The 72,089-nt window shown below is 45.1% G+C and overlaps 1 long non-coding RNA gene, 2 other non-coding genes and 3 pseudogenes across 3 annotated transcripts; 3 read left to right on the top strand and 3 right to left on the bottom strand.

The window, feature by feature from the left end:
* Positions 1-31,384: 31,384 nt before the first annotated feature.
* TRNAN-GUU lies at positions 31,385-31,460 on the top strand. Its single transcript has one exon. It is a non-coding gene; the product is annotated as a tRNA-Asn (tRNA).
* A 1,826-nt stretch (positions 31,461-33,286) lies between these two features.
* Positions 33,287-34,948, bottom strand: LOC122037615 (annotated as a pseudogene).
* Positions 34,949-34,953: 5 nt separating this feature from the next.
* Positions 34,954-35,956, top strand: LOC122037600 (annotated as a pseudogene).
* A 386-nt stretch (positions 35,957-36,342) lies between these two features.
* LOC122037614 lies at positions 36,343-38,357 on the bottom strand (annotated as a pseudogene).
* A 26,814-nt stretch (positions 38,358-65,171) lies between these two features.
* TRNAD-GUC lies at positions 65,172-65,245 on the top strand. Its single transcript has one exon. It is a non-coding gene; the product is annotated as a tRNA-Asp (tRNA).
* A 34-nt stretch (positions 65,246-65,279) lies between these two features.
* On the bottom strand, positions 65,280-67,510 carry LOC122037595. The gene is made up of 2 exons (XR_006127678.1): positions 67,211-67,510; positions 65,280-67,133 (listed from the first exon to the last, which is right to left on the bottom strand). It is a non-coding gene; the product is annotated as an uncharacterized LOC122037595 (long non-coding RNA).
* Positions 67,511-72,089: the final 4,579 nt, after the last annotated feature.

Raw genomic sequence — 72,089 nt, 5'->3', positions numbered from 1 at the left:
TGGTAGTTCGATGAGCTTTAACCATTCCGTCTCATATGCTGTCTACTCTTAGTGCGCTAAGCTTTTTCTCGAAGCGTGACCAACAAAGCATTCTTGAAAGAAGACAAGAATCGTCAGGTGGAGTGGCCCCTATTCTTTCTCCTCCAGCCGATCTGCGACATCAAAACACTTTTTCTCGATCGGGTAATTCCCCAACCCCGGATCTCATAAGATATATGTCTGGAAGGATTTCCTGTCTTTCCTAGTAAGTCCATGAATCGTTGTTCATGATGCTAGTAAGAGGTTTCATATTCCGAGAATGTTTTTCTGGGAGGGTCATTCATTGAATTGAGAGATAGCCAGTCCAAGTCCAGGTTTAGGAGAGAAGTCAGAAGCCCAGAACAGAATGAGAAGGAGAAGTCGAAAAACCTTGCGAGACTCTTTATGGTTGAGGAATCTGTCTCGTCTAGGGAAGTGATACCTGAAATAGCTAGAGAAGGGTAAATAAAGCATTCCTCACGGCAGCAGCTGCCTTAAAACCGAGTGTTGGAAGAAGCTAAATTGCTAGTTACCGAGCCTTCAAAACTCAAAAGTTGTTCAGACCAAAGGTGACTTTATCACATAGAGTCTGAGTTCTCAAACGAGCTGGCTTATGAGCCGGAGGAGCTATGATCATCCCAGCCTATCAATATTCTGTATTGTTTTGCACCCAAGTTTTATCATACCCTCTGCTCAGGGAAAAGAGCTAACTGCTGCGGGGGAGGCTACTTCTCTTTCACTTCATTCACGGGAGACCTACCAAATCTGCGCATTTCTATAAATCATGGTCACATGTCTTGTGTCTTGTGAACATTCAACCATCAAGAGTGAAGGTCAAAGGAATGCTTTACCTCGGATAAGTGGGGATCCTGGAGCAGATTCAGGTGCTAAGGAATCGAAAGAATCGTCTCATCGATCTTCACTTCCTCGATGCGATCTTCGACAATTTCTCCCACGGAATCAGTGATCGGAGAAAGCTCTCTAACCTCCTCCTTCTGAGTCGTCAAAGACGATGATCTTCCCTCCTCTGAAATCCGCTTCAATTTAGTGGTAGTGACTCGCTCTTTCTTCCTCGCCATGTGTGTGAAAGGGCGTACGTTAGCAGGGAATGCTTAACTTGCGCCGAGAGAAAACAGCTTTTTTTGAAAGCTCTCTAACTCAATAAGACTTTGATTCTTTCTTTGTGGTTGAGAAGCTCCGTCATTCCCTCCTGTCTGAGAAGGTTCTTTTGATCATGAGGTCTAATCTGATCAGGCATATTAAGAAGCAAGCGATCTTTTCTGCGGCTGGTGTAGAAAACAAATGAAGGTACTCATTCAAGTAAAAGGAAAAAGATGCAAGCCTAACAGGAATAGCTGATCCCAGCATACCTCTAGAGTGGGAGAACGAGCAGATGACTCCGTTCTTGGGATCATTAGGAGTCCTAAAAGTGTCAGAGGTTGATCGAAGTGAATAGCTGCGTAACTTGACCACCACTCTTGAAATAGGTCCGAGGATTATGGGCAGAGAGTAAGGAGGCTGAGGGAGGTGGCGTTCTGAAGGCTGGAATGGATTCTTGAGCCCCTTATTTACCCGGCGCCGACCTATATGAAAGAAATCCGGCAAAGGGGACTCGACTAGTTTCCGGAAAGCACCATTGCATAGAATTGATTCTTTCTCAAATTCCGGCACAGCATGAGAGGAGGTCTCCCTTTCTATTCGATCTATCATTTCATTTCTGAGCATTGATTCTTGATCGCCCGATCTCATGATTGACCGACCCAACCGATGAAGGGAAGGATGGCGCACCCAATCAAAGCTCTTTGGCTGTACTGACTTCAACAGAAAAAGAAAAGGCAGGGGAGAGGGATTTTCCCAGTCACGGTGCCAAGTCAACTATCCGATCTCATTAGCCAAGATAGATCTCATTAGCCAAGATAGAGTACGGGATTTGGACATTCACCAACCCCAAGGGAAAAAAAAAGAGATGATCCGAGTTCATAATATAAAAAAACTTCCCCTTTGGCTAAAGCTGCCAAGTACCCCTGACTAGATTTAGTTTTCAACTTCTCATCATCTAATCAGTCTAATCAAATAAAATATATTCTTTTTTTTTTTGATATATGGGGGAAAAAAGAACTAAACAAGCTTACATAAATTTAGACCAAGCAACGCCTATAGCATCGGCGAAAAGGTAAGGAGGTATTTTTCCTGGAGGTGCATCATAAACATGAAGACCTAAATTCAAACCCTCAAAATGTGTTGCCATCCAGTCCGCGGCAGAAGTTTGATCATCTACACCTGATTCTGGCAAAGTGACATGGACATGTCTCTTTCTCGATAGGCAAGGAATGCAGCTACTCGGCTAACTAAACTAGGATCGTAGTTTCACTTAATAGGGTTCGGCGGGGAACGGAACGATGCTAAAGGCAGAGGTTCTAAAAGAAAAGACATTCGCTCGTTAAGGAGTTTGGGCTAGTCGACCAAAGAAAGAGAGTATTACAGTTGTGAAGAATGAAGAGCTGAGCCGATAGGCTCAGAGGCTTTGAGCAATAAAAGAAAGGCGAAGAGGCGAGAGGGTCAGAAAGAAATGAGAAAAAAAAAGAGCTCTGAACGACTTTTCATCATTATATAAATAATATATATCAGGAATAATATATATCAGGAATGCAGCAGGAGTCAAAAGGGATAACATTCGATCATCGGGCTCGGGATTGGTTCTTTAACCACCCGGAAGCATGACTCACTTCGCCCATAGGTGAAGCGGTACTGTACTAAAGACTGTTCGCTGCGTAGCGGAATCTTCCTCTTCGTAGCCTTGCGGAATACGCTATGGCAGTTTCAACAAGCCTACCGCAGCAGGATTCGACTTGCATTTCGGGGAAAGGCTTGAGACCGATTCGACCTACTCTTGGCTAAGTTATAGCTAGCTTTGTCGATTTCTGCCCCCACTATCTCTTTCTTTCTGAACCACTTCGCCTTTCGGCTCACGCTTCATTTATTCCACCCTCTCTCTCGCTTTGCTCGATCTCTTTTCTTTCTGAAAGAACCTTGCAGCCGCTTTTAGTCTTCGACCCCTCTCCCTATCGCTTAGATAAGAGCCCAAAATGATATCTTCCTTGGTCAGCTTACCGGAGAAAGGTAGCTTCTTGCTTACTCTACGATAAAAAAAAGGGATTCTTCCTAAACAGAATCTGGTCGTTACCACCAAGTCTATTACTAACCGCGGTGGTATGACTAGCGTCTTCAATCAACTCATCGCTCAATTCGAAAATCAGTTTTAAAGAAAGGAATGATACGCCCCTCCCCTATGGGTCTTGTTCCCCGCCCTACGAAAGCCATATTCTCTGATTCAGATTCGTCCTTATCGCTTTCATAAGGTTACCCTTACCCCACACTCAGAAGAATCAGACTCCGTTTATAATAAGTAATTATCAGCCAAAGAGAAATTCAATATTACCAGCGTCTACCGCTCCGCTAACGCTATGTTATCCGGTCAAGATGAATCGAATTGCACAGAAAACTGATCCAATCAGATGAGGGATTCTCGTCCAAGTCACTATCCTCGCTAACCTAAATCACTCCCCTTTCATCCTCCCTTAGCTAAAGGGTATGTTTCTTTCCTTACCAGGATTCTCCCATACTCGCTCATATCTTATCTTCTCTGGGCACATCCCTTCGAGATGTCCGGCTTTCGAGTAGTTACTTCCCAGCCCTGCTTGATAGGAGTGCATCCTTCCCCGAAAAATTCGAATGTAGATGCAAAGCTCTTCGCCTAGGCTATATAGCTCTACCCTAAGGATAATTAATATCTGGCCAACTTAAGAAAAGAGGGCTAACGATACTAGGAAAACCGCGCATAAAGGAAGATCTTCGGCTAAGGTTCTTTTATTCGTTTGTTTCACACACCCCTAAAAGAAAAAGAAGAAGAAAAGAGCCATGTGCGGGCCAAGGGTCTTGTTCGGGAGTCCTATTCCCTTGTAATCTACAATAACGGAAAAAGACAGGTTTTTCCTGGGTAGGAGTCCCTGAAACTCATCGAGGAAAAGGGCCGTAAGAGAAGCGAGACGGGTGGGATAGGTGGGAGGTGGTGACACACCAATGGACGAGGTAGTAGAAAAGCGGTCATTGAGATGATTTGAAATTGTTCCGGATAAGTAAGAAGGAATAGAACCACTACTGGGGAGGAGTCTTTACCAATCCGAAAGAACACGCTTAAGATAATGAGTGCGTGGTAATTTTGACTGATCATGGTCCTTGTCTGTCGAGCCATCTAAACCTAAACATGAGGGAGCTAAATAGAGGGATTGGCTGAGACTCTCAGCACGCACGCCCGGTTCACGAGGTTCGACCACAAAAAAGCTCATTCTATCGAAACCTTTCGAAAGAAAGAGAAGCGGGGTTCGGATTCTCGGTCGGCTTCAAGGAATGGGAAGCTTGCTCGTGCTTGAAAGTACTCGAACGGAGGTGTGCGAAGGTAGGCTCAGGCTCTCGCTGCTCGTAAGTGGGGGCTAAGAAAGCTCGCCCGCCGCCCCAGGGGCAAGAATAGGTCAATACTCCACGGCTAAGGGATAAGCGCGAAGCGGCTAAGTGGTAAACTCGCATGAAAAGGCTAGAAAGCATAGACCCAGTACTTTGAGAGGAAAGCCGAAGGGATTATCGATAGATGAAGCGCTCTCACCGAGAAAGCAAAATTAAATTACATAAATAGAAGAACGATTTATGATATTTATGTAATTTCTTGAAGAACCTTTCTCGCTTGAGCCTACCTTCGCACACTTCCCTTACCCTTAGGACTATTCCCCTGCGGCTACCTTGCCGATTGATTGAAGCTCTTAGACTGAGTAAGAACTCAGGGAGATAGTCAAGAATGAGATAAGGATTTCCTGGGATCGATTTGCCTTCCAAATAAGATATTTATTATCTTATATAAGATATTATATTAAAAGTATAATATGCGCTGCTCTTACTCAACGAATGGATAAGATGCTTATCTTTACTGTCACAGTCCAGATGGCTTGGAAGCAGGTCCGGGACTTATCATATGGATAGAACAGGTCTTGTGAATCTAAGTTCAGATTGTAAGGTAAGGGAATACAGTGAGGTAGCTCTCCGGAAGTCACTCTTGAGCCATCTCAGACTTGGTTGTAGAGATTGTCTTACAAGTTACTTACCTCTGGTAAGGGAATGGAACTCTCACTGTTTTGCTACCACTCAGGGAATCGGGTAAGGTGGTCAGATTGTCCAGTGAACTTCCTCTGCTAGAGGAAGAGAAGAGTCAGAAAAGGCAAAGAAGAGCTGATTCTTTCATTAGTGAAAAGGCAGAAGAGAAGATAGTGAATCTATCCACTTTATCAAGCTCTTTCTTTGCAAGCAAGTGGAAAGGAAACTATAGCTATAGTTCTATGGTTAGAGGTTATGAAATAAGCTGCTTTCAAGCATGAAATGTTGTTGCTAGCAGGACTGACTTTCGGTTTCTAGTCTTTGCTTCAGAAAGTCATTTAGAAAAATCCGCTATTAACAGAGAGGATTACCTTACATTTAATATGATATTTGAGTGGGGATTCACTAAGCCTAAGTCCTTAACCCGCTATGATGCGACGAAGACTTCCTTGCTTTGTTTCCGTCTCTCCTTCATTCCAGCTCGGCTGAAGACTTTTGGTTTAGTTTTTGCCCGTCAGTCAGAATTATGGTCTGATGCTTTTGACTTTCTTTTATTAACGTCTTGCGAAGGGTACCCACTGGATAGGTGAGACGATAGTCGATTGGCGAAGAGCTGAACGTAAGGGAAGGGTACCCACTGGATATGGATAGGTGAGACGATAGTCGATTGGCGAAGAGCTGAACGAAGGGAAGTATTAGAATATAAGGTGAGACGATAGTCGCCTAAAAAACCATCATATGTATTTGAAGAGCTGAACGAAGGGAAGGGGCGGAGCGTCAAGCACAAATAACTCATTTATTGCCGAGGGTAGGTCTTGTACCAGGAAGATACGAAATCAACCTCTTTTACCGCACCTTTCCTATACTATCGCTATAGCTCCGTACCCCACACCCCAGGTACTGCTATAACATCCGGTCCCAAGTAGAGTAGCGGAATTACTAATCCATTGACAAGTAATGAGTGCTCCTGTAGCTATGGGAGAGGGCTAAGGACTCTCTCTCTTTTTAATCAAAAAAGAAATGGATCACTAGGTGCACATTGGCCGTGCGCGGGCTTGATTAAGAATCCTCGGAGGGCGAGAGCAGTTATTAGCTATTCAAGGGGAAGGGGTGGATGGCACAGATGCCAAAGCCCTCTTCGCCCTCTCGAAGACTGAAGAATAAGAAGAAATAGGCCTCTCAAGGCCAGGGAAGATAGAAAGAATCACTCTTCGTCCTCCATTACGGATGGAAGTCAGTTGAATAATTCGCGCAGAACCAGAGAGCTAAGCGGGGAAAAGCACTCGTGTGAGTGATCCGAGCCAAACGAGCGACCTATCACAATTGCTATTGCTTGCATGAGATTAGGGATCGGATCTGATCTTATGAACCAACTGAAAGCGGCATAATCATTCTCTGCCTCACGCTATGGTGCCTGAGAACATTTAGAAAAGCATATGAAAGTGCAAGGCGAGAAGGTCCAATTGGGAGTACCAAGTTCTTGATTTGAAGCTTTTGGAAAGCGATCCGAAGACGCTAGCGGGTCCTACGCTATTTAATGCTATGCAAGAGGTGATGGATTCTTCTGAGGCTGAAGCTTGACTTCTCCGGCATATGTATATGATCCGTGGCTTCAACTCCTCTTCCAATCAGCTTGAACAAGAATCTGGGTCGGACTCTTTTCCTGCTGCTCTGGGCCGCGCTCCAGGAATCTGAGTTCCCGAGTCAGCTGGATGAGAAGAATTTCTTGTTGAAGATGCCCTTATTTAGATGAGAAGGAGTCGGGATTTCTTAGGCATCTCAGCCAAGAAGAGTAGTGAGCCTGGCCGGGTATTCTTTTCTTTCTTTATAAAGATATGATAGAGCTCAGGCACCAGACTGAATTTACCTAGCTCAAGCTATTAGATAGGACCTGGCTCAAGCTATTAGATAGGCACGTGTCACTCTGTCCTCAGTCATTATACTTGATCTTCCCTCTGAAGAGGTCAGCTCGCCCCTCAAGTCTAACTAGGTACTCTAGTAGCTCACTTCAGGTTGCTCTTCTTGCATACTTGCCCGAAGGAAGTCGCTTTCAAAGGTTAAATCAAGTAACCTTTCACCTGGAATGAAGTGGGCAAGGACTGGAAAGTCAGAAATGGAGTTATTGGTAAGTAAGAACCACCAAATCTTTCTTCTACGGTAACGTTGTCAGCAAGAAAACGGATTGCATCCCTTGTTCTAGGTAGAGGTACCATCGGGATCGGGACAAGATTCCAATCGGCAATTGGCCCCGTAATGAATGAAAAATAGGTCACATAGTTGGATTAATCAACTTGTACTCTAGCTGGTATGACGAAGTTAAGGGACTCTCCTAAGCCTAAGAGAGGCTCGAACGTAGCCCATTCAGTTGGTGATTAATTAACCGTTCCTTGGAAAGAGTCCGCTTTCATGGCGAGCCAAGCCAAGTAGCCACACCAGCCTCAGCTAAAGAAAGAGATAGATAGAGAATGAATCTACTTCGCTATTTCCTGGGGATCTCTCGTATCGTGACTTCTCTCTGATTGTGATTTCCCACGTGCCGTACTATACCGCTCAGGAAAAGAAAGAAGAACCAGGCTATTCTACTCCTCTCCTTCAGTCGAGCATTCTGAACTTCCTCTCTATCAATGACTGAAGCTTAATCCAGAGAGAGAGCTCACTATACCACCAGATTGCCGCATTTGCTTATGAAACAAGAAAAAGAAGAGCTTCTCCCGAGGAGAACTGAGCATAAGTCTTCTTTCTGAGGGTAGTCATTCAGAAGATTGATTAGCTGAAGATGAGGAAGAAAGAAGTATGGAAAGAGCTTACCATTCAAAGGCATCATTCCATGCATCGGAAATGACTTATTCAAATGCGGAATTACCTCATCTGCAGGCTGATTTACCAGCTTACGAAATTGCTTACTTATTAGAAATAGCTTTCCTCAGGCTTTGTCTTCATTCTGAGATAGCTGACTTTCATTCCGATTATTCAGATTGTCTCAGTCGGGATGTGGTACCAGTAGATGGGATTGAAGTGAAAGAGGAAAAGAAGAATGATTTCACTTTAATGTTGAAGTTGTAAAGGAGCCAATCCCTAGTGAATGGGCAATCTTTCGAAAAGTAGTCACCTCTGTAGTGAAATCAGGTCCGGGTCAGGATCATCATCCAATAGAACAAGCCCTCCCCTTATCAGATTGTCATTTTCTATAGCGAAGGCAGTCCCATCGGCTTAGCTTCCGAAAGCCTTTGCCCAATTTAGGTTGACCATTAGTACCGGGGTCCCACCTTCTTCATTGCTTCGGTCCGTCTCCTATAGCTTATAATAAGTATAAGCCTTCCGTTTAGGCTGGAAGCTCGCTTTCTTCGAATCTCCTTTATTTGTGCCCTATAACCCTGACACGTAGAGATTCCTTTTCGTCGAGCTCGCCAACTTGACTCTGATCGAAAGATTCTCCATATCCAATCCCAACGAGAATAATCGAAAGGCTGGACACAAAGCCATATAAAGCCCGGTGGTTCTCCATACTTGCTTGTGCGACTAAGGGTTTTTCAATAAAGAAAGAATCCCGGGAAACTTGTCTTTGTCTTCAGTCTCCTTGCTACACTCCTTGGTCTACTCTCCGGATCTTCCATTCCTACTATGTCTAGCGCAACCTATTGAGCCTATGAAAGCTCGGAATTGCTTCATTTCATTCGACTTCGTTCAACCTTCCCCTTTGGAGGCTCCGGGCTTATACCTCCCAGACTCATGCTCGAGATTCCATTCTTCTTCTTATTCTAAATCCAATTTCTTCCTCAGTGACTTATTATTATCAAGGTTTAATGCAATCGTCCATTGGGACAAGTCTAAACATCAACTCTACTCTAGAAAGTAGTGCCTCAAGAATGACTACGTCATTTGGTCTAGTTTAGTGATAGCCTTAGGTCAGCTTGCTTCGCTCTGGCTCTCCGGCGATGAAGCAAAGAAAGAAAATATATAGTTTTTAGGGTCTGATTCAGACCTCTCTGAGACTAAGAGGGGTAGATGAGCTCTAAGCCTTCTAAGATGAATCCCAAAAGCAATCGTCACAGCTTTCGGCACATTATAGTATAGAAAGTATGCTACTCTACGATAGAGGCAAAAAGCCTATGCCGGTGTGAGAATGGAGATCTTCGTCCTATCATCCTTAGTTTGTGACGTGAGCTCTTCAGTTCGTGAGTTCTCGAGCGGTGAAGAAGCTGAGCTACTATCCTTTATCCTATCAACAAGGCAAAGCGGACTAATCGACTATCTCACAACATATAAAGGCCTCGCCTCAGATATTGGTTCCCTTGATCAGCCAGCGGCTTGCAAGATCTGGAACGACCGGCGAATAGAAAGCTCTATGTAAGGTAGAAAGACGTCGACGAAAGCGTCGAATAAGAATAGTTGATTCAATAGCTGCTGCGGCCTTTAGAATATCCTCTTCCTGGAAGCAAGCTAGGCTCATAGCCATCTCTTTAGCGTCTTGCCATTCCTGAAAGTAGAGTCAAGGACCAGGGCTCACTTCCTTTCATGGGTTCGCCTCCTTGGGCAACTTGATATATATCTTTCCAACGAGAACCTAGTAGCCTCAGTAGGTACGAGAGAAGCTAAGTGGGTGCTTTAAACGTTTCTTCGCCTGCCGGACTCTTCATTGCCTTTAACTTAATCTCCCGCTCCCTAAGGGTGAGTTATAAGTCTTTCATATCCTTTCCTTAGGTGCCTCCGTTGATTGATTGATTCAAGCAAGGTACGAAGAAGACAAGAAGTCAAGCTAACGAGAACCTAGAACTCTATTCATTCACTCAGCTGCCGAATATAGATTCTAGGCGTTGCTTTCCGTAGTCTAACATGGCTTATTAGTTTCCCCACGGCCTAAAAAACCCATCAGCAGTATTTTGTCGAGTAGTTTTTCATAGCCATTCACAAAATACTGCTGATGGGTCTGCTGAGGGAAAGAAGAACCTATTACTATTACAATTACCTGCTTCAGGAGAAGAAGAGGGGTCTTATTAACGTCATTACTTTCATTAGGAGGACTGAAGACCGCCAATTACTCAAAAAAGAGGTGAATCCTTTCTTAATCAGAAGAGACTCAATCCCACCTCTCCTCTAACAGGCAACTAGCAGGAAAGAGGGTTAGCTCTACTAAGAATACGAGGGTGCATATTGTTTGATTGAAAATGGAAGTTGACGGGGCTTTTGCTTTTTGGAAAAATAGAGTACGGGCTAGAAGAGATCCAATCCCGAAAAACACTATCCACGTATTCATCGCAAACAGTCGGTCTCTTTCGTATTCCGGATATGCTTTTTCTGTTCTGAGCTGAGAGATGCTCGGTCTCGTCAACAGACCTTCCACAGCCAACAAGTAAGGGCGCTGTTCGGGGAGTAGCCTGTTCTCACATTCACATCTCCTTTCCTGTAATAAAGTCCGGTCTTCAAGTAGAGTATGGTATGGTCGATGCTTTATGAGATGTTATAGAGAAACCATTTGAAAGAGAAAAAAGAGGTCACAAAGGATTCAAACTGGAGGATGTCACACTCTGGATAGCCATGCCCCGCACGTTCTCTATGCCGCCCTCTTCCTTAGATTGAAAGCTCTATCGAAAGTTCTAGTGCGAGAGTCCGCTTCATTAAGTTATAACCCTTGGAGGGGAAGGAAGTAAGGAAGGAGTGAGTCTAATCCGTTGTTTTCATTCTAGCCAGTATGGATGATAGAGCAAAGAAGTAGCAGGCTTTGGAAAGAGAGTCATTCCAACATTCCTACCGTCGGGAAGAGAATCACAAGTGACTCGACTCACATTTCACTCCTTTTTTCGAAGAGCGAGAGCTTTTTCGAAGAGGAGAAGGCGAAGGACAGCCGAGAGCCAGTTAGCTTCTCATAGCGAGAGCTCTATCGGGAATCGTGTCACTTTCTAGTGCCTTTGTCGGTTCAAGTTCTACAGCAAGTCTCAAGTGCCTTCGCTTCTTTACTTCACTGCTTCCCTCTATCACTTTGACTCGCCTTTCTTAACCTTAACTAACTCTAACTCACAATACTCTTTCGCTTCCTCCTCCGCGACACGTCGCGATGCTCGTACCTCACTTCCTTTCTTTCCGCCTATTTCCGTTTAGCTTTCCGACAAGACGAGCGAGTGGATTCCCAGCGTCTATAAGTCTTTATTGAAACCAGAGATAGCGGCTACCGCTCCGTGGGCTCATGGGAGAGAGACCCCCTTACAAAAACTCGCTCTTGGGAGGTTCCCCTCTGGGCCTCACGGACCCTTTCTATCACGATGTGGGTTGACCGCACCGTCGCTGACGTTCCCCTTGATTCTTCCGGATGGGTTGACTGAACTCTCTCTCTGGACTGGTCTCAAATCTTCTTTCCTCTCCCCCCGGATCTCCAGAATCAACGATAGACGCTCCCCTAGAGGTGAGTCTCTTTCTCTAAGAAGGATAGAGAGAAATGGAAATGGCTGGTATGTCAATACCATCTCTTTTCGTCTTTCGTGAACTGGATAGCATCTCGCCACTCTCAGTCATAGAATCAAGTAGCCCAGAAGATCCTCACTCTATCTATGGCAATCCAGAGCAGGCATAACATTATCAACTAGAACAGCCGTCTTCACTCTTTCTTTTGCATGAAAGGTGGAGCTCCAAGGAAAGGAGGAAAGCAGCTGCAACTGGAAGCTCATTAGCCATTCAACTATTCTATTCGGATAATTGACTCTTTTCGGATTCGGCATATGAAAGGTTGGTTGTAGCCGGCAGCAGCTGCCGGGAAGAGTTTCAAGGGAATATATGCGTACTTAACAAGAGACTTTCATTGTCTTGCTGGTGCTGGATAGGGTTCATATGAGGCTCTACACCTGTTGTGAGTTGTACTCGTTCTGCACTTATAAGAAAGAAGAGAGCTTTATCCGTACTATATACAAATAGTGAGAGGTGCCCCAGTAGAGTTTTACCTCACACTCCTATTCAAGAGCTGCAGGCTATGCACCAGTTGTTAATTTAAATAAGTAATACGCTATGAAGAATCTTTCTCAGCCGGCTGCTATTAGGAATGGAAAGAGTGAGCATGAAGCAGTTAATTCCATCAAGTACGCAACTGGCACCATTGGAAAGGAAAGTGAATGCAAAAGGACTAGCCTACAAGCACTCATTATAAATAGTTGCTGGTGCCGCCCTCTGACTAGTTGTTCGAGGCGTTGCACCTCTTGTGATAGGTGAGTTGCCCTCTAATGCTCAGCTGCCGGGTAATTTCAAGATTAGGTACCTGCGGGAGAGAAAACACCAAACTGCTGCTGGCTCATAACCAGTTTCAAGAGATGGTGTCAGTTCATTAAAAGAGTTCGCTGTCCTGTCTTTTGTTAGCAGTCAGTCAGCTTTCCAGGGCTCCGTACGACACTTTTCTAGCGACGTCTTTCCTGTGAGTCTTATTTGAGTCCCACGGGCAGATCGTCGAGTAGTTTTGAATTCCAAGTATACAATGGTCTTTCCCCAAAGCAAATACCATTTATACTCCAAATAAATGATGTTCAGGCACGACTGCGGTACGAGCATTCATTGCTAAGTCCTTGTAACTAGGCTACCTTCCTTAGTCGGCTACAACTAATGAACTTAAGGAAGAAGGGACGAGCGAAGCGACGTGGCCACCATCAGCAGTATTTTGTCTAACATGGGAATTTGTTTGGGGAAATACCATGACGACTCCTGTAATTCACTCAGCTGCCTTAGAAAAATATAGAAAAACGTTTGAACTTAGACCCGAAGACAGAGGAAAAACTACAGCAGAAGCTTCTACGGACTCGGGATGCACAAGAGACTTCTATAATAGTTGCTGGTGCCCTCTAGAATCAAAATAACCCAAGAACAACAGCAGCTGCCGAAAGAATTCCTCCTATTAAGCTTAGTCTGTAGCTCGACAAGAAGGATATAAAAGTAGCTCGAGCCTCTTCTTAAGCTGCGGAGGATACCTTTGAAAGCTTTTCCCCGTTCGGTCCCCTGTTGAAAGTATTCCGAGTTCAGGAAAAGCAGCAGCCCTATGACTTCCGAGTGAAAAGGATAGGAACGAGGGACGAGAGAAGCGACGTGCTCGTGTGCTCGGGCAGATCTTTCGTAGTTTTTCATGTCTAGTCTAACATGGCCCATCAGCAGTATTTTGTCGTAAATGGCCTTGGGGGAAATACCATGACGACTCCTCTAATTTAGACTCCAAATAAATGATGTTCAGGCACGCATGTAATCTGCTGAGGGATTTAGACGTGGCCAACTATCCAAAACGCTGAAGGGGAAGAAATAGATTTGATAAGCAACTGTCTTCTTTCCACCTAGACAGAAAGGCAGACAGAGCCTTTGTGAGCGTTAACTGCTCTGCTAGCTGAAGACCGAGAGAGACGATTGGCAACCTACACTTTCTACTCCGAACCTGTCTTCGCTGGACGACTCGATTCTCCGTCGCGTGGATGCCAGTGCAACAAAGTGTGAGCTCTTCTTCTCTACAAGTCTCGTTAAGGGTTAGAGGAGCCGGCTATCGGAGGTATGAAACCTCTCCGGGGCACTTCCATCCCCATTATAACCGTCACAGGTACCGACACGTTCTTCTTTCTTTCTCTCCTGGTGGAATCATACCACTACCTTTCCCTTTCTGGTTAGGTTTTCCTGAAGGGATAGTTCTTTCTTGCTATCACCTTGGTATGGTGAGGCATTCTCTTGGCCTGCGCCTCCGATGAATGGTATCTTTGCCGTGTAAGGCAGGACTTGGAGCAAAAGCTCACTGAAGATGCAGACTTCTTTGTTGAAAATACAATGTGTTGATATAGGACAGACGGTATGACAAAGCCTGTGTCGATTTCTCGATTACTGTGGAACAAGTGTTAGATCCACCTGCCCTATGTCTACGACCAGATCAGACCAAACTCTTTCCCGGAGTAGAATGAGAGACTGGAACGCGGGCGAGCTTTCTGGCTCTTGATAGATGTGCCTGGCATGGTTCAAAGTCTACATAGTGATCCCTGAAGCTAGAAAGAGGGACTGATTTTCTTTGTTCCCGCGTTTAGAAGCCGATTGGATCTGATCCAGTATCCACTTGAAGGAGGGGTGACTGCTGCTCCACCTTCCGAGTTGCAAGAGGCGTCAGAGCTATGAGATCGATTTGCTTATTATAGATGATGATTAAGAGTACGGGAGAGTGACGCATGCTTTCCTTTCGACTACTGCACCAGAAGAAAAGGACATGGGACAAGAAGAAGCAAAGCCGCGAATACCTGCATTTTTTAAGTGGATCCCCCTCTTCCGTTATGCCGAACTGAGATCCCGTCTTGTGGACCTGACCTTCAAGCAATCTTGTCTTTCCCGCCCAACTAAATGACGGTATGGCGCTGGCTCATGCTATTCTTTTCAGCTCTTCGCCCCACAGCAACCACAGCAACACCCAAAAAACCATCATAAGTATTAAATGGCTTTAGGCCATTTACTCTTACCATCATAAGTATTAAATGGCTTTAGGCCATTTACTCTTACCTTATCAATATTAGTCGAGCATATCTGTCTCCTACTATCGACCTATCGGTCGCTGGCTCAACTACTGCTATTCTTTTAGTCGCCCCTCTCGCATACGCTCGAGCTCTATCTGTCTCTACAATCGACCTATCGGTCGCTGCCTCAATACTCTTGTAGTCGCCCCTCTCGCATACGCTCGAGCTCTATCTTAGTCTACAATCGACCTTACGGTCGCTGCCTCCTTGTAGTCGGCCCTCTCCTTTCAGTCGAGCTCTATCTGTCGATACCCTCTCGCATAATATTCGCTCGAGCTCTATCTTAGTCTACAATCCCCCTCGCCCTTCGGGCGAGCTCAATCGGTTGATTCCCAAAAGTAATGATGGTATTGCGCTGCCTCAATACTCTTGTAGTCGGCCCTCTCGCATACGCTCGAGCTCTATCTGTCTCCTACTATCGACCTATCGGTCGCTGCCTCCTTTTAGTCGCCCCTCTCCTTATCAGTCGAGCTCTATCTTAGTCTACAATCTCCCAACTAAATGACGGCGCTGCCTCTATTCCCCTTGTAGTCGGCCCTCTCCTTATCAGTCGAGCATATCTGTCTCTACAATCGACCTATCGGTCGCTGCCTCTATTCCCCTTGTGTCGCCCCTCTCGCATACGCTCGAGCTCTATCTGTCGATACCCTTCCCTTCGTTCAGCTCTTTCGCCAGTCGACTATCGTCTCACGTTATATGATAATCCTTCCCAATATTACTGATGTTTAGGCAGCTCTTCGCCCCTGTCGAGAAAATGGGTCGGACCAAAGACTCTCTCTCTATCCTTCTTTGATCTTCCCCGTTCACTCGTACCTTCTCTCTCAACTTCCATTGAACGAAACCCATCAGCAAAAGCACGAGCATTTATTCGACATTTTTCTTGTTCAAAGCGCAAGATTACCGGCTCGGGCAGGTCTAGCACTAAGCCATTTTGACCTATAGTGCCCAGCTCATTGGGTCCCGCTCCTACTAGAGAAAAACAAGAATCAAAGATACGAAAGATTGATGTTTCCGTGGGAGGAAAACTCTCCAGCCCCTAAACATCAATCTTTATTAAAGCGAAATCTCACTTTTATATTTTGATACTTCTCATTTCTTTATCTTAAGATGTGTGTTCATATGGGCAAGAAGGGCCCGGATGGTTTCAATATGAGTGGGTCAATCTAACTGAGTGTGCATTTCTCGCCAGCTCTCACCCTTCATCAGCAGTATTTTGCCGCCTCCCGGAAGTGTTTTTTTAACTCCTCTAGTGTAGTGTCTTCGGCGAGCGATTCGCTCCTCTCTTTGCTAGTCTACTCAGCTAGACTTAAGTCAGAGGTCTTCTAACCTTCTTTCTTTCCCTAAAGAAGGGAAAGGTCCTTGGGAAACGTGACCCGGGGTTCATTTACGACCTCTTTCTTTTCCCCCATCAGCGTATTTTTGTGACTGGGAGGGCATTTCACTAAAGGGTTGCTTTTCAAAGTGTGAAGCATTTTCTCCCCATCAGCAGTATTTTTTTGTTGTTTTTGGCTTTCTTGAAGAGCATTTTTCTATTCCCTAAAGAAGTTTCTGGAAGGGCATTCTTGTAGTTATTCTATTCCCTAAAGATGGTATTTGATTGTATATTTTTGGTTTCAAAGTGTGAAGCATTTTCTGGAAAAGAGGGCATTTCTTTCCCCATCAGCAGTATTTTGCAAGAAAAAAGCTCTACCTTGGTCTTGCCTCTCATGAATCTACTCGACCATTCCGGAATGAGTGAGCTTTTGTATCCGTATTGAAGAATCCGGTTATCGACTCGGCAGCTATTGAATCTAAGCCAATTGAATCAGCAACCGCTGGTCCTAAAAACCCATCAGCTATATTCTGCGGTGTTCAAATAGCCGTAGTTGGGATCTTCTCCGCTGCTAGCTCTTCTTCTTACTAGGTTCTGCTTCCTCATAGTTCTCTTGAACATTCTTCTCTCATACGCCAAAATACTGATGGGTGGAGTTAGGAAGCCAAGATCTGATCTGAGTAGTTCTGGTAGCCAATGAGCGCTTGTCTGGTATCGAATGAGCTCAAGTAGTTGAGTAGCTAAAGGCTTTGGTTGCCTTAGAGGAAAGAATGTCCTATCTTCGGATAGCTTCCTACAGACTTCTTCCCTTATTTATGGAAGTTCCTGGATTGTGTGAAATAAGAACAGAGGGTATTGACTTATTAGCAGCTCAAGCTCCATTTCAAAGGTGAGGAGTGAACCTTCTGGCTGATTCAATATCACCGGGGTCTGCTCAGGGTTCCAAACCAGAAGCGAAGTTTCTTTTCTACGATACACAGGAATCGGGTCTATCTTAAGCGGGAAGAAAGCCTACCGACGGAGTTCAGGGATTCGGCATTCAAAAACTCCCTCCCAGCCATCCTATCTTGTGTAAAAATAGCTTTCAGGCCAGTACGAATTCTCTCCTGGAAGCGAAGGCAGGAGCAAAGCCTATTGATTCACCTGTTTGCTAACCTACTTGTCGGCTACCCGCACTCTGTAACCAGAATAGGGCTCTGGAGTTCATACCACCCGGCGGTTCATCAGAAGTCTGGAAGGCGGCGCCTAAACTAGTCGGACTTGCTTGAATCGATACGCTTACCGGACTTCTCTGTCTATTCAATTGATTTTGTTGCAGACTCTTCCCCCGGCCCAGTAGTGGAGCTTGACCCTCGCCCTACGCCGATTGAGATCTTTCCTTGTGCGGTACAGGTCAATTTGGCTCTTGAGGGACGGTTCATCGGAACTTCAACCAGAAGAGGTAGGCTCGGGTTCCTGGTATAGGTATAAGAAAGCCTGTAGAGCTAAATAGAGGTAGACTTGACTTCTATGCGTACTGAGCTGAGGTGCTAATGCTTCCCGCAGGGAGAAACTTTCTTAGTCAGACTTCCTTGATATGATAGGTGAGACTTCCACGAAAGCACGGATAAGAATCATCTTAGTATGCAAGGCCTTCGATCTAAAGGGAGCTTCGGTGTCTTCTTTGCTTTTATAGAATATCCGCTGCTGCTAAAGGAAATGGTTCTTAGGTCGGTGAAACTGTCCCTGTAGCTAAAGTCAAGTCAAGCCAGTTCATTCATTCATGGCAATCGGTCTAGTCTGTAGCCTTAGTCTTAGTACGCGCACTAGAAGGGGCTACCGAATGCGCCAGTGAGACAATCAAATCTTATTTGTGTGCCGGCCTACCCCTTGAAAATGGAAGGGCATGGAGAAGCGGATTCCTACTTCTTAATAGAATAGCTTGATCGACCACCATCCTTATTGACCTTCCCTCGGGTTGGTATGCTTGTGTGTCAAGCAATCCTGCTTCGGTAGCAGACTTCGGTCAAGGAAATCGCTTCAAGCAATGGCTTTGGATCGACCTGACTTCTTAGAGAGGAAAGCCAGTGAATGAAATCCGTTGAAATAAGAAGTCTTTATGGCTCAAGCAGCTAGCGGACCTCCTTAATTGAGAAAGTCAAGCATGTCAGCACGCCCCCTACCTATGTAGTGGGCTTCCCGGTAGTTTGCGGGACGCTATTGGAATCGGTCTATCGTTTTTGGCCTATCTCCATATGTATTCTTGAAGTGCCTTTCTCATAGTTCCCTTCCCGGGCATTGATGGAGAGGGAATATACTTCCCCACTGAACGAGGAAGGCAGCAATCTCCTTAAGATAGTTGGGCAGTCCCCAAAAGAAGCGGCCAGAGGAGACATTCATTAATAACGGATCTCGACCCCTCACCCGTACTGATGGGAATGACGGGCACTGCATCTTAAGATGCCGAAGTCGAGGAACTGAACCAATTACTTTAAAGGCTGGCATCCCGGACTGATAAAGGATCAACTAGGAAGACTGGGCAGAAAAAGATCTTCTTACCCGCAGTAGCGACAATCAGGAACACTACTTCTATAAGATGATTATCACCATTTTCCTTACAATAGGGGCATTGACTTCAGTCTCAACTAGACCTAGACCTAGACCTTAGGGATTTTCTTGGGGTTCATACATGCATTGATCCAGTCGAAGAAAACCTGCTTCAGAGCGACTACTCCGCCTAGCGTATCTTACTGCCCGCCCCGGGTTCTATATGCTCGGTTCCACAATCAATCCCAGATTCATCTATTTGAGGGAGGTCCAATTCCGCGCTCTTCTAATTGCTTAGAAGGGTTCTTGAACCCTTTACATCTAGGGCTCATCGAAGCCCTATTCTGTATATTCAGGAACAGGGCTATCAAATGGTCGACTGTGAAACCCATCAGGGTTCAAAAATAGTAGACTTTAAGCCCTCGATCGGCGATCGTTCAACGGACTACTTTTGCGATGTCTGTCACATAAAGAAGCTCAGCAAGCCTTGCAAGAAGTACATGCTTTACTAAGAGGGGCATAGGTTTAGTGGTTTGCTGGGTTGGTTTTGCTCTCTACCTGACTCACGGGGGGATGGAAAGAAGAGAGGTCAACTGGAGTGGAAGCCAAACGACGGGGCCGAGAATCTGTGATCGATCCGAAGAACCACTGCCAGATACGATTCTGCTCCCCCAAATTACTACCAAAAAATCTACCAAAAAATGAGATTCTTGCCCGGCTTTCTTTCGGCTTAAGAAGGCTGCAGTGAGAATGAGGATCACTTCGGAACTCTAGGGGGATGGGCGTTTTAGGGCGGGATCCAAAAGCTCTCCAACGTGTTTCGGAGCCTTCGGCCGTGAGAGGAGAGGGTCCTTTGGCTTCCTCAGGGCCGTGTGAAGCAACACTTGCTTTAGCAGCCATGTGATGATTCAAGTTCGTGGTAGCCGTAGTAGCCCCCTCGGGGGGCAAACGCCGCTCTTGATGGGTATTTGAGGGGCAGTACTTTCATTTTGCTTTCCCCAAAAGTGTTTGTAGGGGCATTCGCTTCATAATGATCTTATAATGAAGTTCAGTTTCGGATAGCCATTCACTCTAACCCCACGTCTTTCTTATCTGGACTGACGAGAGGAAGCGGAAAAACACTCATTCTTTCGTCCCTCTCTACGTCTATCGGGAGCAGCTGTGATAGGATTTGCCGGCAAGAAGTCATGAAAGTAGGAAAAACACGTATCTACACCACAGAACGCTTTGCTTTCCAGTCCAAGGTAAGCTTCCACCTCAAGTACCAAGCGGGAAAGAGTGACTTGATTAGCAAAGCACAAGAAGGCAGTGGCCGGACAAGAATACGGTATGGAGCTACCTTCGATGATCTGTCCTGTAAGGGAATTGACCTTTACTGCCAATTGACTGGTAAAATAGACCTTGCATGAGCCTCATTTATGGGTTAAAGAAGTTCCGGATGCTCTCCGTCTCCTGTGTTAAAGAGCTTTCCAAATCCAGTGTTAAAGGAAGGCACTTCAATATATAAACTGGTGCACGGGGTTCAGGAGAGGGTATTTGACTTATTGGCTCGACCGGAGGGAGCGGGAAGAGGTGAGGGCTGCAGCTTTTTAATGTTTCAATTCCCTTTAGAGGTTCCACTCCTTCAGTTAAAGACTTCTAGGTACGACTGAGTTGGAAGAGAAAGAGTTCTTTGTATAAACCCTTCCAACTGAGTTCATGGGCAGAAGTACTCAACTTGATGTCATATTCAAAAGCAGGATCCCATCCGAGTCTTCCCTTCCTTCTGTCAGGTCTTTTTCCCTTGTTCGCTATAAGGACCTACCTCGGGCTCGAGAGGGACTCAAAACTCACAGAAGGGAGCGGACTGAAGCAAATGCTTTTGCGCTCCAATTCATTAAGAATAACTGGAGGCTGCTGCTTCTACTCATATAATGGCGTATAGCTCCGAAGAGCTGAAAAGAAAGCAGAAAGGCTTAGGGTACCCACTGGATAGGTGAGACGATAGTCGATTGGCGAAGAGCTGAAAAAAGACGAAGGGAAGGGGCGACGTGTAGACGAGCCAGCGCAATACCATCATGACTTTTGGGAATCAACCGATTGAGCTCGCCCGAAGGGCGAGGGGCGAAGAGCTGAACGAAGGGAAGGGTATCCTAAGATAGAGCTCGACTGATAAGGAGAGGGGCGACTAAAAGAGTAGTTGAGCCAGCGCCATACCGTCATTTAGTTGGGAGATCGTAGACTTAGATATGCTCGACCATAAGGGAGAGGGGCGACTACAAGAGTATTTGAGCCAGCGACCGATAGGTCGATAGTAGGAGACAGATATGCTCGACTGATAAGGAGAGGGGCGAAGAGCTGAGAAGAAACGACAGGGAAGGGGGATTGGAGACGTAAGGATCGAGCTCGACTGATAAGGAGAGGGTACCCACTGGAGATGGATATAGATAGGTGAGACGATAGTCGCCTAAAAAACCATCAGCAGTATTTGAAGAGCTGAACAAAAGTTTCATTCTTTGAACTTTTGGGTACCCACTGGATATGGATAGGTGAGACGATAGTCGATTGGCGAAGAGGACCAGTTTGACATCTCATTCAAGATAGAGTGAGTCATCCATCCAATTCCTATGTTCACAGAGGGGCCCGAAAAAGAGAGTGAGTGAAAATGATGCACTACACGGACGCCATTTGGACCCTACGAAAGCAAGCCCCGAGCTGGTCCGTACCAACCAAGAAGATTGGCTTCATTTGCCATGTTGAGGGCTCATAAGAAGCTCATGTTGGAAAGCAAGCATGTGCCCAATCAGGATCTAACGGTCTTACAGGATGGATTGACCTACGACTCATTTACTCAGGCCCTTTCTCACTGACTTCTTCCTTCATTCGGAGAAGTCATCAGGAATGGAACCAGTGGAAAGTCGTATGCAGAAGAGAAGTGCAAAATGGGCAAAGACGAACACTTTGGAAGCGAAAGATGCACCGATTGATGCTCTTCCAGCCCAGCTGCTCTTTATTGAGCTCAAAGTGGATGAGAGAGAGGCTTTTCTATGCTCTCTATGCTATGGTCTTCTCAATTGCCTAGTCTCGGTTCAAAGACAGTGGAAGGATCCATCCATCCGCCTTTCTATCTCCACAGCGCTGACCTGCACTTTCCACCTAGTTCACCGACCTCACGAGTCTGATTTGGCTCTCTATTGTCCACCAAGGAAACTCCAAACAACTCCACTGGGACTGAGCGATCTCATCGATCTGACCTTCCTACTCGGTATGGAAGGACTCTTGACTGACTCTGAGACTCAGTCTTCTGACTTGGATTGGCATACTGGGGTCAATTCCACCCTATCCTCTTGAAGCACCCTGCTTCCTTTACGTACAGCTAAGGTTTTCATTCCTAACTCATCAAATCAAGTAGACAGACTTCTAGGTGACGTGGCCCTTTCCTGACATCATCACACCGGGGATCCGCTTTCAAAAACAAAAAAGAAAGGAAATAGAAGCAGCCTTACTCTCATCTTTTTGTCGAAATCTCTATGAGCTAAATGATGTCACTCGAGTGTTGAGCTTTCAATTTTTCAAGACCATCCAAGGCTGTAGCCCATTATCCGACCTTTCCTTTCGCCAAGACTGTTAGAAAGGATGTAAAAAGGAAAAGGTAGAAACCGAGGGATAGTGAGTTGTTGGGAGGTTCCCATGGGTGATCCATTCAATTAGTTGCAAAAACTGGTCTAGATAGAAAGTGCAAAATCCCCCACTTCTAGAGATGGATACGACCAACCGAGGCACTTCGTTCTAAAGACAACAGATGCTGCCGCTGCGAGACAAAAAAGTGGCTCCTCGGAATAGCAGTGTGATAGTCCGATCGTCGTGCTGAAAGCTTAGTTCACTTAAAATAACTTACTCCACTCGGCTGAGAGATGCCCATCGATCACTCGAAGCTCCACCAACAACTCCTGGCTCAGCCTGTGATGAAGTAGATCGAGCTCACTACGCCCTACGACAACAGCACGCTTGCTTGCCAGTCTCCAAGGGGTTAAATAAAGACTCACTACACTGTTCCAATAGCTTTGACTCCCTAACATTGATTTGACTCCCATCCCCTAGTGAAAAACTCTTCTCTTTTTCCAGAGGGGAGGGACTTCCCCAATAGTGACTTCATGCAAGCAAGAAGAGGGATTTTAGTGAGGCTTCCCTAGTCAACTTATCCCAAAAAGTGCATATTCGGTCAATCAGTCTAGCCACTCCCTTACTAATGTCTTTCGAATCTCTTTATTCTAAAATATATATGTGAAAGCGGAGTAGCTTGCAGAATCTATAGTATCTATGAAGGGCATTTGTATCAACGCATTCCAAAAACAGGATTTCGAAAACCGGGAGCAGTTCCTATTACAAATGTAGTGAAATCAATAAATAAGAGGCAGTGTTAACTGTCTTTCAAACTGCCTACAAGGCTTCTAAAAAGCGCTTTAACGAGATCGCTTCCCACCTTCTCATCTCAGAAAGCGTCTGAGGTTGCATGCGCGTTTTAGGTTTTTTTATCTTTCGGTGCTGGACCAAAGAGAAGGCTTTAGCAAAAGTTCCCTACTAACTGTAGAAGAGGCTGGAAGATTCTTTTGAAAGGAGTATCTCAAGCAGGAGTACTAGGGCTGCTAAAAGCTCTTTTATAGGATGACCTAAGATATTGCACTAGAAGCCTTGAGGCGAAAGAAAGTGCTTTTTAAAAGAAGTATTAAGTATATTCCCTTCCCTTCCAGCCAGTCCATCTGGTTCCAGCGGCACGGGTTCTAAAGTGAAAGATGAAATGACTCGACTGAATAGAAGAGGGATAGCTGGTTCTAGGGCTAATATCTATCCTGTGAACAAGTCAGTTTCCTTTTCTCTAGTTTCCCTCAATGCTGTTTTAGTTATCTTCAAGCCAGTGTTCTTCTGCTTTACCAAGGGTTTCTTTGGCTAGTGCCATTGTATCAGTAGTTCATATAGGAAGAGTTAGACTGAAAAGATAGAGCCAGGAATTTCATCGATCCTTCCTCAATTGCTAATTCCATGTCAAAAGCATAATACCCCAATGCCTGACTTCTCTCTGATTCTGCTTTTCCTGACTTACTCTTAAAAGAGACTGAATTAACAAGATCCTGTGAATACTCTCTGGTTCCCATTCTCTTTTTCCTACTTACTTCTTGACTCCCTAAGGTGGAGAGTAGTGAAGTGATTCACAGGTGTGGAGCACGAACTACTCGTCTTAGTTTAAATAAAGAATACTCAAAATTCTTGCCTGCTCGTATTAAGACGTGAAAGAAGTCGAGGGGGAAATGAGAATCGTTTTTTAATAGTTAGGAATATTAGTAAATACGCAGGACAGGAGAAAGAAAGATTTCTGATCGAACTTCCTAAAGAGAAAGAGGGAGTCCGGCTGAGCTTCATTGACGAGGAAAAACTACTAAGCTCGAAGGCCGGTTGAACATTCGTCACCTGCCACTTACCTATCTTATTTCTTTTTGAACTATCCTCCCTCATCCAATCACGGGGGTAAGTTATGCTTGCCTTGATTGAACTGCTCTTGACGTACTTGCAGGATATAGTGAAATTGAAACTGCCTCTCCTCCTGCTTCTATCGCTTCTATCAAAGCTGCTCTCTTTTTTTCCCCTTTCTTGGATCTCCAGCTTCCGTTGGTCATGCCTTTTGTCCGCAACCTTCTCTTCCGGCCCAGGGGCCACAGTCTCCTTTTTCAAAATCTCTTTTCGGTGCAGATCCAGACCAGGTACAGGTCCTTCTTCCACTTAGGGTGGTGTCATTTTTCAAATCAGTAATGAAAGCAGTTTTTAATTAAGATTTTTGAATATGATTTTCTTTCCTTCCTTGTCATGAGGGACTTGGTCTAGGCGTAACTATTACCTGTTCCCGCGCTTGAAGAGACTGGGCTGCATGCTAACGCTTCTCAGTCTAACGCGTTATTACATGAACTCGTCACTGCGCGGGTCAAAACAATCAACCAACAATAGTCGGCTCCGCATCACAGGCACACATTATAGTTTCACGGGGAAGGATCTTGTGTGTAGCCAAATCAAAACAATCAAGGTCACATGGCACTCGCTCAATCAATCAATCGAAAATAGGAAGGGCCGAGGAAGGACGGGGTGGAGTACCAGTCATTCGAACCTACAGCTACTGCTACTGATCTTGTGCAAATGCGCAAAGTAGCGTGTCCCGACCGAACTCCCGTTGTAAAGGGCAGCATAGGTAGGCTGTATAGGGAACTACTACTATATATGAAATATAGGCTGATTTGACTTTACTTAATTGAACGAATGAAAGAACTTCGTTGCTCTTACGATCTTTGATATCTTGATTTTCTCCATCTAATTCCTTATCCATCACAATTAATTATATAATTGGCAATATATGGCAATGGCATTCTGTCTTCTTGGTTCTTTTCTTGGTTCTTGAGACTTTCTCATGTGGTACTCGCTCTATTCTATTGTTCGATACTCAGATTCGTTAGTAAGATGGGAGGGTGGGCACTTGAATCTCATTGAATGAGGGCCGAACAAAGGAATTATATCTGCTCCCCCTGCGAGTGCATCTTTTGTTACTTGTCGAATGCACTTCCCTGCGAGTCGAAGCCATGCTCATAGACTTTATATATTATCTTATTGGCAGAACTCATAGGAAGGGGTCTCTGTTCTCACTCCTGTTCTACCTCTCTGTGTTCTTTCTACCTCGTATTGATATGTAGAAAGAAAGAGATGGCTCCCAGGGATATGGCAAGGATAGGTTCACGATCACAATTTAGGCATAGCTGTGATGCGCTCAGTCCATATAATATACGAGGGTTCGGTCACCACACCAACTACTCTCCCCGCTCCGCCCCTTTGATCTTTGCCTCGTCACCTATCTGTTGTCCGTGCCCCCAACTAGCCGAGTCACCGACGTAGAACCGAACAAGAATGAATCGACACCGAACTCGGCTGAACAGAATGAAGAGACTGAGACCTTCTCGAAGCCGAAACCGAACTATTCTATTCTCATTGCTCCCGCCTTTATTATATTTTTTTGAATGGCATGGACCGCCTTCTAGCCTCCTATTAGATCCGGCTTTCCTCCCTTTGGTCACCTCCCATTGGTCGCCTAGTTCTTGGTCGCTTTGCTCCCTTCCTCTCATCCCCGACCTCTCCTCCTATCAGAGCCTATCCTGGGCGAGCTTCGTAGGCGCATCACGGAGCTTCTTCGTAGGCTATCGAAGACTTTCGCTTCACTTGGCTCTCCGCTGGCACTCAACAATCAATCCCACGTAGCGGTGCAAAAGGCAGGGAGTGTAGATTGGACCGCCCCCGCTCTGGTTCTCTACTTCTGTGTAGTCGAGCGAGATGAATGGGACCGTTCTTCTTCTATAGTGGCAGGGGCTTCACTTTCAATTTCTGTGGATTCAGTTAGAGAGAAATTCATATGACTCCTCTTTCTTTCATGCAAATGGGAATATGCTTCCTATCCCTAATCCCTTGAGGAAGGCGGAAGCGTAGAAGGCTGACGCTCACGTCTCTTCTGTTAGCACTTCCTTGCGTCACTCTACGTCGTTCTCACTCGTTCCTATGTTAGATCTTGGCTTCGTTCTTCCCTTCGTCGAGAAAGCATCAATCACTGGCACGCGTCACGGGTTAAAATAAGGCAGCCGCTCCTTTTCGACCAAAGAGTGCTGCTTTTGAATAGCATCCCGTACGACTTGGGCGCTTCGGTTCTCGTTCGCTCCTTTCCTCAATTGAGCACGCACGTCCTTGATAGCATTCCATCGTAGAGACTTCGCACTTCCTACCTCGAGTCCGGCTACTATTGATTGTTTTGTCCTACTAGGTCATCTGTCGCTCCTCTGAATTGGCTGGAGAAGGCATGAAAATCAGACTCCTTCTTCCTTCCGACACGAGTCTCCATCTCCCGCTCCTCTGACTATCGTTCCGGTCTTGCTCCCTTTGTCTATAACTGCCTCTAGTTCTGGTCTAGCGGAGCACAGCACCTCGGCACTTGAGTTGAGTTTGCTTCCTCTCCTCCCTCCGCCTGGGTCCGATTACTGGGAATATCACCAAACGAAGATATTGGCATTGGCACTACTGAAGCTAGCTCCTCAGACCGGTGAGCTGGGACCGGCAAAGTTGAGCGATAGCGAAATCTTTGCAATCCGAAATAGGCGGTCCGAAGATTCTTTTCTTAGTTGCATGCCCGAACCCTTTCTATTATATAAAGTGGCGTGGCTTCTCCTCCTCCCCGATCTCATCTAATTGAAGGAACCCTTGATTGTGCACGCACTGATTGTCTAGCGAGCTAGGATCCTGAGAGCGATTGGAAGAGCCTTCTTAGCCGAGAGGAGAGAGACCAATTGAAGAGCTTCATTGGCGGGCTAGGACTGCGAGCTCTGATCGGGTGGGGAGGTTGAGTCTCTGGCGCGTTCCATGTAGTTGAACTTGCCTGGTCGTGGTCCTTTCTTAGGCCCCGGCTATGCCCTCCTTTCTTAGGTCCCGAAGCTATGCACCGGAAGCTCGGCATCTCGTTTAGAGCTAAGCTTGTCGTTTCTGACCATTGGAAGCGCTCCACCTGTCCGCTGTAGCTTCACCTTTATTCTCTTTATCTGGAGGGCTCTCGTACGTCGGCTCCCCACTTGCTGAGTTCTCAAGGGCGGGCAGCTACTCGTAGATGATATGATCTCATTTCCCCACCTATAGTACCGCACGAGGAGAGTAAACTGCGCACCGGCTCGCTTCCTATGCCATGCCCTCGCTTTAGTTTAGTGCGTGGCATTCTATAGTTAGAGAGGAGGCGTGCTCCACTTCTCTCTTCGATCTCGGCTTACCAACTCGGTACCCTTTTCCCCCGAGAGTGATGGTCTAGCTTCACCGACTATAGGTCCCGACCTCATATTCGAACTGAACTGCCGTCCCTACTTCAACCGCAGAGTGGGGCAGAGTCAAGCGGCAAAGTTGAGCGGAGCGCTAGCGCGCAGCGAAATCTTTGCAAACTGCAAACTAACGATCTCTGCAATCCTTGTCTAGCTCTACCTACGACTGAATGAATCGACCCGGTCCGATTCCGATTAACTACTGAATGAATCTACCCCGTCGTTCTCACTCGGCCCAAGCAAGAGTCTCTTATCTGAATGGACTTGCATAATAATAGTCGTGAATGGCTATTCAAAACTAATACGGAGAAAGTACTGTAATCTACTCTCAGCGGACATCAGCAGTATTTTGTGAATGGCTATGAAAAACTACTCGAGAATGCTGATGGCCCTTCCCTTCGTTCAGCTCTTCGCCAATCGACTATCGTCTCACCTATCCATATCCATCTCCATCTCCAGTGGGTACCCTTCGCCTAACGGCTCAGCTCTTCGCCCCTCTCCTTATCAGTCGAGCTCGATCCTTACGTCTCCAATCCCCCTTCCCTGTCGTTTCTTCTCAGCTCTTCGCCCCTCTCCTTATCAGTCGAGCATATCTGTCTCCTACTATCGACCTATCGGTCGCTGGCTCAAATACTCTTGTAGTCGCCCCTCTCCCTTATGGTCGAGCATATCTAAGTCTACGATCTCCCAACTAAATGACGGTATGGCGCTGGCTCAACTACTCTTTTAGTCGCCCCTCTCCTTATCAGTCGAGCTCTATCTTAGGATACCCTTCCCTTCGTTCAGCTCTTCGCCCCTCGCCCTTCGGGCGAGCTCAATCGGTTGATTCCCAAAAGTCATGATGGTATTGCGCTGGCTCGTCTACACGTCGCCCCTTCCCTTCGTTCAGCTCTTCGCCCCTAATATTAACTTTAAAGCTCTCCCGTCCTCGGCCCTGCCGCTCGAGCCTATTCTAAAGAAGACCCGTAGCAGCTCTAACCCTCTTTAAGGGACCCGCCAACATTCAACTTTTCTCCCGAGGGCGCTAAGCTCACAAGCGGATTCCAATCACAGGGTTTTGCCGAGCCCTCAACTATAGTGGTGAAGTATACTCCACGAGCCAACCGATTCTGAGGGCCGAGTGAGAACGACGGGGCGACGTTGAGACGGGGTTGCTTCGCTTCGCTCGAAAGCAAGCCATAGAGTGGAATACAAAGAGAGAACGAGCTGACCTTCTTCTTTGAGAAAGGGAAAGGGTGCGAAGCAGGCTGATGAATGAATGTGAATAGCACCATGAGAAAAGGATGTTGATTCTGATCTAAAGAATGCCACAACAAGATCTTCATCTTTCTCCCTTTCCTTGTAAGTCAAAAACTCACCCTTTCCTTTCATATTCAGTGATGCAAATCCTGCCTTTTCTTTTATATGTAATTCCTTCTCTTGAATGCTCAAACCTAGCAAGACCCCACTTTCTGGTTGTGGGTTTATCCATCATTCAATCGGATTCAAGCCTGAGACTTTTCACCTATTCAAACGAGACACTTCATTGCGAAACTTACTCGAACAAGAATTGCGAAACTTCGGAGCAGTAACCAATCCTTTTCTCGTCTATCGAAAGCATCTTTGATTTATTACGGTACATCCTTTTCACGCGCCCACCCCTTATAGCTTTGAAGCCTTAGCTCTCGATTTGCTCGACAAAGCACGAACCGTTTTAACGTAAACTACTGCATTGGGTCAAGAACCTCAGGAACGGGCGCAGAGCCCTAGTGAAGCGGTACCTCCATACTGAACACCAACTCAGACCGAATAGCTTGCATCGTCACTTTCGGATCAAGATCCTTCCCTCCAGCTTATGCTTATGCGGGTGATTCTGCTTTCTTTTCTTCAGCGTTTGAAACAAGCGATCAAACTAGAAGATAGTGAGCACGTATAAGGCATGTAGCCATTCACTTTAACCATTCACTTTTTGCTTCTAATGCTTTCTCGGGTAGCAATGAAGGGAGGAAAAGTAGATTAGCAGATCGAAATACAAGAGAAGAGCAGCTTTCGGTCGGAGTCAAAGCTATTCTCAAAAAAAAGTAGAAGAGAGATGGAAGAGCAGAAATGAAGCTTGCTAGCGGATGAGATTGAAGACGAGCAGCTGAAGGTAGGGAGAAAGATCGTAGTAGTCAAGGAATAGCCCACTTTCGTACCCAAGGGTTGACCTTCTGTCCTATGTCCTAGTTCTTGGCACTGGGAAGAGTCTCTATCTATCACCTATAGTGACGGATAAGGAGCAATAGACTAGAACCATTAGGCTAAGCCCATTAGACGTAGACGGAATGAGTCTGAGCTGGGACCAGTTTCATCAGTTTCCTTTGTGAAGGTAATATCGTCAAACCCCGTTTAAGAGAGCTTGCCTTCAAAAACCCACGGGCAGAAATCATATCGTAGTTTTGAATAGCCCCACCCTAAGTAATCTCGCAAGAAAAGACTGCTTCTGTCAACTGGGGCAATGACGACTCCTGTAATTTACGACTAATCCGACGCCATTCAAATATTCGACTGTTGCTGGGCTTGGAAAAAAGGAAGAAGAAGGGGCAAAAGAAAGAAATGCTTTTTTATTGAAAAAGATGTGGCAGTGCTGCTGCGAGAGCAGTTGCCTTTTCTTTATCCTGTAGTGGAAGTAGCAGGACGACTTGACTAGGAGTTTAGTTTCAGGCTTGTATCTTGTTAGAAAGATACATGAAAAATGCAAATGTAAATTACACGTTCTTTTCGAAAGAGAGCTCTTAGCGGGCTTAGCTACCCGAATGGAACTCATTTAGCCCCCTAGTTCAAGGGGCAAGAAAGAGCCAATTCAGCTTAGTGTGCCTCAAAGACATACCGAGGTTGGATGCGAAATGAGGAGCGAATGATAATGACGCAATAAGCAAATGGTTTTGAAGTTCCCAGCTCAAGGCGATCAGTAAAGTAAATAGAATAGCCTCATTCCCCATAGATAGAGCCCCAGCTCAAAGGAAAGAGAATAGGTGCGTAAATTTAAATTAAAGAAAGTAAATCAGTTCATCATTCCGCATTCACTCGCGAGATATTATGAGAAAGAAGAAGGGCCGAGTGAGAACGACGGGGCGACGTGGAGGGATCGACCGTCAGGGACGAGCAAAGCGACGTGTGACTACCTAAAAACCCATCAGTAGTATTTTGGGTAGACGAAAGGATAGGCTCGACTGATAAGGAGAGGGACGAGCGACAGCGACGTGTGACAATGACGAGCAAAGCGACGTGTGACTAAAGGAAGGGCCGACTAGGAGGGTAGGGGCGAAGAGCTGAACGAAGGGAAGGGTAAGATCAGTATACGTTTTGAATTCAATACCATTTTAGCTGTAATCTGCTCTGATTCTTTCGTAGTGTCTTTTTTGAATCTCGTCGGATACCCATCAGAAGAATTTAGTCGTAAATTGCCTTTGGGGCCCTTCCATTCACGACTACTATTAATTGGGACGAGCGATTATTATAGCGACGTCTCGACCGTGAGGGCCGACCATTATATATATATGGGCAGGGCTAGATCTTTCTACGTTTTTCATAACTATTGCCATGAACTACTACTGATGGGTGAGGGTGAGGGAGAGGAACGATTTATGCTTATGCGATAGCGACGTGGAAGAGAGAGGTTATGAAAGTAGCTCGAGTTACTCAGCAGCAACTTCTATTCAGTCGTGCCTCAGACAAAGAACTACTGCTTATACGGACTAGGAAGGGACAAGATAAGATTCAACCAAACAACAGTCGTGAAAATGGTATAAGATCTTCTCATTCCCTCGGTAGAGTGAGTCTACTTAGCGAACTGGCAGGACGCGGAGAAAGATTGATCAATATGCATATCGAGAGTGGATGGTTGACCGCCGCCCCCCTTGTCCTGTCCTGGGGGCTCTCCAGCCGGGGAGGGAAAGGGGACGTCACCCTTTCTTTAGGTCTATGTGAAAAATATAAAGTGACGAACTTTTTCTCTTTTCGGTCATAGTGGTCCAAAGAACGAGAGTCGGCTTCCTTAAGTCCGTTGGTCCTCAGTAGCTCAGTGGTAGAGCGGTCGGCTGTTAATGGTATTTCTGGTCGTAGGTTCGAATCCTACTTGGGGAGATTTGTCTTAATTAAAGAAAAAAGAATGGAATGATCTCGCTCGCTTTGACCGTTAGGGCCGAGTGAGAACGACGGGGTTCGCTCTCTTTCTTTCTATAGCATTCTATCACATTCTGTTCTACTTTATTTGAGAATCGCCGTCAATACCTCGGCTACGATCCGGGATAATCCCTTGTAAATAGCCAATTCCGGAATTCTCAGATGATGTACTAGCAGTGCATTAAAGATGCAGTCATCGATGATCCCGATAGGCCACAAGACGCGCGAGCAAACATATTAATGACGAGGAACGCTTGCTATGCTACTCATACTTATACTGGCTCTGCTATTCTGCCCAAGCCTGGCTGAGGAAGAGTTACGGGGAGTCAAACATTAATATGCTGATTCCGGACTTTTTTTTGACTATATGTAATGATCGAATCTTTCACTTTAAATAAAGAAAGTAAGGACATTCCATTTAGAGAAAAGACCATACCCAAGTTCAATAGCTTTAGATCCGCTATCCCGATCATTCTTTTCCTACCCCCAGAGGGAAAGGCCCTTCCAAAAAGGGAAGGTTGTGGGCGAGGAGGGATTCGAACCCCCGAGACCGTGGTTCGTAGCCACGTGCTCTAATCCTCTGAGCTACAGGCCCCACCCCGTCTCCACTGGATCTGTTCCCGGGAGTACCCTCAAGAACCTTTCCTCTCCTCAGCCATTTCGGGTTAAGAAGATGTGAAAGCGCCTTTCTAGATATCTATAAGAAATAGAACAGTGCGTTCCGAGGTGTGAAGTGATAGAGAAGAGATGTAATAATTGGGATTTTTAATAAGACGACCTTTGCATTTTGGATTTTGATCTCTTGCATTTCATATTTCAAAATAATAAGAAAGTGGAAGGGAAGCTTTTTATCATTAAACAAGAAGGACTCTACAGAAAAACTAAAAGAGTCAATTCCAAGAGTGAAATCAAAAGGAAAGGTACGAGTGAGAACGACGTGGGCAGATCAGTATACGTTTTGAATAGCCATTAACGACAAAATACTGCTGCAAAATACTGTAATCTGTTGGGATCGACCTCAAATATCAGGTCCGAGTGACAACGACGGGAGCGACAGCGACGTGAAAAGAGTGAATGCTTGAAGTTCATGGTTATTTGTTAGCGAAAGGCACGGGATCCAACTTCAGCAAATGGCTCCGAACAGCAACTGCTTGAGTCGTGAATGGCTACTTATCCGTGGGTCTAATATGGTGAAAGTGAGAAGTACTTGGAAGGGCACTGAGTTTCAGATCGCTTTATTTCTTTTTGGCGTCGAGCTATTTATCCGCCCCTACAGTATCGTCACCGCAGTAGAGTTTCACCACCATTGGTGTGGTTCCTCTACGCCTAGGACACCAGAATCTCGAACCAAACCATGAACGAAGAAAGGCATGAGAGAAAAGCATATTGGCTAGTGATTGTGAGGCCCCAATTCTTGACTGGAAGGGACACCAAAGGCCTCTGCCCTCTAATCCCTTGGATAGATAGAGAGGGTGGGCAGTTGGTTTTTAATGTTGTCAAACAGTTGAACAATGAAAACAAGGGCCGAAGGGATCGCAATACGGGTCAGATCAGTATACGTTTTGAATAGCCAAAAACAAAATACTGCTGATGGGTTTTTAGCTGCGGTACAAATTATCTTAATATGCTTGTTGCCTTCCGAGAGATGTTGTTCATGTGAATTAAGCTACTGACAAGAGTTCGAGAAAGAGTTCGGGACTAGATTCATTTAAATACGCTCGCGGGTTCAGAAAGAGTTCATATTCGTTCATGGTCCGAGATTCAGAGTTCATGTTCATGGTTAGAGTAAGAAAGACAGGTTAAAAAGAACCGGACGGGACTGAAAACATATCAATCATAAGGAGTGGCTCGTTCGGGACTCATTATATTTAATACGTACGAGGATAGACCCTTGAAAGGAGTAACTCGACCTGCGGGAGCGGAATGAAGATATTCTTAAGCTGCTCCTGTTCTTGTTCTAGGGACGAATTCTGGAGAGGGACAATCTTCCGATTTGCCTGACTATCGCGGGTAATCCGATTTGCCTCATCTTCCGTTTCTAGTATGGATACGGCATCTGAAGACTAGATAGAGGCGGGGATTAGCTTGATAGGAGTCAGACAGTCTAAATCGCACTCGATAAATGACTTTTGAATCGACAGATGAGAGGGAATTCGCACATTCAACTTAATGCAAGAAAGAGTGTATATAAAGAATCTTCTTTTACTTGCAAAAAGAAAATCTTCTTGTGAGGATCAGTATAAATGATCTTTCCCTCGTGTTCGGCTATAGCGGAAACCCCCGAATCTAGAGCCGTTTGACGTTCCAGTCCAGTTCCAACAATGCACCTCTCGGACTGAGAAAGCGGAACTGCTTGGCGCTGCATATTAGAACTCTGCCCGATTCGCATCATTATGCTCGATAAAAGGAATGAGAGAAGCTCCAATATCAAAATATTGGAAGGGAAAAACACTTCTAAGATGAATCTGTTCCCATGCAATAGTCAGGAACTCTTGACGGAGCTGGAACAACCTGTTCTTCCTGAATACTCTGATTCAAGGCCAAAGAATTTCCAGCTGCTACCCTATAATATTCATCTCTATTTGGTGATAAAGAAACTATCTGTGCCTCTGATCTTTCAGATATTTCATAAAACGGACTCTTTATGGATCCCCTATGGCCAATCCTCACATGAATGGCTAAGGATCCAATAAGTCCAACATTGATTCCTTCGGACGTATCAATTGGACAAATACGTCCGTAGTGGCTAGGATGAATATCTCGTATCCGAAAACTTGCAGTTTTACCCGTCAATCCTCCAGGACCCAAATAACTCAATTTTCGCCCATGAACAATTTGTGTCAATGGATTAGTTCGATCCAAAACTTGAGATAAAGGATGTAGGCCAAAAAACGATTCATAAGTGGTTCTTAATGAAGTTGAAGTTACCAAATTTTGAGGAGTCGGTATCAATTTATGACGAATTGCTCCAGATATAGTTCCTCGAACTGCGTTTTCTAAACGAACAAGAGCCAGTCCAAATTGATCCTGTAACAAGTCCGCTATAGAACTCATACGTTTCTTTTTCAAGTGATTCATATCATCAAGCCATTCCTAATTTCATTCCGATCAAATGATCCACAGCAGCCAATACATCTCGTGGTAACAAAAATGTATTGTTCTGAGGTATATCAAGATTCAGTCTACGGTTCATATTTCGTCGACCAATCCTTCCTAATTCACATCTTTGTTGAAAAAATCTCTTTTGTAATTCCTTACATAAGGACTCAGAAAATATCGGATCCCCGCCTACACAAGCAAATTGTTGATCAAATTCCAAAATAGCACTTTCTTTTGACCCTTTTCTCCTTATCATTCAGATTAAGGAAAGACAAGAAAATTTCAGGGTAACAAACATTATCCAGAATTTCTCTTAGATTCGAACCCATAGCCGACGATAGAACTAGAATAGAGATTTAGTGTTTCCGTATTCTTGATTTATCCACTGGGTCAATCTGGTTGGTTCTTTGCACCAAGTTTTGGCGTAGCAGCTATATTTATATTCATCCTCTTTTTCCAAGGGTTTCATAATTGGACGTGAAATCCATTTCATATGATGGGAGTTGCCGGAGTATTAGGCGCTGCTCTGCTATGCGCTATTCATGGTGCTACCGTATAAAACACTTTATTCGAAGATGGTGACGGTGCAAATACATTTCGTGCTTTTAACCCAACTCAAGCCGAAGAGACTTATTCAATGGTTACTGCTAATCGTTTTTGGTCCCAAATCTTCGGGGTTGCTTTTTCTAATAAACGTTGGTTACATTTCTTTATGCTATTTGTACCCGTAACTGGTTTATGGATGAGTGCTATTGGGGTAGTTGGTCTGGCTCTGAATCTACGTGCCTATTCTTTCGTTTCCCAAGAAATACGTGCAGCGGAAGATCCAAACTTTCTACACCAAAAATCTTCTCTTAAACGAAGGTATTCGTGCTTGGATGGCGGCTCAGGATCAGCCTCATGAAAACCTTATATTCCCTGAGGAGGTTCTACCACGTGGAAACGCTCTTTAATGGAACTTTCACTTTAACTGGTCGTGACCAAGAAACCACAGGTTTCGCTTGGTGGGCCGGGAATGCTAGACTTATTAATTTGTCCGGTAAACTACTTGGAGCTCACGTAGCCCATGCCGGATTAATCGTATTTTGGGCCGGAGCAATGAACCTATTTGAAGTTTCTCATTTCGTACCAGAGAAACCCATGTATGAACAAGGATTGATTTGACTTCCACACCTAGCTACTCTAGGTTGGGGGGTAGGTCCGGGGGGGGAGGTTATAGACACCTTTCCATACTTCGTATCTGGAGTACTTCACTTAATTTCCTCTGCAGTCTTAGGCTTTGGTGGTATTTATCATGCGCTTCTTGGGCCCGAGACTCTTGAAGAATCTTTTCCATTCTTCGGTTATGTATGGAAAGATCGAAATTAAATGACTACCATTTTGGGTATTCATTTCATTTTGTTAGGTTTAGGTGCTTTTCTTCTAGTACTCAAGGCTCTTTATTTTGGGGGCATATATGATACCTGGGCCCCTGGGGGGGGAGATGTAAGAAAAATGACGAACGTCGACCCTTAGTCCAAGTGTCATATTTGGTTATTTACTGAAATCTCCTTTTGGGGGGGAAGGGTGGATTGTTAGTGTAGACGATTTAGAAGATATAATTGGGGGACATGTATGGTTAGGTGCCATTTGTATACTTGGTGGAATTTGGCATATCTTAACCAAACCCTTTGCATGGGCTCGCCGTGCATTTGTATGGTCTGGAGAGGCTTACTTGTCTTATAGTTTAGGTGCTTTATCTATCTTTGGTTTCACCGCTTGTTGTTTTGTCTGGTTTAATAATACCGCTTACCCTAGTGAGTTTTACGGGCCTACTGGGCCCGAGGCTTCTCAAGCTCAAGCATTTACCTTTCTAGTTAGAGACCAACGTCTTGGAGCTAACGTGGGATCCGCCCAAGGACCTACGGGTTTAGGTAAATATCTAATGCGTTCCCCCACCGGAGAGATTGTTTTTGGAGGATAAACTATGCGTTTTTGGGATCTTCGTGCTCCTTGGTGAGAACCTCTAAGGGGTCCGAATGGTTTGGACCTGAGTAGGTTGAAAAAAGACATACAACCTTGGCAAGAACGACGTTCGGCGGAATATATGACTCATGCTCCTTTAGGTTCTTTAAACTCCGTGGGTGGCGTAGCTACGGAGATCAATGCAGTCAATTATGTCTCTCCTAGAAGTTGGTTGGCAACTTCCCATTTTGTTCTAGGATTCTTCTTTTTTGTGGGGCATTTGTGGCATGCAGGAAGGGCCCGTGCAGCTGCAGCAGGCTTTGAAAAACGAATTGATCGTGATTTTGAACCTGTTCTTTCCATGACCCCTCTTCGTTGATATTTTCTTATTTGTATTTTTCTATATATTCTTCATCATGTTGGATTGTTCCTTTAGAGACTGAGAATCCGTGCGGCAAAATTTTCTCATTCTTCCTCCCGGAAGAACTCAATTTAGAATACTGCTGATGCTGATGGTTAGTTCTTTAGTTATTAGGGTGAATTTCATAATTGAAAAATACTGCTGATGGGTGGGGCTCTCCTCGGGTCACAGAAGGAATGCCCACCGTCCATGGCAACAACTACCTTTCTGGCTGAGATAGATCTTATAGGAAAGAGTCCAACTCCTCCTCCCATCATCAGCAGTCTTTTGCAATAGTTAAGTATTAAAAGGAAGTGTGACAAATTCCCTCCCGCATACTTGTTTCATAGCTTTCAACTGAGCGGCAGACCCGACGCGACTGACTAGAAAAACTCAATCAAAATTGCACCCGTCTTTATCACAATAATTCGCCCAAACTCAACTCTCTAACCATCTGCGGCTTTCATTCAGGATGAAGATCTGACAGCTTCTTTTTAAGAACCAAAATTGTGCCAAAATAACAAATGCAAAAAAGAATAAAAGACCTTGGACCCGTAATGGGTCTTGAAGCACTACTTCTGCATCTCCCTGACCAAAGCCTCCCACATTGGGATTGCTTGTTAATGGTTGATCAAGCTTGATGGATTCACCCTCTGAAACAAGAAGTTCTGGTCCTGGAGGTACAATATCAACTACTTGATGTCCATCCGATGGATCAACAACGGTTATTTCATATCCACCCTTTTCTTTACGTACTATTCTACTTACTACACCTGCTGATGTAGCATTATAGACTGTATTGTGACTTTTGCTACCATCAGGATAAATCTGACCCCTTCCTCTGTTCCCACCTACATATATGGGATTTTTTAAGAAGTGAACATCTTTCTTCGTAGCAGGGTCGGGGGAAAGAATGGGAAAGATGATTTCACTATATTTCTGACCAGGAACAGGACCTATCACAATAATATTTCTTTTATTAGGACGAAAAGACAAATTTCCAATCTTTTCTTTCAATTCGGGAGAAATACGATCAGGGGGGCTAATTCGAATCCGTCGGGTAAAATGAGAACAGCCCCTACATTCAAACCTCCCTTTTTACCATTAGCAAGAACTTGTTTCAGTTGCTTATCATAAGGAATTCGGACAACTGCTTCAAATACAGTATCAGGGAGCACAGCTTGCGGAACTTCAATATCCACGGGTTTATTAGCTAAATGACAATTGGCACATACAATTCGTCCCGTTGCTTCTCGCGGGTTTTCATAACCCTGCTGCGCAAAAACGGGATATGCATTTGAAATGGATGACCGAGTTATTACATATATCATGATCGATACAGAAATGGATCGAGTCATCCAAAATACTACTGATGGGTTTTTAGGTACCCAAGAAAAAGCATTTTGATTTTGCATGTCATTTCGGAGTTTCTACAAGAAATTAGATAGGTAACTAGTATAGTTACCTATACAGGAGTTTGGCATTGTACTAGAATAATTGTACTGGAATATACGATGAATACCTTGAGCAGATGAAAGTATAAGGAATTAAGTCAAATTTTGAATTAAATGCTTAATTTCTATTTCTTTATAAAGGAAGAAGGATTCTAATTTGATTGATATGATGAAATCAAATGAGTTCTTTATTCATTCATTGAATGAAAAATTACTACAAGCGAAGGAGATACACGATTTAAATAATGAAAAATCCAATATTTAACAATTGCATCTAGAATAACTGGAAAAATGGAAACAAGACCAGATATAATCTGATTGTTATGATCCAATCCAAAATCGTTGTAAACCAAACCTATCATTAGTTCCCAACCACGGGTCGAGTGAAATCCGACCCATAAATCAGTAACTAAAAGAATCGAAAAAGCTTTTATTGTGTCACTTAAGTTATAGAGGAATTCCTGAACCCAAGAATTCAGAATAATGAGTTCTTCATTACTCAGAATAAAATAACCACTTAGAATAGTGAAACAGATTATATTTGTCGAGAAATGTAAAATGATATGGAGATCATATTCATTGCATGCTTTGACCAATTGTATTGTTTCCTTGTGTATTCCTATATGAAGTTTTTGTATATGTGTTTCCGGGTACTCTTTTATCATTTCATCCAATAGGAATAGTTCTTCTAATTCTATGAATCTTTTTAGAACGTTTTTCTCTTGAATATGATTTCAAAAAGTTTCGGATTGTCTGCTATTCCACCAATAAGTAACCCGACGGTTCCAGACATTTATTAAAAGAGAAAGAGACCCACCAGGGCAAAAAGACCATAGATGCAAGATAAGGAAGGGAGGCCAATGCTTTCTTTTTTTTCATTTTGATCTGTGAATTGAATTTTTTTTTTAATGAACCTGCTTCAAATGCCAGAAAAGGTTATCTCAAATTTTCCTCAAAAAGAGAGCTTTAGAGCACAAGTTCATAATAGGCGAGCAATTACGAAGTTTGAGGGTGCCAAGAAAACACTTTTTGAATTCAAAATACTGCTGATGTAAAAGATCCGCTGCTCTTATCAAAATACTGCTGATGGCTTTTTAGGGTGCGGGAGGCATTTCAACTGAGCTATCGGGGAGGCATTTCAACTGAGCTATCGGGGAGGCATTTATTCGGGGATCCGATCTTTCTTTCCTTTCTTTGTAGGAGGCTGATCCCGCTTCTCCGTTCTAGGAGGCTGATCCCGCTTTCCGGCCCATGAATGGATAGCTATCGTTCTTTCTCTGACCTACGAGAACTCATCTCACTCTCTCAAGAACTAATCTCCCGCTCTTTTCTTTAATCTCCCGCTTTCTTGTGGGGGCTCGTTCTCATAAGTCGTTTCGTTCGCATAGGATGGCACCGGGAATTGAGTTCCGAGGCATAGGCAGGGACCGGTAGTTGAGTTCCGAGGCTCCTTACTTACTTGTTCGCACCTTACTTACTAGCCAGCACCTAACTGACTAGCCTGCCAGTTGTTCGGATAGCCAATCTCCCGCTCTTATCTTCTATAGCCCTCCCTTATCTTGTAGAGGCACCTAGGAGGGTATCTCATCTTGACTTACATTCCTAGCTAGCTATATACAGCGAGAGAGACGAAGAGCTGCAGACGTAGGCTTGGTTCACTGCTTTCTGATTAGTATGCCCGGCCCGAACAATAGCTATAGTGCATATCTTTCTCACTACTTGTCCTTCTCACTACCGGACTCTCACTCTGGAGGCATACCTTTTTGGGAGTTTCTTTCAGTTTCTTTTCTCCCCATCAGCATTTCGTTCTGGAGGCATTTGCTAAGGCTCCAATCCTCAATCACTGGTAGCGGAAGGGATTTCTGGAAGTGCATTTTCTGGAAGTGCTTTTTTTCATACCCCCCATTTGGAAGCTACTTATCCTGTGGACGTGCGTAACAATGTGTGGACTATTTCGTGTTAACCATTTCTTGGACCATTTAGAACCTCTTTCTTTCCCATGAGGCTCATTTCCTACCTTCCCCCTAATGATAGTAGAGCACTTGTATAGGCACATGGCCCTCTTCTTGTTAAGAGGCATTTGAAGGACCTCTTCTTGTTAAGAGGCATTTGAAGGGCGTCGGAAGGGAGTCAGGCGGATCATGAACACCCTCAAAACCCATCAGCAGTATTTGGCATTGAAGGGCTTTGAAGGGCTTTTCCCCATCAGCTGCCAAAACCGGATTCAACTCACTAAGCAACCGGAAGAGATAATACTCACTAAGCAACCGGAAAGGGGGAGTCTTTTCTCTGAGCTTTCAATAGTAGTTCATGGAAAGAGGGACGACTATAAAGAAAATGAGTCTCGACCAACGTACGAGGAAGATTATACACCCTTGAGAATGGAAAGAGTTTCTTAGCCCCGAATTATAGTGTCACTCGGCCCAAAATACTACTGATGGGTTTTTAGGCTCTCTCCGGGGTACCAGGTTCGCAGGCTCCGCCCCAAGATTCAAGCAAGGAATGAAGACAATGATCCAATCTAAGGCTGAGGAATCTATCTCCACCTACAAGGAAAGAAGGCTTGAAGAGTGAAAGGCATTAGACAAAGGTTCGGAATTATGCTGAGTGGCTACGTCTCAACCGGTCCACTCAATTGAGTGTGAGGCCCGAGATCGTATCATCGCACTTGAACAATCCTTGACTTGATGTAGTCCTCATCAGCACTACATAGCATCAGCACACATTCTTTGCGATAGAAGATGCCCAAGGTGAGCACGAGTTGTGACGATGCGCAGTCGATCAGCAGGATGAGTGCTTTTCTCGGTATTAACCTTACCTTATTGTGTCGTGCTTTTTTCGATCAAAACTTGATGAGGTCCGAGTGAGAACTGGGCTGATTAAGATGAAGATCTTATATAGACTGGTTATATTAAGATCATTAGCGCCTATCCAACTTTAAGAAGTACTAGTACTCTTAGAAGGCACTCTACCTCTTTTCATTCCTTTTGAGTTTCACTATTGAACCCACGAAAGGGTTTCACTGAGGGTACGAATAACTTAATAAGTCAATTTCTCCAATTGAAGTTTCTATTTCATTATTTGTTATTGATGCAACTTGAATTTGAACATATTGAACTTAAGATACATCAGTGTACATACCCGAAACCTTCACGGAACAATTTAAGCTAAATCTCTATAATTTGTGAACATCTGAGAATAATAATGCTGAGGCTGATTTAATCATGTGTCCAGTTATTCTTAACATTTAACATATACAATTTCATTTTTTTTAAGGAGAAAGAGAACATAATGTTGATCAGTTTAAGTAGAAGTTCAAACTCACAAGTGTACGTGAACCACTTTAATGTACAAGGTACGCTGAAGGATACGCATAAATGCAAGAGATCAAGAGAATCTTATTATATACTGTACACTGAGCCATGAACTCAGACTCGTTTTGTTGATAGTAGCATAACTATAAAAGACAGTTTTGCGCTCGCTCACATAAATTTGGAAAGCCCTTTTTTTCACTAAAGTACGTTTTAGTACGTTTTCCATAGGCAATAAAAAAAACCCGCTTCGACGTCCATATAGAAGTGGAAACAAAATTGTTATAAACCCGCATCCAAATTCTTTTCCCAAAAGAGATCCAAAGTGAGAAGGGGACATCAAAAGCGTTTTCCATAGGGCAGTTGGAAAGCACTTTTACCATCCGCATAAAGGTCTTTTTTTTTTCGAAAGTCAAGTGGTAAAGCCCTTTTGCCCTCCTAGGGGGAGAGTAGTGGGCTCGCATATCATTTTTGGGTAGCTCCTTGGTCTGGTTCAGGTTCAGGTACTCAATTTATATTAAGAACTGACTTGTTTTGTTTGCTAGGTTCTCACTATGAAGGCTCCGTCTAGAGTTCAGGGTTTAATTAATAGAATTTCAGTTTAATAAAGATAAAAACTCATTTCATAATTAGAACCCCTTACCCTATTGGAGTCACCCAGCTCATAAAACTATGGATCCCCCTCTCGCGTACTCCACTTATTACTTATGTATAAAGGAAGAGCAGGTCAAAGGCTGCCTCGCACCTCTTCTTATTCAGTCGAGCTCTCATAGATCCTTGAAAGCCCTAACTACTCCTAAGGAGAGGGAAAGGCGAATGAGCACTGATTTGACTCGGTTAGGCGAAAGGAGTTTTTAATTCCGACTGAGGTCCGAGTGAAAGCACGGGGAGGGTTCGTTTGGAGATAGGAAGAGTGGATGGCGAAATGAAAGACCATTCATGTCAGACTCTTTATAAGCTAAGAGAGAGTATACCCAATTGTGGGCGGGCTCGCCATATAATTTATAAGGAGAGGAAGGAGTGAGAACTCAGTCTCGACTGACTGAGGAGATGGCAGACAGGGTTCGAAAATACTATAAAGAAGGAGAGAGTCCTAAATTGCTCGATAATCTAAGCTAAGGGGAGGTAGGAGCGATAGCGACGTGCGAGCCATCTTAGTTAAAGAGAGGGAAGTGCTTATAATATAAAATCAGAATTGCGTATCATATACTCTGACGAACCCTTAAGGTATGTAGTGCTAGACACATCTTAAAATAAGGAATTGTAGACTAGACTTCTTTATATAAGAAGTTCTGACTTCTGATTAAAAAGAACGAAAGATCTGCCACGTCGACGTCTTCCCGTCTTAGAAGCTTTGCTCCTTCCTTATGGTCGAGCTTTTTCATACCCGTATCAACTGTCAGTCTGAAAAAATTCCATTCACTATTGGAAGTCGATGATCACTCAGTTCTCACTCACAGCCACTATAAACTAAACAAGTCTGAGTTCATGGCTTACTTATTATACTAAGTATTCTTTTGCTTTACATTTTAATTGGAGCTTTTAATCAGAATATGAGTTCTATAAAGAGTGGATTCATCTTATACTCTAGAACACAATGTTCGTGAATTCCTAGTGATAAAGAAAGCTAAGCCCAATAAAGCTTAGCATATGGGGACTGAGTTCTCGCCTGGCTGGTAAACGGTTGCCTAAGAGACTGAATTCAAGCTGGAGACTCTAGTTTTTGAGTGAAAGAGAAAGGATAAGTCTTTCCGTGATGCGTCGTCCATTCGATTTTGTTTGAGTGGGGCGGGAGGCATTTAATAGAGAATTCGTAATGTCAGAAGTGCATCTGCTCTCTTTTCTTTCTGTTTCGGGGCAGATGAAGGGAAAGCCCATATCGTATGAACACTCCTTAACTTAAAGTTTAGTAGTCCCGATAGAGGAGAGGGAGAGAATGAGAATTCTGTGCGGGGCAGAGTCTTTGGTAGTTTTTTTGAGTAAGGGAGGAACATTAGGAACGTTATTAGTAATCAGTGCATCTCATCTGGCAGATCATTTTTTGAATGTTTTTTAAAGAAGTGCTCGTGCCGGCGAACTCAACTCACTGCTTGATTTTCTCTTTTCATTCCCTCTTTCCTTTATGATTATTATGATTCTCTCCCAGTGGGGTACGGAGAGGAGGGGAAAGCTTATTCAAGGTGATAGTAAGGACACTGAGTTCATGGGCCTGAACTTAATTCAATAAGTGAGGGTGGGCTTGTCTCTGTTAGATGGGGGGGAAGACAGCTAAGTGAGGCGCTATAGCTCGCATATTAAGTCTTTAGCGAGAGGGAGTGCTCGATGGTGGAGCGCACTTATTACATTCCAAAGCCATTCACTACTCTTGCTGAGGGCCGAAAGCACTCGAGCTACAGCGAGAGGGACGAAATTCATATTCAAAATATAATCATTGTTTGCATATCTGACTTCTGTCAAAGGCATGAGTTCATATCCGGGTCAAGGGTTGGGGCTGCGGTTGGGCCACCTCGGGTTCTCTTACGCAGGGGCAAGGGCATGAATCGGCTGAAAAAAAGCTCTTAATAGCCAATAAAGTGACCATGCCCAAAACTATTAAGCAGCTAAGCACCCCTCTGAGTCAGATGGGCAAGCAAGAAGAAATTCACGGATGGAATGAACTAAAAGAAAAAAGAATCTAATGGAATTAGAATAGACTCAAAAGTGAGAACTTAATATAATATCTAATACTCATAAGATAGTTGCTGCGGTGCTCCGCCTCAGTCAACATCTCTTCACTCTTCCCGGTGTAGCCACTTAATCTCAGTCGTCCCTCAGACTATAGTAAAAGCTTCAAGTACAAGAGGGCATAGCTCATTTAGCTACTTAGCGGGGTCGGTACAAAATCTTGATGCTGCCCACAAAGGGCTTATTAAGTGATTTGACTAACTCAGCGCAATGAGGATCTTCGGCTCTTGCTTGGTCTTTTGTTCTCCCCCTTCCCTCACTACGACTTTCAGTTCTTCCCATCTTAGAACCCGTGGGTGGAGCTACAGGAGAAGAAAAGCTCGGTCTGGACAGGATGAAATTCTTTTGAGTGCCTCTTTCACTTCAGTAAAGCACATTGCACCATCAACTAGTTTTCAGTCTATCTAGCTTCCTGTAGTGAGTGGTGCCTGGTACGCAGAAGCAGACTAAGGCGGATCACTCTGTATCAGTTAAATCCGTCTCCGTAACCAATAGTACCATACTAATAGTAATTAAAGGCAGCTCATCCTTGTGTTTTCTTTTGGATCAAGGTCTAGCTACAAGGAAAGGGAAGAAAGATGGAGAGTCGTTCTTGTGGGGCATGAAGTTGACCAAACCAAAGTCTCAGATGGTCAGCTCTTTCCTAGTTGTGAATTGCCATGAACGAAAACCAAGAACTCACATTACATTCACTGCTGCTGCAGACTATGGTACAAGAGAATGAACTCCTTTTCATTGGACTTCCGCTCCCATGCCCGGTTGCTGCTCTTCGCTGGCACTTTGACTTATCTTAGTGGCTCGACCGCTCCGTGGGGGATAGGGTATTGAATCCTTTTGAGGCGAAATGGTAGTGGTTCATAAGCCCTTGCCCTGTACTGTCCTTAACTCGTGAAGGGTACCAAGGTACCATAGAAAGGGGAACTCGTCTAGCAACCGGAAAAGAACAATAACCGGAAGCGGGGAGCAGCAAAGCAAACTCTAACTCAAGTGCGGAGCCCTTCCTTAACCTGAACTTGGGGGGGAATTTAATTAACTGATCACTTTCTTAATATCTTTTATATCGCGTCAAAGACTTCTCACTCGCTTCTCTCCCTCCCCCTTACGGTCTAGTAGTCGCTTTGCTCCTTCGTCGTCATGCCCCCGTCGCTATAATGATAATAATCGCTCGTCCCACAGCAACAACAGCAACACCCAACCCCCATCATAAGTATTTTATGGCTTTAGGCCATTTAGATTAATACTGATGTGTATTCTTTGGCCATCATAAGTATTTTATGGCTTTAGGCCATTTACTCTTACCCTTATGGTCGAGCCTCTCTTTAGATACTATGAGCAAGAGTCGTTCATTCAAAACGTATAAAGATCAGCAGCAGAAGGATCGAGAGCTCAGTGGAGCACCAGTTACTCTTTCTTAGTCAGTCGCGCTCTTTCATACAAGCGTTAAGTCATGAAGTGTTCCACAAAGGACCTCACAGAAATGGAATGCGCGGTCTCTCTATAGAGTCTTACTAATTGTGTATTTGCTTTGATTCAGGACTCAAAAGAAAGGAGAAGCACCTATACCTATATAAGTCTTTGCTTCGCAGGACTTACTTAGTAAGTGCAATTGAATTTGCTCTCATATCTTTTTCCTGAATTAAAGCGTAAACACAAAGGGAATAACAATTAGAATTTAACTCGAAGGGCACGGGAGGAGAAGGGCTACTATTTTCTTCACTGTCTGGGTATCCCCGATAGGCTCGACTGACTCAGGAGAGGGCAGATAACGTTAATGGTGCTTTCGATATAAAGGGAGATTCAAGCTGTGCTTCATGATGGAGTCTAAATTGCCCCAACTAATATCTTTTTGTTAGACTAGACGTAATTATATGGTGTTCTAACTTCTTAGTATATGATATGATATTTCAATGAACTCTAATTAAATAGCGGAAATAAGGTGGGCTCCCCATCTTTCCCAGTTGTATTTTCGAGCGCTAAATTCTTATTCGCTCCTAGTTCTATTTCGAGCGTCTCCATACTTCATAAAGAAGAATTGCCTTTAGATCCCTAAATTCTAGTTCTCACTCGCTCCTAACTTTCGTTATGTCTTCCCTCCCCGTAGTTTCACTCTGACCTTTTTCATTTGCCCTGACTTTATTTACGAGGTACTGACTTATATTATAGCAATGTCTAACTCACTCGCACCTAAAATTAGATTAGATCCCTTCGCGTCAAAGACGAAGATTTCATAACTAGGGAGTCTCACTATTTATACTGACTATCCCCCCTTATGCTTGAGGCTGATGGTAGCTTTCGGCCCTCCCCTTAGCTTATATGGGAGAGCTCTTATAGACTCTTTCCCTCCCCCTAGGACTGACTTTATAGCTCTTTCTTACCCTAACTGTCTTTCTCTCTCATCTTTCTTTAGATTTGAATTTGCTTCTTATTTATCATAATATCTCGCAAGTGAATGCGGAATGATGAACGACTTTATTGAATTTCAATTTATGCACCTATTCCCTTTCCTTTGAGCTGGGGCTCTATCCATGGGGAATGAGGCTCCGTTATTTACTTTACTGATCCGCTTGAGCTGGGAACTTCAAAACCATTTGATTATTTGCGTCATTATCATTCGCTCCCCATTTTGCATCCAACCTCGGTATGTCTTTGAGGCACACTAAGCTGAATTGGCTCATTCTTGCCCCTTGAACTAGGGGGCTAAATGAGTTCCATTCGGGTAGCTAAGCGCGCTAAGAGCTCCCTTTCGAAAAGAACGTGTAATTTACATTTGCATTTTTAATGTATCTTTACTTTATAAGAAGGGAGAAGCCTTAAACTAAACTCCTAGTCAAGTCGTCCTGCTACTTCCACTACAGCATAAAGAAAAGGCAACTGCTCTTGCAGCAGCACTGCCACATCTTTATTCAATAAAAAATCTTTCTTTCTTTCCCCTTCTTCTTCCTTTTTTTCCAAGCCCAGCAACTATCAAATAAGAGTAGTATATTATATTAGGTTCTGACTGAGGAGTCTATTCTATTCTTTTTTCTTTCTCGGACTGAAATAATCAATCCCATCGCGTCATTCTCACTCGCTCCTTGCTTTTTATCCTGGAGCTACACTCAGAGCTTGAGTCAGTCCGGCTGAGACTGAATGGCGCCCCTTTCCTAACCCTGTCATCGTACGGGATCAAGATCATATAGAAGCGGGTCCCCTTAAACTAGAAACTATAAGTCAGAGTGCGAGACTCATTATATACAATAGAAGAGAGGGACAATGAGTCCTTATTTTGCTCAACTCAAGGATGAGTAGCTCCACCCACGGGATCAGATTCAAGTATGAGTAGCCTTTCATAGGTTCGGATTTGCAGCTTCAGGTTAGCTCAGAGGGGCTTCTTGCTTTTCCTCCTCTTTCATTTTTGATTAGGAAAGGTTATGTAGCTCGACTGAAAGGATCCTTGTAGCTGAGTAGCTACCCAGTGCCATAACTTGCTTTGACTCAGACTGGAACAGAACTACAAGGGAAAGTACGTGAACACTCCGGCTGCATATTCTAATTCACGACAAAGGAAGCACACTTTTGATAGTTCTAAGTTCTTTTACGAGATATAAAGACCACTAGATGTGGATGAAGCCAATAGTGAAAAGAATCCGCGAAAGAGAATGACGTGGCCCGTTGCTAGCTCATAAGCGGGTTCAACATTAGTTATGGGTGGAAAATACGCAATATAAGGCTGCGTGGAGTGAATGGTGCAATGCCTAAGCCCGATAAGAGGGTCTTAGTTATTAAGGGAGGATGCGAGGGTACGGAATCAGACTCAATGGAGCAAGAGCGAGTGTGAAAAGCGACATAGTCATCGTCAGGGAAAGAATGAATGTAAAGAGACTGAGTCAGGTACATTACATACTGATTCTCTGGTGCTGGATAGGGATCTTTACTTCCTTTCACCACTGGCACAATCAACATAAATTAGCTCTCTGAGCTGCGTCACCTTCTTTGTAGCTCGACTAAAAGGGACGACTGAAAGCACAGACTAAGAGGATGCGGCGAGCGGGTAAGATGGTGAATGGGCTCGGGGGTTCACTTCTTATTCACGTCGCTCTCGCTCGTACCTAATAAGTGATAGGTCTGGACCGGAATTTGGGCAAGGCTACAAAGATAGATTCTTAAGCAGCTACCCACTGGCGGCGGCAAGGCCGGGCACCAGTTGATTAATTAAGTGCTACTCGCTCGAGTCTTTCCCGATCGTCTCCCTCGCTTGCGCTGGAGCCCTCCTTTTAGTCGTCCGTAGAAGCTTTGATTCTTCCTTTCGTACGAGGTTTAAAGAAAAAATATGCGTTCTGGACAGGAAGCAACTGACTCTAATGGAACTCAGACTCTAACATCTGGGAGCTTCGTTGATCTAATTATAAGTTGCACTGCTTTGGTTTCCGACCGAGTCCATATAAAGACAAGCTTGAGTTGTCCCTTCTTTCCAGGTGGGAGGCTCCGCAGGGGTCACACACTGTATGATAATTCCTTCAGGCTCTTATCATCAGTTCATTCAAAGAGATATTGGGGGACACACTTTTTTTCTATTAAGAAGCCCCTTCCCTTCGTTCAGCTCTTTCGCCAATCGACTATCGTCTCACCTATCCATATCCATATCCATCTCCATCTCCAGTGGGTACACTTCCCTTCGTTCAGCTCTTCGCCCCACAGCAACAGTCGTAAATGGCTTTAGGCCATTTACTCTTACCTTATCAGTCGAGCTCGATCCTTACGTCTCCAATCCCCCTTCCCTTCGTTCAGCTCTTCGCCCCTCGCCCTTCGGGCGAGCTCAATCGGTTGATTCCCAAAAGTAATGATGGTATTGCGCTGGCTCGTCTACACGTCGCCCCTTCCCTTCGTTCAGCTCTTCGCCCCACAGCAACAGTCGTAAATGGCTTTAGGCCATTTACTCTTACCTTATCAGTCGAGTTCTATCCTTACGTCTACAATCGACCAAAAGTAATGATGGTATTGCGCTGGCTCTATTCCCCTTTTGTCGCCCCTCTCGCATACGCTCGAGCTCTATCTGTCTCCTACTATCGACCTTACGGTCGCTGGCTCAATACTGCTATTAACTACTCTTTTAGTCGCCCCTCTCCTTATCAGTCGAGTTCTATCCTTACGTCTACAATCGACCTATCGGTCGCTGGCTCTATTCCCCTTGTGTCGCCCCTCTCCTTTACAATATTAGTCGAGCATATCTAAATCTACAATCGACCTATCGGTCGCTGCCTCTATTCCCCTTTTGTCGGCCCTCTCCTTATCAGTCGAGCATATCTAAAGATACCCTCTCGCATAATATTCGCTCGAGCTCTATCTGTCGATACCCTCTCCCTTATGGTCGAGCATATCTAAGTCTACGATCTCCCAACTAAATGACGGTATGGCGCTGGCTCAACTACTCTTTTAGTCGCCCCTCTCCTTATCAGTCGAGCTCTATCTTAGTCTACAATCTCCCTTACGGTCGCTGCCTCCTTGTAGTCGGCCCTTCCCTTCGTTCAGCTCTTCGCCCCTTCCCTACAGTCCCTCGCCGGGCATGATTGAATGCCTGCCCTCGCATGGCACTCGCCTGGGATGACCTGCCATGATAAGCTAAGCTAACTCAGTGAGAGAGAATATAATAGCAGTCACTAGCCTTTCTTATTACTAAGAAAGAAATCTCTCTATGAGATCAGAGCTCTTGTTCCATTCTTTTCGACTTCGCATCTGTCTGATGGGCCATTCTTTCCTATTTCCCTTGAACCCTTGAATCTGCCCCATTCATCCGCCTCGCCTAGCTTCTTCGACGTCGAGTCATTCCCTTACTACCGGCTTCACGGAACCTTTCCTATCATCATCAAGAACGTCGAGCCCTCGACAAAGCATCTCACGCTCCTTTCCTCTACGAACTGCCCCAAGACTGGCTTAGATAGGAATGAATCATCATTGCCCATCTGACCAATCCAGCATCTCTGCTCGGGGGAGGATACATAAAGTCGGTTTCTGCCGCGTTCCGCTCTGAACTTCGTCACTTGTCCGGTCTACGCAAGAAGAAAGTCGATCGGGTCTCGCTCCGCACCTAACTCATTGCTTTCATGGACCTCAGTTAGCCTTTATAAAGCATAGAATCGTAGTAGCTCACCCGCCTACTCACCTTTGCTCTACTCTATTGGTGTCCCATTCACTAGGCTCCGGTACTTCCGGAGCCCAAATGAACTTGATGGTCGGCGTGATGCCACTCCACTCTACGGGGCCTTCGATCTACGGGCATGGGAAGCAGTGGGAAGTGGGAGATAGCCGGAAGGTTGAGTCCGAATCAAGATCCTTTTTTCTCTTTTCAGTAACTGTAGTTGTAGTATTCTAGTCTCATTATATACATTAGTATATATGATGAATGCCTCTCGTCATGCCCATCCAAGACCAATCACTTCCTCGACTTCGCTTGGCTCGCTGCCTCTTCTAAGCCCTCTTCTTCATGCTTCCTTAACCGACCACTTGTCCGCTCGCTCATCCCGCTCGCTGCTTCACGTCGTTGCAAAGCTTCAATTGTTGCTCGCTGCTTCGCTTACAACGCTGGCTCGTTCATTCCACTCGCTTGGGTCTTCCTAAACTTAGAAGTCTAAAGCTCCCGTGGCATGTTCTCTTCACGTTCCGGATGTATTCGATGAGCTCTAATCTCACGCCCGTTGTACCAATGTCCTTTCCCGACTTGCTTATCCGACGGACCACTCTCGAATTCATTCCCGAAGTCAGAGAAAAGCATCACTTCATTCCACGTACGAGATGCGCTCTCTGAACTTCTGACAAGAGTTCCGTCTCCCGCATCATTAACTTGGTTTGGTCTCGCACTAGCTACCTAGATTAGGGGGAGCAATCGAGTACTCACTGTATTTGAGGTACTTCTCCCTCTGCGTCACGATGTTCGCTCCATGAACTCTTTCCCGCGTCACTCTCGTCCTCACTTGCAAAGTAATGACCGTGTTTACTGTCGATTGCCATAGTGCCGATCACCGGGCAGACTTCACGATAGTGAGAAAGCAGGAGAATGCCTGGTACGCTAACGATGCGATATTAGTAAATTCTCATTCTCTCTCTAACCGTAGCACGTAGTCTCATGAGCTAAGACTGGACGCATTTATCGCACCTGCCCATCGGGTTCAAAACTACTCGACGATCTGCCCAGGCCTAGCTCGCTCTACTAAGAGATCCGGGTCTTATCAAATGCTGGCTCTGGCTCGCTCCACTTTGTTGCACTCGCTTGTCGGCGTCCCAATGATCTGAGGCGGGACATTGAACCACACTCATATCAAGCAAGACAGAGTAGGGCCAGTCTCCCGGGGCACTAGTCATGGATCGATCGCTCTGTCGGCTTTCCTTCTCACCGAGTCTTAATGCTCCCGTTGGTCGCTCCTCTTCTTTCGTTGCCATGTAGCTAGACCAGGATCAGATACGGACTTCCTTTCTTGAATAGAGCATCCCGTACGACTTGAGCCCTTGAACGTCTCTTTCCCGATCCTTTCCCCCGGTCTAATGGCACAACTGGCTTTGGACTCGGCACCATGACTACCCGCATTGTCGACTTGCTTGGTCCATTCCTTTTTTGCTGGTGAGCAAGGACTCGGCCTAGGAAGACTCGGTTCTTAGGCACCGAGGGAAGCAGTGAATTTACCCGTGCTAGGAAGGACTTGGAAGCAGTGCTTGAGGGCCTAGCAACTAGTAACTCTGAACCCGGGCACTTCAGTCGCAGCTATCGCACTTTGCCCCAGGACTAGGGCGGGCCTCTCACAGCTTGGACTCGGAACCAGTGTTCGGAACCGTCTTCGATCAACCATTTCGAAGATCAGGGAGACTGAAGTTCTCTCCCCGCCTCTACTATCCACGACCGGAAGATAGGACTAGAACCCTGGCTCGCTCATCCGAACTACTTGAATGGCAGCCACGTATATTATAGCAGCCACTACTGCTCTATCGCTCCTCGACTTCGCATGGCCTACTAAGCCTTCGGAGGATTAAGCTCTGCCGCTCCTGGGATTGGGAACTGACTCCTTATCTTATGTAGATCGGAGAGTTCGGCATGCAATCGCTAGTGACGTAGAGATTATCCGACCAGATCGACTGAACCGTAGTTCCGTATTGAGGCATTCCCTCCCCTGTGCGGAGAGCATAGCATCCGTTGTCCGCTCCCGAGTCCTTTATGCGCATGACGGCACTACTTGAATTTCATTATAATTGATTGAGAAGAGGCGCTTCTCAAGTCGAAGATGCACTCGTCATGGTCAAGTCATGCTATGAAAGAATCAATGCCGAAAACAAGCGAGCGAGTGGAATCGGAATGAACGAGCCTATGGGGGGAGCCAAGCAAGAAATGCTCAGCCCTACTCTTGATGGTGGACAAATGAGGGCAGAGGGACGAGCGAAGAAAGAAGACCGCTTCAGCATTGGAGGAGAATGGCCTTTGTCCGCATTCCTATCCATTGACTTTTCTGGCGCGCTCCGTTTCACTTCACTTGCCGGGTTCGGTCCTCGGCACCAACGAATAAGCGAATAGATAGAATTCCAGAACAGGAGTAGGACTGAGGCTAAACGGATCAGTTGTAGCACCCGATGCCCTTTGTAGGCATGGAATCGTAGGTATCAAATTCCTTCGAGGTCCCGCCTCTCTCTTGCTTCAAATGCATTGATGAATGAGTGCCGTGAGCCAGGAAGTCGGAGGAGCATCAACGGAGAGCAGCAGGTATTCCGACCGAAGATACGACCTGGACAGGGGCAGTACAGGCCGAGTCGTACCTCGGCCCTGACGGTCGAGAACTTCATTCAAATTAAGTGCACTCGTCACGTCGCAATGCTCGTACCTATCTGTATTTCGAGCCTACAAATACTGCTGATGGCCAAAGAATACACATCAGTATTAATCTAAATGGCCTAAAGCCTACAAATACTGCTGATGGTAAGAGTAAATGGCCGTTGAGCCATTTACGACTGTTGCTGTGGTTGCTGTGGTTGCTGTGGAGTGAAAAGCCTCGGTAAGGTTAACTAGCTACTTTACTCACTGCACTCGAAAAAGATAGCAAACCCACTATAGCGACAATCGGTCGGCTCCTACGGGTGGAGCCTCCCTCGCCTAGTATAGTTGCGCTTTCTTTTCTTCTTCTTGGTCTAGTCTATCTACCCGTCTCTAAGCCCCTCACTTTCCCTTTTTTGAGTACAGGTCAGAGGCTTGTGCGGCTAGCGTAGCTAGCCCTGTCGGAAAGAAGAAAGAAGAGGCTGATGCACCTGCCCGGCAGTGGGTGGATTCAGCTCGATCAACTGGGATAGGAGTTTTTTTTATCTATTTTGCGTAAAGCCTTGGTGCGAATGCAGTTATGAATGGGAGGGAGCAGCTTCAATAGCTTTGGCTGTGAAAACTCTTGGTGAAGGAGCATCAGTGTCATCAGTTCACCGGCAGGACAAATAACTACTAGGTTTGTGCCAGAAAAGCGTCTTGCGTGACGATCAAGGGAAAGAGTGGAAAAAGAAGGAGATTCATCAGCTATGGAATCTGACAGGTATCGGTATTGAACAGAGGGGGCAGCTCATATAACAGCAGCGGGACCAGCAGAGGGGGCAGTTCACAAAGCATCCCGTGGTGCGCTTCGATCCGAGGGGAAAAAGTCTCGGGCTTAGAGGTATGGATGGTCCCCACTAAGGCTTGCCTACTGCTTTGTTACCAGAACAGGATCGATTGAATCTTTTACCAGTGCCCATGCTCCTACTCGGCTGGTGCCAAATCAAAAAAAGAAGTTGAAGCTTGCCCAGTAGGCAGTTAGATGTAACCATGCTGGCAGTACTATGATAGCCTTAGAGCTTGAAGGTCTCTGTCCCTAGGAACGTGATGCTTAGGTGCCAGGTTGCGCCTGTGTGATATGATATTGATCCAGGCTTTCAGTCGAGCCACCTTTCTACCGATTCCGATATAGCCTGTGGGTGTGGAAGGGGCCTATCCGCCTCGTCCCTCATCGCTTGTTCGAGAGCTATAACTTCACCGGTGAGATTGCTACTTACTAATAGGGGTTCCGATCTCTGGAAACTGTTCTCAACACGTATCTTTTCTAGAGCCTTCCCCTTCCGCAGTTTCTGAATCTGTTGATTTTGATGAACGTTGGTCTATCGTATCGTCAGCTCGTTCTTGACAGATCCGATCGGGTGTTCATAATCTGGAGTAAAAGGATTCGAACCCCGGTACCAAAAACCGATGGAAGTGAGAATATTATTGAACTGCTTCTCCTTGGCAGTCAAAAGTCAACTCGTCTACATCGACTTCTCGTCGTCGATTACTTGCCTGAGCAATTCTCAGCCCAACTCTGTCTCAATGCCCTCTTGGCAAGATAAGCCATCAGTCAGCTGTACAATGTAAGGATCACAGTCAACTTCCCAATCCGTATTCCTCAAGCCCTCATGCTCGAAGCCTATGAGTCGTTATAAACCATGCCAGCTCCTTTCCCAACGACTGCCGCTCACTTTGCAAAGACACTGCAACTGAGCACTCAACCTCTCTTCTTCATTTTTTAAAAAAGTCTAAAGGTAGCTAACTGTGTAAATCCTGACTTTAAGAAGTAAGCAAGCGCTAAAAGTCCCCCACGGAGCGGTAAAGAAAATGATATTAGAGGTTCACTAGTGACTGGAGTGAAGTCGTAACTATAGAATAGAATCTCTCTCTTTCCTTCGAAGGTCAGACTTTTTTGGGGTCTAACAACCACTGCATACCCTTATTTATGGACCGATTCACTCTGCGTAGGAACTTAGGCCTAAACTTCTTTCGAAACTTGACAGAGCGGCCTGTGATGGAGTGGGACAGACTGAGTTAGATTTTCCGTCGTGGTACACCGAGAAAAAGAATGACCGTACCGAGGAATTCTACCGTACTCCGTGCAGGGACCCTTCTAAACCTGGTTAATGAAATTTAGACTATGGAAGTCCGCTCTTCGTTGGGGTGCGGCACGCGGCTACGATCCGGGTCTCTCTTGAACCAGCGGTGCTTCGGAGGATACTGTACCACTCAAAAGAAGGGTGGGGTTGTGTCAATGGTTCGAATCCACTGGAAGTGAACCATGTCAAGGTTACGGGGTCATTTTGCCGAGTCTATGGCCGACTTTCGTCTCTGTTCGACCAGTGGGACGATGCCGGGGAGAGAAGTGACCATGGAGACGAGAAACTTTCGTATGCCTCTTTTAATCAGGCGTAATCCATCGTACTAGAGCGATCCGGTACATAACCGGTTATTTCCTCATTCATGATAGGATGGCCTATCTTATCAAGTGCTAACAACGGGCCAAGATCAGCTGGAGGGGATTGAAGAATCGTCAGTCCTCGTGAACAATTCTGAGCAAAATTTGCAAGAAAGTCTGCACACCGGTTCCCTTCACGAAAAATATGCCGAACCTCCTTAACCCAACCCTCCTCCTGCACCAATGCAATGCAATCTAAGACCAGACTTGAGCACTGATGTGTGACCCCCAAACCAGTCTTGAGAAAATGAACCACAACCGAAGCATCAAGCTCAACAATCACTTGAGTTAAACCAAGTTGCTTAGCAAGCAACAACCCCTCTTTTATACCCCATAACTCCGCTGAGAGATTGTCCGTAGCCCCTGACTACAAAAACCCCGAATCCACTCACCTTGGCTATCTCGGAGGAGACCTCCTGCTGAAGCACATTTTGAGCTATTCTTGATAGCTCCATCAGTATTTAAAATGAAAGCATGAGGATCTGGAGCTCGCCAAGCCACCCAACGCACCATTCGACTAGAAGCCACTTTACGTTGCATGGCAGTGTGCACCTCCTTAGCCACCATACGAGCACGATGCCACACCCGACTTGAGTGCCCCTCTTCATTTCGAAAAAGACGGGCAAAATCAAAATTGATTTGAACGAGAACTTTGTCATTCCCGCCTACTATTCCAAATCCACTAATTAATTCATTCAACATGGGATTTGCTGCATCTTCCTCGTAGATTGATATCAAGTAGGTGTAGTTCTGAAGGGCACCCTCTTTCACTGGAAACTAGCATTCAAGTTCACTTACCAATCATCATAGGCGCTGTAAGCCAAGCAGGTCTTGTTTGCGTATCATACGTCATTCTAAAGATAAGTCAAGGGCATCATTAGCTTCAACTAAAGAATCAGTCGAAACGGACACTGAAGCTACATCCGCAACAGAGCGAGTAGACAGGTGTGAGTGTTATGGATCTAGCTCTTCACGAGCTGCAGAGCTAGACAAGCAAGCAACAAGGCTCTTTTCAGCCTTTCCGAAGGGTCTTTATCCAATGAAGCTTTCTCCTTTACTGCAGCCGGTGGATTGGTCTTTCTTTATAAAAGTTTTCGGTGCTTGAAGTACTCGGTTCTATCTTTCCTGAGTATACTGTTGAAGAAGCAGAATCGGGAACAAAAGAGTCTGTCTTTGACGATAGGGCTTGAGGTCGATCGGTCCACCACTAAGGATCTATGGTAGGTCAAAGAGCGCAGAGAATCTTTCCCACCGCTTGTTCTTGTACGCGCTATAAGATATAGGCTTTCTATGAAAGCTCGTAGGATCAGCTGACAAAACAGAAAGGGATTCGGACTCGCCTGCTAGGCTTATCTCTGGGATCGCAAACAATGTGCCCATCCGGATGGATATTGGAACATGGGCTGGAAAGGCTACGTTTATGGCCATTCCAATGGACGACTTCTAGATGATCCTTGGAATGGAATTTTGGCGAACGTCCTTGCACCGCTACCGTTTATGGATTCGATTGCTATCTTGGTATACCAACCTTGCCTAGTTGCTACTTCAAAGGCAGCACCATTTGTAAAGAAAGAAAAAACTGCATTGGTCTCAGCGATACAGGTGAAGAAGGGTTTGCGAAAGGGCCAACCCACTTTCCTTGCAGGAAGAAAGCCAGGGATATACAGTAAAAGAACTGCCAGCCGAAGTTTCGGGACTCCTCAAGGAGTTTGAATCTGTTACGCCACCAGAGTTGCCGAAGAGACTGCCTCCGCGACGGGCAGTTGATCATAAAATAGAGTTGGAGCCGGGGGGTCAAACCGCCAGCACAAGCCCCTTAAAGAATGTCTGTCCCATAATTACAAAAACTTCAAAAGCAGCTAGATTCACTTCTGAGTTCCGGATACATTCAGGCATCAAAAGCACCCTTTGGTGCACTGTTTCAACGCAAACATGATGGAAGTCTTCGAATGTGTGTAGATTACCGGGCTTTGAACAAGCTAACTCAAAATAACAACCTATTGCTTATTTCTGATCTTTTCGATCGGAGCCCGTGACTTTTCAAAGCGTCACTTGCGTTCTGGGTACTACCAAGTTTGAATTTCAGAGAGTAGAGGGATGAAGCGAAGACAACCTGTGTGACAAGGTACGGAGCCTTCGAGTTCTTAGTCATGCCATTTGGATTGACCAATGCTCCGGCCACATTTTGCACTCTCATGAATGAGATTTTCCATGAAGAAATTCGTCGTTGTGTACTTGGACGACATTCTTGTGTATAGCCAGACTCTGAAGGAGCACCTCTCCCATCTCCGCACAGTCTTTGAGAGATTGAGGGAGAATGAATTCTATGTGAAACTGGGGAAGTGCTCATTCGCGCAGCACGATATTATGTTCCTCGGCCACTGGATAAGGAGGGGAACTATACGCATGGACAAGGAGAAGGCCCGTGCTATCACTGAGCGGCAGGCCCGACCAAGGTAAAGGAGCTGCAATCATTCTTTGGGGGTATGTACAAGCTTTTGTAATATGATTACTAGCAGCGGGGAGTAGTTCCCTAAATCGATGAAAGCTCTTACTCTTTAACTACCTTAGGAATCAACAGAAAGACTGGCTTAGTACCATTTCGAAAAGAAGGATTTCCTACCTAGCTGCACTTGGTTCGCTTAAAAACAAACCTCTCTTGCCACGGCAGTAGGAACGGAAATAAGGAGCAGAGTATGGATGGATAGATGCCAAACGGCCGTTAGCTATTAAGTATTTCTTATATAGCAGCTGTGACCCTCAATACTCACGTTGTAACCGAAATGGAATGGAAAGACTCATGGGCATTTCTCACGTATGAAAGAGCCGGAAAGAATAGATGAAAGGCAAGGATCCAGATCATCGAAAGTTTAGCAAACAAGACGGCGCCCGCGGCAGAAGAGACCGATCCTCCAATTCGCGTCAACGATTGGCAGCTAGAAAAAGGAGCGGAGCAATGAAAAGAGATGGTTAAAAAAGTAATAGAAAAGTCTCCGTTTTTAAGCTGACCCACCGGTCTTTACTTGCAACTCTAGTCGAGGTTCTGAAAGAAAGAAAGAAAGAAAGATTTTTTGCGAGTGAGAGAAAGAAAGGAAGGAATAACGGAGACATAGAACAGTTTGCCTTAATTCTTTTTTTGTTATCCGCCCTACTAAATTCTTTTCGGTCAGGAGGAGCGAGAGGGTCTGAAAGATACTCGAAGCGATAGCGAGAGGGTCTGAAAGATACTCGAAGCGATAGCGAGAGGGTCTGAAAGATACTCGAAGCGATAGCGAGAGGGAAGGTTTGGGAACCGAAGGTCGAGATACCCAAGCCGAAGAAGTGTTTTCGAGGGAACCCGCTCAGCGAAGGATGTGGACAACTTCGTGTGGGGCATGGAGCAGTACTTCCGAGTGGCTGGGATAGCCGAGAGTGCTAAGGTAAGCACCGCTGCCCTTTATTTGAGTGATGTTGCCTTGTTGTGGTGGCGTCGTAGGTGTGACGGTGTGCGGAGAGGGGATCGCACAATCACCACGTGGGATGAAAAGAGCATTCCCAATCCCGATTACTCAACTCCCGAATATCCTCAATGAGTGCAGCTAAAGGATGGAATGTTGTGTCTCCCCTCAACATTAACTGCATGACAATAAGAGCATCAACCTCACAAATCACCTTTCGTCACCCCTCGTTCCAAGTTAACATGAGCCCAAACCGTAAAGCATGCATTTCGGCTGCCATATTTGAACACACACCCAGGTGGGCTGTAAAACCAATAATCCATCCACCAGTAGAGTCCCGAATTAATCCACCTGCCCCAGCAAGACCTGGATTTGCTTTTTTTTTTGAAGCACCATCAGTATTAGTCTTAACCACATTGTCAAGCGGTGGTTTCCAACTTCTCATCTCTGTTCGACAGAGCTTCTGAGTTCTACCCGCCTTTGCAGAAACAATCTCATGTACATTTAAAGAAAGAACACGCAACATATCCATATCATTTAACTCCTGACGGTCGGTCAGCTTGGAATATTGCTTTGCACCTAGCTGTCCAAATTCTCCAAGCTGCTGTAGCAAATAACACAACATCCCTCAAACCCCGACTCCTCAGTTGTAAATTCGAATACAACCAAGGGTGCAAGTCTGCACTGAAAAAAGTATTCCATTGATCAGTTGGAATAAAGAATTCAGAAATTTTGCTTGCCTCAACACAGTCCCTAAGCACATGCAGCACATCCTCTACCATCCCCCCACATATTGAACAACATGGAGCAGAAGACACCCCCCTAGAAAACCTGAGAAGATTAGTAACCAAGCGTTCCTTCCAAGCTAGCCATAAAAAAAAGTCAATCCACCGAGAAGGTAAGGGAAGTTTCCATAGCAAAGTGAAGAATCCTTCTTGCTCTTTACCATCTAGACCCATCAACACTTTATAAGCACTGCCAGTTGAAAACACACCATCAGGGGAATACCTCCAAATATATTCATCTACCATCGTGCTCACTCTAGGAAGTGGGTACCCCAAAACCTTCACTGCAAGCGGAGCTGGTAGTGGAGCAAATAATAGCTCTGCATTCCACGTCCCATTCTCCAATATAAAATCGCACACCCGTGCTTGAACATCCACAATGGGAGGTAAGGGAGAGTACTCTTCAGCAATCGGATTGCCCAACCAAGCATCAGTCCAAAACTGTGTCATATGACCATTACCAATCCTTTTAGCCATTCCACCTGCCAAGTTTGCTAAACCATAGACTAATCCTTTCCAAGCATGAGACCAAGAGGGACGTCCATTAGCATGGGCTTTAGCAAACTCCAAGACATCACCAGAAACCCCATACGCCACCTTAAAAACCTGGACCCATAAACTGCTCGATTCAGTCAAAAATCTCCAAGCGGTTTTTTGCAATAAAACATTATTGTGATTAGCCATCATCCGAATACCCAGTCCCCCATAACATACCCAGTCCCCCATAACGCTTCGGCAAACAAACATCAGTCCATTTGACCAGATGAAGTGCTCGTTTAGACTCTGTCCCTCCCCACAAAAACCTCCTATTTAGCTTATCTAGTTCATGCACCACACCATTCGGTAATCGGGCAGTTAACATGGTATAAGTAGGTATGGCTGAAGTGACAGAATTGATTAAAGTCGATCTCCCCGCCAAGCTTAAAAACTGAGCTTTCCAACCATTCAATCTGGAACTCACTTTCTCTATTATCTCCCTATATGTAGACTTTGTAACACGGCCATGAATAAGGGGAACTCCAAGGTACTTCCCCAAATCTCTAGTGGAGCTCATACCCAAAATACGACTCACGTTCCTTGCATTATTGCTTGCTGCATGAGGCGAGATAAAGAACTTGGATTTTTCAAAGTTCACCTTAGCCCCGGAAGAAGCACAAAAATCATCCAAAACTTTTCTTATCCGATGAGCTTGATTCTCCGTTGCTCTCCCAAATAAGAAAAGGTCAAAAGCAAAGAATAAGTGAGATATTGAAGGACCTCCTTTCCCCAAAGTAACCGGCTTCCAACTTCCACGCTGAACTTCACTCATAATCAGATGACCCAAGCGCTCCATACATAACACAAAAAGGTATGGAGAAATTGGGTCGCCTTGACGCAGACCTCTCTGAGGTTCAAAACTCTCAGTTTTCTCCCCATTCCACAAGACTGCGAAGCTGGTGCTTCTAACACATGCCATAAGAAATTTAACCCAAGAATCGGGAAAACCAAAATAAACAAGAGTCTCTTGCAGAAAATCCCACCGAACTCTATCATATGCTTTTTCAAGATCAATCTTAAGAGCCATGAGGCCATTCTTGCTTTTAGACCTCCTGATAGTGTGAATAATTTCCTGAGCCACCATAATATTATCTGCAGCTTGACGCCCTGGAATAAAACTAGCTTGGAAAGGTGCAATCAAATCATTCAGCATAGGCCTCAGTCGGTTCACCAAAACCTTTGTTATGATCTTATAAACCACTGTGCACAAACTAATAGGCCGAAACTGTTTAAAAGACTCCGGGCATGGAACTTTAGGAAGAAAGACTAAGAAAGTGTCATTTATGCTAGCAGCAAATTCACCAGAATGAAAAGCACCACGTACCATCTCAACCAAAGAATCCTTGACCGAACCCCAGAAAGCTTGATAGAAGCCCGCATGAAAACCATCCACACCAGGCGCCTTCCATGGTCTCATTTGGAATAAAGCCATTCGAATCTCCTCCTCTGTAACTTCCTGACTTAGAGCAAGGCTATCCGTCGGAGAAATAAGAGGATGTGGTATCTCAGGTAGCACCAACCGCTCTGAAGAATCAACACTAAACAATTTCTTATAAATAAAAGGCTCTGCAAGACCTTAAGCATATTTTGATCAATCACCCACTGCCCCTCATCATCTTTCAAGCTAGCAATTTTGTTACGACGTCGTCGGCAGATCGTCGATACATGAAAAAATCTTCTATTTCTTTCCCCAGATTTTTGAGCCCGTGTCTTCTTGTTCCAAAATCACGTTATATGAACAAATTAATTGTTCCTCCAACAATTCCAACTGGTGGGATCTTTGTTGAGCTAGAGCACGTTGAACTCCACTTATACGAGCTCTAAGTTTCTTTTTCTTCCTAAAAATCTTTCCAAACGACTGATTATTCCATTCTTGAAGAGACACAGCCAAATTCTCCCCCTTTTCAGCTATATTCCCATGTGAATGAGCCCACACACTCTCTTCCACCCCTCTCAACTCGTTATTAGCAAGCCACATAGCTTGAAAACGGAAAGGGCGTAATGAGGGATCCCCTTTGCAAGGAAGTGAACATTGAAGTACAACCGGGCTATGATCGGAATTCAGTCGTGGCAGATGAGTGACAAGAGCTTCAGTTCAGGAAATAATAAGCGCCACTCTGAATTAGCCATTACCCTGTCCAACTGTTCCTGCACCTTTGCTAACCCTAAAATACTATAGCACCAAGTCAAGGCCGGACCCTGAGAACCCAAGTCAATAAGACCACAATTATGTTTCATGTCATTAAACCTCCTGCATCGACTAAGAGAGGGTTGCGACCCGCCAAACTTTTCCAAACTAGACGTAATATCATTGAAGTCACCCATAACTACCCATGGGACAGAAACATCAGTAGCAAACTCCTCCATATGCTTCCATAAATTCATACGGCACTAACGAACTGGACTGGCATAAACCACCGATAGAAGAAAAGATGCACTCCCACTTCGCCTAACGTAAGCATGCACTACCTGGGAAGATAAGTACAACATCTCAAGCTGCACAATCTGGTCATCCCAAAGGATCCAAATACCACCAGCGAAACCAATCGGATCTACAATACAAGACTTCGAAAATTTGAATCGTAGAGCAACGCGCTGCGCCCTTTCCCCCGAAATTCTTGGCTCTGCCAGAGGAGTAGTGCTTCTGGCTTCACAACTTCTAACAAGTCCTTCGTCGTTCTCAAAAACGCTTTTTTCCCCGCCCCTCTACAATTCCAGAATAACACAGCCATAAAGAAAGAGATGAAGCAAAGACACCAAACGGTGTTATACAGCTTGCATTCGGTCAGCAAGAGAAGCCAAACCATCCTGACTAGCATTGTCATCATTAACACAACCTGAATGAGAAAGCCCAGTGTCCAACTTCTCATTCGAAACGTGCGTCACAGCTAGTTCAACCTCCATCCCTGTGGCTTCAGGCGGGTTTTCTTGGGGAAGAACAGCAGGATTAGAAACATCAGAAGAAGGTGGGGGTGCACTGTTGGTGACAGGAGAAGGGTTGGGCGAAGAGGGTCTGAAAGATACTCGAGCGAAAGCGAAGAGGTTATGAAATAAAAGATACTCGAGCGAAGCGAAGAGGGTTCTTTAATAGAAATACCCTTGGATGGCAAAGGCCCAAGCCCAGATGGGAAATTAAGAGACCCTAAACTAGGCCCAGCAGAAAGGCCCGACGATGAGCCCGCGTGGAAAACAATTGGTGTTTGCTTGCCCACAGAAGAGTTATGCATGGCTCGACGTGGAGCCAAATCCTTCCCATGCACAAAAACCGCCTTGTCCTTCTCTTTCTTTCCAAAATTAAGAGGATTCTTCCCACTCTTACCTTGCTCAAGCTGACTACCAAAAATACCACCCTGCCTAGAATTGGCAACACCATGATGGCTTTAATTCCTCCATTAGCATTAAGAGAGCTATTATCAGACAAGGCAGCAAATCGATTCCCCGAATCAACCCGAGAATCACTCTTCGAATTTGACTTGCCTTTTTCAGAAGAGGTTGACTGAGACTTTCGGGATCGCCGCTGGGCAATCATCCAAGGACCGAAGGTTGAGTCATCCTCCTTATCGGCAGACTTCTCCGGTGGCGGCGCAGCGTTTTGGTTAGGCTCTTCATTGACTATGACAGATGGACAACCCTCCCTTCGATGGCCAAAGCGACCACAATGGAAAGAAAGAATGTGTAACCCCTCATACTCCACTGTTTGGATATGCTTACCGACAACCAATTTCGGCAGGAGAGCTTTGGAAAGATCAACCTCCACACAGAGACGAGCAAATCGTCCCCTAACAGCATCTTCAGTATTTCTATCAATTTTGAGAACCTTACCCACAAGAGAACCCATCCTTGTAAGAGCAAGAGAATTGTAATATTCCATGGGTAACCCAGGAAACCGAATCCAAGCTATAACCTTGTTAATAACATCCACACTGGGATCAAAGTTTGGCGCCCATTGTCGCACCGTGAGATAATGACCCCCTATAATCCAAGGACCCCCCGTAAGCACATGAAGATAATATGACTTTTTATCAAACTTGAAAAGGAAGTAGTCATGGCTAAGATCCACCACCAACTATCTCCCTTCCAACTGCCACATCTGTTTAACCCTAGCAGATAAGGCTTGAAAACCCAGAGTTTTCCCAAGAAGCTTGACAATTAAGGCTTTCTGCCAAGGCTTCCGCATCTCCATTTTATCCTCCCGAGAGAAAGTAACCCGAGGCTCCTTAGAATCCTCAATGGCTTCATCATCAGACACACAATTATCAAATTGCATTTCATCATCCATATCTGAAGCTGACCAATCCGACCAGTTCGACGGATCATCTTTATCACCAGTCAACATATCCTTATAAGAAAAGGATGAACCAGAACCATTTTGCACTGGTTGCTGCCCTTCAGGATGAGAATCCGAACTCTCCAAAATCTCATCATCATTCCCACTACCAGTTCTCAACAATTAGTTTTTCGTACGTTTTTGAATATCACTTTCATTCTCCGGATTAAGAGAACCATCCGCCGCCACTGGTTGACTCATGCTTGAAAGAACCCCAATTTGCTTTTTTCTTAAGATGACGTTGCTTTAAGATATACTGCATTTATATTTAGAAAGATATATTTGATTATATAATAATAGTCTCTCATTCGTGTCTCTGTTACAACACGGCGAAACTCAATGGTTGGAATGAAATCCAATAAGAAAAAAGAATAAGAAAAATGAGGCTGTACACCTAATTTTCCTGGGATTGTAGTTCAATCGGTCAGAGCACCGCCCTGTCAAGGCGGAAGCTGCGGGTTCGAGCCCCGTCAGTCCCGACCTAGGATCCGATGAATCGATCAATTCATCTCAGAATTTTCTGTAAAAAGAAAAGAAGAGACAAAGAGTAGGATCTAATTCCCAGCAGGAGGATCCTTCTTTCCTCTCGCCATCATCAAGAGTAGGCACCTCTTAAACTATGTGAAGGTTAGCAGGTCACTCGATGAGTTGAGACGTATATAGAGTCGCTGGTCATCGTCCATTCCGGGTAGTGGCACAACCATGAATTAAAGAATCTAACTCGATCATCCACCCAGAAAAATCTGTATACAAAACCCCTACCGAAAGCAAGTGGGATAAAGTGTTTGTTTCAAAGGTTCTGAAAGAAACCTTGTGCTCCAACTCCACCGGTAGATGACAAGCTTTCCCATAAACATACCTATATGGGGGCATGCCTATTGGTGTTTTGTAGGCTGTCCTATAGTCCCAAAGAGCATCATCCAACTTGAGACTCCATTTCTTCTTGGATTCACCACCTTTTCAAGGATGGACTTCACTTCTTTTCTTTGTTGGAGGTCTCGGCTTGTCCACTAGTTTGTGGATGGTATGGAGTTGAGGTTCTATGATGAACATGGTATTTCCTCATTAATGCATCAAAGACCTTGTTGCAAAAGTGTGTGCCTTTGTCACTAATGATTGCCTTGGGGACACCCTTCCTAGCAAAAAGACCCTTCAATAAATTCACAACAGTGTTAGCATCATCATTTCGGGTGGCTTTAGCTTCCACCCATTTAGAAAGATAATCAACAGCCAAGATAATGTAAACATTGTTGCAAGATGAAGGAAAAGGGCCCATGAAATCAATACCCCAAACATCAAAGACTGAACACACAAGAATGGACACTTGAGGCATTTCATTTCTTTGAGAAAGATTGCCCACTCTTTGACATCTATCACATACTTTGCAAAACAAGAATGCATCTCTGGCCACATTCAAGGACTTTCCTAGCTGTCCTTTTTGGTCCAAAGTGACCACCACATTCTAAAGAATGGCAAAAAGATAGGATAGATTGAATTTCATGATCCGGAATGCATCTTCTTACCACTTGGTCACTACAATGCTTATACAAGTATGGTTCACCCCAAATGTAGTACCTAGCATCATTAATGATTTAGTTTTTCTTAGCATGGCATAGGTCACTAGGGAACTTTCCACTCACTAAGTAATTGACAATATCAACATACCAAGGGAAAGTGGGAACCAAACTTGCAACTTCCTTGCAAGCTAAAAGTGAATGAGGTTCTGCAAGAATTGGTGGAGCTAGTGTGATGCTCTCGGGTCCTAAGGAGTAAAGCCACTAACCTAGGGAGCATAGAAGGATTTGGCACCAAAAAAGAAACCCTCAACACATTCGGGTGCCATGTTTTGTTCCTTCATGGGTGCACCCACCAAGTGGGAAAGAGCAAACAAGTGCTCATCCGGAAAGGAGTCATTGATGGGGGAGGACTCACTTTCCACTTGGAGCCTACGTTGATGATCGGCCACCAAGTTTTGTGCACCACTTTTGTCTTTGATCTCAAGGTTGAATTCTTGCAATAAAAGCATCCACCTAATAAGTCTAGGTTTGGTCTCTTTCTTAGCAAGTAGGTACTTAATGGCTGCATGATCAGAATACACAATCACTTTGGTACCTAACAAGTTAGACCTAAACTCAAAAAGGGCAAAGACAAATAGCTAAAAGCTCCTTTTCTGTTGTGGTGTAATTCCTTTGGGCTTCATTAAGAGTTTTGGACTCATCTTTCCTCCTCTTCGAGGATGATGGATCCGGGGAGGGGGGAAAGATGAGGCTATCTGGTAGATAAAGACAGATCAACATGTCCTTGCTTCGAATATCAGATAAGAAGAGATTCTGACGTCTGAGATTGCGTGCCTTGCCCGGTCCGTGACTAGGGGAGCAAGAAGAAAGTAGTTAGACCGAAGCTTACCGAAAGGCTAGTTTCCATACATAAGCATTTGCAGGTACCTCGAGGGACAAAGCACGGACTGAAAGATCCTCATCTGCGGCAATGTGAATTTGCCGATGGATTCCGAGTGACTAACTTACTTGACAGAAGACTGATCAGCTGACTTTGAAAATGGCTTGAGAGAGACGGATAGAGGGTGACAATGAATCCGAGGAAAATTCCTCGAATTAATTTTTTCCTTCTTTTTCAGAGCCCCAGGGAAGGTAGTGTTTCAATAGTTCCGAGTCAGCGGTTCAACGCTGCTTTTGCGTAAATTCCTTCCCTCTTTCGCCCAGTTCCTCGAGAATCTCAAAAATTGTTTGAAGAGCTGAACAAAAGTTTAATTCTTTGAACTTTTGGGGCGACCAGGGAGCGGCTTGCATAGGCCTAGGTTCTAGTACGGAAGGCTCAGTCTTTGAATGAAGGAAAGGGGAGCGATGAGCTAAAAAGAGGAATTGAAGAACGGAGAATAGAATCGGAGGTAGCGACGCTGAAAGGAAAGATACGCCCAAGGAGCCGTGCATGAACTGCGAAGTTAGTTCACCCAGGAAGTCAGTCCTGTCATTGGAGTGCAGTAAAGATAGAGAGTTATTCGAGTGCTCTTGCAGTAGAGGGAGTCAGAAGTTCAGTAGAGCGACGACCAAGGGCAGAGTGAAAAGCAAGTAATAGAACAACCACGGAGCGGTATGCACGAGGCTAGTCTTCGTTCAAGGGAGCAGAGGTCAGACGAGGACGGAGTAGATAGAGGCGCGGAGAGGCATAAGGCATAGAAAGCTGCGAGTGGAGAGGGCTCATAGTTAATTCAATTCAGTGCCTGGGGTGAGGGAGGCAGAGTCAAGACCATGGAGCGGTGCGAGGCTAAGAATGCGTCAGCTACTTCTTTGCAATCCTTTCGTTGCAACTAACGAGAGAGACTTCTTTCTTATCTGAAGGTAGCTTTAATTTCACTATATTATATGAGGATCAAGGTAGCTTTGCTTTCTCAAGTCCTCTTCTTTCCAGACTCGAGGTCGGGGGACGGTCACACGAGGGCAGAGATGAAGATCAGCCGACAAGATCTTCGTTTTCTTTTCTTTCTGAACTTTCCACGAACGAGAGTGAAGCAGAGGTGCGGAGCGAAAGATCAATCAGACGGCAGAGGGCTCTCATTCAAAGGGGATGGTTTGGGGAGAGACCAGACACACTACACTCACTGATCGGATCTACTTATCATGGGAAAGAATTTAGTAGGTTGGTCTTGGTGGGAAGACTCGTCCTGCCCGGCTAAGCTCAGTAGATTCATAAGAGAGTTCAAAGGAGCAAGTAAGAGCAGTTGGGCGAGAGGACAGTAGGAAGACAGTGAGAAGGGGCCCTGTTGAGATAGTTGAGATCGAGCGGGCGGATGGTGCCTAGGAAAGAAATTGGCTGGTGCCTCGGACAAGGCGGGCTAGTAAGATTACTTGTAAGCCTCAGACAAGGCCTATGATAGCAGTGGCAGTGGGACAAGACTTATGATAGCAGTGGGACAAGACCTATACCTATGACCAGCTCGTTCAAGAAAGAATCTCGGGACCATTGCCTGCCCCGGATCCGACCATTAGGTTGAGCCGACGCGGAGTGAAGAGCGAACTCAAGCCGAATCGCAGAAGCAAGCAGTAGAGGACGAGGGCTCCGCCTTAGAAGAATAGGAGCGAGTGAGCAGAGTCATTCATTATAGATATAGATAAGAAGGATCCGACTGTCCCCAACTATCGATTCAGATCCGACCGCCTATCCCAACGATTCAGAAAAGATAAATGAATGTGAGAAAGAATCAGATTTTGGATGCAATGAAAGGGCAAAGTTGAGCTATGCTACTTCTTTGCAACCTGCGCAGCGAGATCTTTGCCATCAATTTCTCCCTTCTTTGCGAAATCAAAGCAAACGGAAGCGATCCAAGTAAGCATCAGTTCTAGTTTAGCTCGGCACTCTCTTGCTTTCTTCAGTGAGAATTTGATTCTTTCTTTTCTTCTTTGTTTTGTTCAATGGTTAGAGTTTCTAATTCTTGTCACTCTTGTCACATCTCAGATTGACCAATCACGGATCTACGAGGGTTCGAGAAAGCCCTGGTCTAATCACTCGTCCCAGCTCACCGGTCTGAGGAGCTAGCAAAAGGAGTGCTTTTCTCTATGCTGGTGCTACTACTCTTCCTCTACTTCTGGTGAGTAGGAGTTCCTGGACGGGAGCGAAGGCACGAGGGGGAACTGGGCTCAAAGGAAGTGGTGGGTAGTGTTTGATGCTTTTCTCGGACTGTGAGGGCAGGGATGGGGAAAGAGATCAAGAGTAGGGCTTCGGTAGTCTTAGCTCTCAAGAGGTAGTATGAGCGGGCGGAGGTAGCGACGCTGAAAGAATAGAATCAAGCATCATCGGGGAGAAAGTCAAGAAAAGAAAGAGCGAGAAGTGGGCGGACCGATTCAAGCTTCACTGGGCGGAGAGGTACAATGGAGAGTTCGCTTCCTCGCTTCCAAACTCTAATTAAAGCAAAGGCATGACGAGAACTTCCTCCGTCGACTGAAGATTCCAGACCTTCTTTCTTCCGTCGACTGAAGAGAACCAGTAGAGGGAGAAGAGAGAAGAGCGACAAAATACTGCTGATGGGAGCAACCGGGGAAGAGGAGAAGATCTCACTCATGCCGTCCAGTCCGAGACCTGTCCTCTCCTTCTCGTGTTCGTCTTCTCGTTCAGTCAGCCAATCGAAACTCATGCCAGGTGCGGTCCGGGAAGAAGATCAGGAAGCCGAAGCTAGACTAGAGAGGTGCCAGAGATCAGCCAGGTAGCACACGAAGAATCTCCCCTCAATTGTCGGACTCCCTAAAAACCCATCAGCAGTATTTTGCTACCTCGGAGGGTGAGGGTTCAATTCAATCTGTAGTCTGGCTCGTCTCCGGGACAATCAGAGAGGGCAGGCGGAGATGATGAGAGTCATTCTATTAATAGGAAGGAATCTCGTCTCTCTGATCAGTTATCAGTCTATTCATATCTTTGATTGAAGATTCAAGAAGCCCACTAGGCGGTGCAAAGATATGGTGCTCGGGAAGGGGAGCGAGACCTGAACTCAAGTCTTTCTTTTCATCCCACGTAGCGAAGTCAGGGAAGAGTGAAAAGCAAGTGAACTACTCGGGAGCGAAATAGGAGGTGCGAGTGATAGGAGATCCCGGGTCAGCTCTTGCCAAGCCCAGGTCAGCTACTCTTTGACTCAAGTGCCGAGGAGCGAAAACCTGCCCTTCCCTGATGCCTGGTAGGCGGGACATCTCTATTCAGCGCTGGTAATGGGTCGGTCATGACTTTAGCTAAGCTCGGTCCCTGCGAGGTGAGGAACCATTCCCTTCTGGTGGCATAGGCGTCAGTATCGCAACTCAGTCAGAACATCCCATGGGTAGATCTTTCGCCCGGAACCCATCAGCAGTATTTTGTTAGTCTACAATGGCCCGCGTCATTATCATTCGCTCGTCTACACGTCGCTGCTTCCCGTCGTTCTCACTCGCCCCTTCCCAACTTAAAAGTTCAAAGAATTCAACTTTTGTTCAGCTCTTCGCCAGTCGACTATCGTCTCACGTTATATGATAATCCTTCCCTTTCTTTCGTTGCATCTCTTTCCTCTGGTTCCCTTTCCTTTGCATTGACTGCTGTTGTTTTCTTTCTTGTAATTTGTTTTACCAGGGCATAGGTCCGGAAAAGACAGACATATAGGAACAAGTGGTTGGCTAGTCGCCAGCCACGAAGTTCATCCTACAGCTCCTTGAAGGTAGAAGATGGAACATACTCTACTATACTAGAAGGTCAGGAAACTTCAACCCTAAACTTCTCTTCTTAACTCAATTCCTAATCCGAAAGGCAATTCAAATAGCTCTACTCCATCTCTTAGGAATGAAATTTGAGCTATCGATCCCTGAATTCTGTTCTGGTAACTCAATTCCCTCTACCCCCTAATCTCTATCTTCGAAATCTATCTTACTCCCCACTTCCTTACTTTAATACGATAGTGGAATCCCAATCCCTTCTTTCTATATTCAATTCTTTGGTCTCCCCTTCCCTTCGTTCAGCTCTTCGCCCCTTATAAGACGAGCTACTAATACTTATAATAAGTCATTTCGTCTCTCTATCGTTGGGCGAGCTACTTCATAAGTATAAGCTTCTTTTCTTCATAAGCTTCTTTCGTGCTTTCTTTTCTCCCCTTTAATTAGCTTAGCTCTTTCAACTGGAATAAACGACTAAGGAAGGTGAAATGCCTCTTATTAAGTTCGGAAGGTGAAATGCCTCTTATTAAGTTCGGCTTTTCTCGTACTTACTCGTACGGTACGATTGAAAGGAGTCCCTACTTCAAGAAGAAGAGAAGAGCAGCAACAAAAGAGCAACCAGGATGTCGGTCGGGATCCAACTGCCAACTGTTGCTAATATAACAAAGGCTACCCAACGTCTCTTATATGAATAAGTACGCTTTTTATGAATTTTTTGAACTCAACAGGAATGAACTTTGATCTTAGTGAGGGACCTGGAGATTGACTGAGGTTTTCCGGGTTCAGTAGTTTATGCCTAGTTAGCCAGCTCTTTCTTTCCGGTCGATCGCGGAATTCTCTCGCCCAAGCAAGAGTCGTTAATGGTAAGAAAAGAGAGTGAATGGCAAGCAAGAGTAATATATCTGGTAAGAAAAGAGTGAATGGCTATGAATAAGCAAGAGTAATATATCTGAATGGACGCCTCATTCGCTCCTCTCCTCTAGTGTAGTGTCTTGTCTTCGGCCCACAGCAACCCAATCCCCATCATAAGTATTAAATGGCTTTAGGCCATTTACTCTTACCTTACTGTTTGAGTCGAGCCTACAAATACTGCTGATGGGGATTGGGCTCTACAATCGACCAAAAAAAGTAAATGATGGTATGG

This window comes from Zingiber officinale, unplaced genomic scaffold (genome assembly GCF_018446385.1).
Source record: "Zingiber officinale cultivar Zhangliang unplaced genomic scaffold, Zo_v1.1 ctg68, whole genome shotgun sequence".
Classification (NCBI taxonomy): domain Eukaryota; kingdom Viridiplantae; phylum Streptophyta; class Magnoliopsida; order Zingiberales; family Zingiberaceae; genus Zingiber; species Zingiber officinale.
The sequence above is the reverse complement of the archived record's forward strand: the minus strand, read 5'-3'. Positions and strand labels throughout refer to the sequence as shown.